Source organism: Parambassis ranga, chromosome 10 (genome assembly GCF_900634625.1).
Source record: "Parambassis ranga chromosome 10, fParRan2.1, whole genome shotgun sequence".
NCBI lineage: Eukaryota > Metazoa > Chordata > Actinopteri > Ambassidae > Parambassis > Parambassis ranga.
Genome location: NC_041031.1, coordinates 8,227,824 through 8,298,847, shown reverse-complemented (window position 1 = coordinate 8,298,847; position 71,024 = coordinate 8,227,824). Strand labels below are relative to the sequence as shown.

Sequence of the window (71,024 nt, the reverse complement as noted above, 5' to 3'; positions counted from 1 at the left end):
CAGGTGACATGATGTGGCAGTGGGATGATGCTATGTAATGACGATGCTGGGTGAATACAGCCAAATGTAATGTAAAACATTTTTCAGTGAATTCTTCTTTTTCTATCACATTGATGAGAATTTAAAAAACTTTAAGGTGCAAGTGTCCAAAACTTGGCTATTCACTGCAGGCCACAAGACAAATACGATTACCGTATTTAATATTAGGGTGTACTGTCCCTTTAAGTTAGGAGAAAATATATTGTGTAATAATATTAATGCCCCTAAAAGTAGGATATTTAAAACAAAACTTACAAATAGTTAAGACTCATTCACAAGCATGCAGAACAATAATACCCAAGGAAATTGTTATTATTATTATGGTAATATCAAACAAACCCACTGCTGTCTCATTTCCCAACCACTGCACCAAACTCCAAACATCACAAATGTAGTATTTCACCTCAGAATGAAGCAAGAAATTGCGTTCAACGTGTGTTAACTGCCAACATAATTTTAGGCTTTTAACCAAAGCCCCATTTATACTGTGAACCAGCTGCTAAAAATGGCTAGAAGAGCTATACCTCACTGCTGGTGCCAAAACAAATCAAGACAACAATATCTAATTTACATTTCACCAGCTTGGTTACATGTGGTTGTTCAGAGTCACTTGCTATAAACAAGCAGTCATATTTCAGGAGGAGAAATTTTCATTCGTGTCTTTGATTAGCCAAAGTTCCTCAGACACATCTTGGACGCAGCAAGACTATGCGTCAGTGAGCAGTAATAACCCTGGTAGGTAGCTCATTAAAAAAGTGTTGTTTGACATGGCTTGATTGGACAGCATTGTTTCTATTCTGGCGCCTGTGCTTGCAGACAACAGCATTTTTGACTGTTATGAAGATAGTATAACAGGCTTTTATACTACATGTCAGTAAAGAAAGCCTTTTCTTGAACTCTTGAGGAGGACCATATGCGTTTTTTTTTTCATGTTTTGGAAAACAGAAAGACTAAGGAAGGAACTATCTTCTGATAGTGGTATAAATAAAGCACACGATATATTTAGAATAGTTGAGGTTAATTAGTCAGCTCATGAATTAGTGGTTGGGTCCAGATCAAACCAGCATGTCACAGATGCTTGCGAACCTCAGCACCATGAGGTTACAATTGTAGGATGTTTTAGGATATTTGTTGTTTACGATGTGTGTTCTACACTTAGGGGTAATTGATTGCTGTGATGGTGTGTGTTGGAACATGTTGTCTTTTTCCGAAAGGCCAGCGGCTGAGAGGGGGCTGGACCGACGCAGCAGATGAAAAGCCTCCAACGACCGTCTAACCTTCCCAGGAATTTCCAGAATTCCAGTTGCTAATTATGACATCCGCGGAGCAGAGGCCCAACAACCCCACCACCACCACCACCACCTCCACCATGACTGCTGCACCCACTACAAATACGGACTTGGATGAATACACACGTGCATGCACGCACAAACGTGCACACATTCAATTACCCCTCTGCTAACAGTATCACAGATGAGAGGCTGAAGTGGAGGGAAAAGATGGAGACATTTACAGCAGAGGGAAGAAAATAAGAAGGCAAAGGAGGACGAACAATTAGTTTGAATGTGAAATTAGAACTTACCTTTCTGTGTCTTTCAAAGGCATGGCAAATACAACCCAGTGTCTGTGGGATGGAACAGATGAAGGTAAATACACACAAAATCAGAGTGTGTAATATTCTGTTCCCTTTGTCAATCATATTCCCTAAACAATAGCTAAGCTATGCTTACTTATGTGTGAATACATGCAATCCCAATTTGAATTATCATCATGAAGCTGTGGTCACCATACTAACAGCAAATCCAATATTCAGGGCAGGCCTAGAAACATAATGTGATTGGTCACCATAGTAAAATGGTGGTGGCAGATGGGACTGTTTTGTGTTTTAAGTGCCTAAAGCCAGGCATACACTGTGAGGTTTTGGTAATGCCAACTCATACAGTACAAGTACAATGCATAGGATATCAAGTCAAAGCTCACCATTAACATGCTCACACTGTAAGGTTCGATGGTCAGATGGTCAGATGGTCAACCCAGAACTGTGGCTTTTTTAGAGAAGTCAGTCAGTTTGTGTTGCATGCTGCTGCCACAGGTCGACAAACCTTGCCACCTCTGTCCACAGTTGTGTGGTTGGCACCATGTTTGTTATCATCTGTAACAATTTTAGGGGAAAACACAGACTTTGAGCCGTAATTGGGCTGTATCTCTGCATAAACTGTGCATTATCCTCATGAGGGGCGACAAAAATTTCAAACATCAGATATTCAACCGATCATCAGATCGTTAATCACTTCTTGTGAAACCCTGTACACTGCACAAGACGCACAGTGTATGCCCAGCTTAACTCCAACAATGAGATGAATGATTGTTTCTTTTCCCTACAGACATGACAACAGGCGTGCTGAACATAACAGAGAGCTGACAGACTGAATCAAATTGTATGTTGAAGCCAGAACACCGAAACTATAAGCTGAAAAATGTTAAAATGCTCTCTAGAGCTGAATGAACCTGCAGGTTCTGATAAAGATTTGTATTGTATTCAGCAACCTTACACTCATAATATGCTGTTATGTAGAAATGAAATGTTATTAATGACTTTTGCATTAAAAAAAGCGTGCTAATTCATTATAAAACACACTTTCTAACTCTTGCTCTCTCACACGCTGCTCTCTTAGCGCTGGTTAACTGTGCTGTAAGCCTGGCTGCATGTACAGCCTCTTCATTTCATGAGCCAGAAATGCTTTTTAATCGTGGGAGGTATGAACTGAGCATGAGTGTTTCTGTTTGCTCTGTACATTTTGTTCCTTGGGGAAATCTCACTGATTAAGTGCTACTATTTTGACAATATGTCAACTCACAGGGAGTAAAGATGAATTTATGTACTTGGCAGTTCTGTAAACAGCTTTGCTGACCAACTTCTTTCCAACCTCATCCCAATGCTGAAAAAAGGGTCAGAAGACTGTCTAGTTTAGAGTTTTTGTCAGACTGTAAAGCTGCAAGGAATCATTTAAATTAAAACCTACGAAGCCTTCCCATTTGTTTAAATTATTGTCTAAATAAATCTTTCGTGTAGCATCAGTGTGTGCACGAATTCTCCATGACAAAAATATACTAATTCCTGAAATGCATATGTATGTTTCTTTATTTTTAGGATTGAGGCCTTGGCTAGACCACTCTGTGGGAATAAAGGGGCCCTTTATTAGAGATGGCACACAGGGGTCCTTCATGAGGCCCACATGGGCTCTTTATAACATCTGACATAAGCATTTGTGAGTGTGGTTACCAATGCTTGTGGTTCCGTCACTGACGCTGCATGGGTGATAGAGTCCAGTCTCATGGGGCTGGAAGACTTACTTGCTTCTTCACTGCCCTACAACCAAGAGAAAAAAAAGCAAGGAGTGGACACAAGTAGAACCAGAAGAAGGGGAAAGAAAGAGGAAGGCAGAATGTTGTGATGCTGGACCAAATTCACACAGAAGCAGTTGGATAAACACCATGAATTTCATATAAAAAGTTCTCAGGGGGGGTTTGGACAAAGAAGAATTTACAGATCATTGTTAGCCAATTCTATATTAGCCTGAATGAGAGGTGTTGGATGAATTTATTACTTGTTACATAAAGCAACTCTAAAATGACTCATGTAGGTGTGTACTGATCTTGTGCCCTTATCGGTGAGATGGCAACTTTTTCACTGCCTTTCAAAACCCATATTTTTTTTTAAGATGCTTTATTAATCCCAGAGGGAAATTCTTTACGGCTGCTGCCAAGCAGTGTCATACAATGACTAGCAAGGCGCGCCACAGGCTAGGGTGACTAGGGAGGAGTTGGGATCGAACCACCAACCTTCCGGTTACTGGACATGCTATACCACTGTGCCACTGCTGTCCCCCATATGACTACTACACAAAGAATTTATGGTTTTCATGGTCTTTTGTCTACACAGTAGATTTGTGGCTATACAGTGATGTTTTGTGTTAAAGAATAGTTTAACACCATGTATGGCCTCATTGTATTTTAGCATTTTAGTATGTGAAAAGTGGCAAATTTCTACTTAACCAAACACAAGGTTAAGTTCCTAGTGGATGGATCACCCACTAGGAACGATCTGAAAAATGTCACTGTAAATGACCACGACTGTATAAAAGACGTGGCGGTAGTATGCCAATGCATAGGAACCTTAAATCTGTATTCTTTCCTATGGCCAGTAGGGGGCGACTTCACTAGATACAAAAACAAGTCAAATTGTATTCAAAACTGAGAAAATTGCCCTACTTATTACTTCAGTAAACATTTCTCTGAGGTTCTGCAAACAGCGCCCACTAGTGTCAGACCTCTCCCCTTCTAGGTTTTTGTGGCACTGTAACAACAACACGCTGCTTCCACCTTAGCTTCTGACAGACAACAGTCATAATTCGCACGGCCACACCAGGTCCTTCTCAGAAAATCATAAACATAGGTCATTTAAGGCATTTGAACAAACAACCAAATCTCCAAATTTAGCCAATGTCGTTCACGTCAGGAATGTTGGATAACCTGCTACCAGTGTGCAGGCCATGCCTGGGTGTTTGTGTTTGTATCCGTATGTGTGAACATTCCTGGCATGGGCAAAGCATCAGAGCTGAGTGCACAGAGGGGGGTCAGTGGAGTGCTTGTAGACCAACTCAGTGAACCCTGGAAGGCCAGTTCATCCTTCATCATTACCTTGTGCTGAAAGATCACAGAAAGAGAGAGGGAGCAGGCTGGCCTCAGTTGTTTGTGTGCACAAAGAACACACTTTTATCCTGCTCACAATCCCTTATCCATCCTTTAAACCCTTGCTTTTCCATTGCCTGTTATTGAGTCATATAATAAATCGGTTGGTTGGTTTTCAAAGCAAAAAGGCTAAGCTATTTTTCATGTCTGGACCAGGTTTCTGAAACTTGTTGATCTAGTTTTAATGTCCCCAAATTCTGTAATTTTGTTTTTCAGAGCAAACAGAAAGGTTCATGTAAATCACGCAGGCATTTGGATGTACTCAAAACTCCCCCTTTTTAATCTAAATATATCAGACATTTATGTATCAGTTTGACAAATCTCCTGTGACCCTGTTTGCATATTAAGCAACCACAAATAGCATGCTGACCCCAAGGTTGAGAACTCTTTAGTAAACATTTGCTGTTCTTGTGCAACACGTTGAAATAAACTGGACCCATAAGTAGCCTACTTGCTGCAATGTTGACATCCTCCTCCGACGCAGATCTCTTGTTGCTTGGCTCTGAACCATCTATCAGAGGGAGACCACAGTACACAGTGAGACATTTTTAAGGTTCAGGGAGCATCAGCGAGGTGCAGCTTGGCTTCCATGACGTTGCAATGGTGGGCGCCGCTCATCTTCATGGTTGTGGATTCTAATCCCCAATCTGATGATTAGCCATTCCAGTGTGTATAGTCATACCTGTGGGTTGAGTGGGAGATGCAGACAGCTAGTCAATTGCAAGTTGAGTGTTTATGGCATGAGAAGCAGCTCCGGGTCTAAACGTGGTCTTAGTGGAGTCAGTCACGGTAGGTTTGGTGAGGGAGGCAGACAGGGGCTCCTCTGGTGCTTCTGTGGTTAGAGGCTTCTGTGGTTGGAGCTCGGATCTCGGCTGCAGCACCACATGATTCAAATTAGGTTAAACATATATGTCTTTGGGCTAATGCCTTTGGTTAATAGCGAGCCAATCTATATGTGCGGTGGGTCATGTTGAGCTGCTGCTAACCCAGAGCTAGGCTTGTTTGTGAGACCTAAGCTGGATGAAGTTGTTGTGTGGGCCATTTGCTGGTTGAATGTGCAGCATTGGTTTGGGTTAGAGGGACTTGGCCTGAGGAGCTGAGGATGTAGCAGACATGCACAGTGGTGGGAAATGTATGTGGTAATTATTGTGTTCAGCACTGCCATCTGTCAACTCTCTCCTTGTAGATATTTACTGAGCCCACATTCCTCCTGCTGGGTTGGTGGATGGGATGCACTTTGTACTGTCTATGTGTGTGTGTGTGTGTTTAATACATTTATCCAGCATACAAAGTTCTGTGTAAAATGTGTGTACACCAGATTCAAAGCCCTGGGCCATCTTCCATTGTAATACCTCATTGTTGAGTTCTTCTCCCCCCTCCATTTCTCTCCCACTTTCTTTTTTTCTCATGGTTTATATCCCCACCAAAGATTCAGTTAGTCTTTTAGAGTTATTTACATTTTTCAGAGACGCAGTTATTCATTGGCTGTACAAATATAACTCAGTCTGTTTATATGTTGTGTGTATGTTAGATTCCAAACATTCCCATTCTGATGATGTGCAAAGCATTAGGTGCATTAGTGGATGAGTGCTTTTTATTATAAAAACAAAACATCTTTATCTTTGGTTTGTATAAGAAAAATGAAAAAAAGAAAATATGCCCAGGAGTTTTCCTTCAGTGTTGGATTAATGTGTACCTGTAATGGTATTCATGAAAACACAGAAACCGATTAAAAGTTCGTGTTAGAACAAACAGATTTGACTGTGGGGAGTGATGATGAATAAAAACGTGTATTCTGCAACAGTGGTATTTGTGTCAGGAGGGAGTAGTTTTAGTGGCACTGCCTGTGGAGCTAGAGCTAATGTGGTGGATCATAAAGATATGTTCTGTTTGGACCAGGGAAGCTTGTAAACCTGTTACGATGCAAAAGAATATCAAGACAGGCGCTGCACGTAGAAGAGAAGCCAGGCAGGCTGAAGGTGATGTCAGACAGGTGTGTCACCACTCTTTCTCTGCCTCTTTAAAAACAAGAGATACATGTGCATAAGCCATTGGTCTGATAATAGTTTCCTACAGCATCACACTGCTCTCCCTTCCATCTCTATGCAGGTTGAGGCGTGCAATGATGTCAGAGGAACAACTTATGTCTGAGAGCTGCTTTTGGCAATAGACCAGACAGGTCGCTCAGTAAACACGGCACAGGTCCCCTGTAGCGCGTTTGATGTTTTGCCCTGCAGTATATAAGGCAAGGTCCAAGCAGTGGGACCATCGAAGAAGTCTGTGTTGTTATAGGAAAGGTCCCAAGCCACGGCATTAGCTCTTATTCCCCACAGCCACTCATGACAAACCATCAGGCGTCAGATGTGGCTTTTTCACACACACAAGGGCAGAGTGGCTCAGACTAATATTTTATAGACCTGTAAAAACAGCACCATAAACAGAGGCTTCACTGAGTAACACAGGGGGGTCTTGTCCTGTAAAACACCAGCTCATCAAGGCAATGATTTTTGTGTGTGGAGCCATTAAAATCCAGTCATTATGACACAGTGTTTAACCTAACCCTCATCTGTAAAAATAGGTGTGTGATTCTACATATGTGAACTCAGCACTGGTAATACCTGGCAGTAGATTCTACAGCAATCCAGTGTGGCAGTAGTCCTTGCTCTGTGTCAAAGACATCTCAGATTTTCCCATGTGTTTCTCAAACCAAAAATTCTAGAGAAATATACAGTAGTTCTGTGAAATATTGTATGGTGCAATGTTCTCAGAATGTGATGTTCCTAGAAAACTGGGTGCTAACTCTCAGGAATGTCTCCACAACCAAAATGTGGGCCAAATGGTTTCTGCGAAAGTCAAGACTTTCTAAACTATCTCAATAGAGAACATTATGATGGGAAATAGCAGGAGGAGGGTTGGGGGTTTGGGGGTTTTGGGAGGAGGTGGGGGGGGGGTATCCATCATCTCATTTGATGCTGCTCATGTCAAATGAGATGATGGATCCACTGAGTGAGCATTCTTCCTCTTTCACCTAATGGACTAGATGGTGGGCACTGAGGCCTGCATTGTTTTCAGAGTCACATGCATGCACAACACATGCACGTACACACACTGCTGCGCAAAGCCAAGCCTGAGTGCCACCACACATGAATGGAGATAAATGCAGTGAGTGCCTGAGGTTTCCAACGTGGCCGTGTTATATGAGTAAATGATTAATCCGCATAGTTGGACCCTGTCTCCTGTCTGCAGCGGCATACTCCAAGGCCACACAGCTGGTACCAATTTGCGTTCCCCCGCCACATCGTGATCCAACTGCATGTGTAGGAGTCATGGCTTATCGCGGCAGTAATTCACTCCATCCTCTCATGCCAAGGCTATTCTTGGCCTTTCTGCCTCTTTATTTTTAGTCAGGGCTGCTTCTCTGGGTCATTTAAATGGCCTTGATGTGGTGTGTTCACTCGAAGCAACAGATCCTGGGTCCCGAACTGTCATGAATCACCTTTGGGAGGCATGCTTTGCTGCAAATCACAACCTTTCTGACCAGCACAAAAACGACCTGGTGGAGCTCTGAGAAGCTGCAGATGTTACACCTGCATGTAGATATGATGGAAACTATACTTCTGTGTGACTGTTCATGTCAGGGTCTTTGTATACATTTACCTTTTTTTGGTTTTGCCCCTCACTGCATCAGGTTTAAACAGTGTCGTGCACAAAAAATCTGGGCCCCATTAAAGTTTTGGCAAATGAGAATGCACATAAAAATAGACAGCGCAGTCGCTGAGAAATATTAATTTGAGCATGTCTTCTTTAAAGGCATCTCAGTGGGCAGTCAGAGGGCATGTATTGTATTTCCAGGCTGTGACAGACCTTCATGTGACCTCACAGGAGGACAGATGTCCCCCAGGCTCCTTGTTTGATGACGTCAGTCTCTGGTCAGCAGGAAATGAACTCATCTCCCCTTTTCCTGTGTCTTGGCTCATCCCTAGGTTCCTGGGTAGACTGAGAGCAACAGGGAACATGGAGTGCATCCCAGATTAACATAATGGAGTTAATTGATCAACTAAAGTTCAGTCAGCGGACAGTCATTGAATGCTTGCCCGTTTGTTACTCACTCTGGTCCAGCATTACCTCACTCCATTCATCCCTTCACACCTGAATCTGAGCTCCTGGTTCACATCAGATAGTAATGACAGCGCCTTTTGTCTCTTGCAGTGTTCACCTCTCCCAGATTGGTGTCTCATTCCACATCTAGAGATGATATAAAATATCATGTCTGCCGAGAACATTTTAGTTTATAACTAGTTACAGGCAAGAGATCCTTGCTAGCTTAAGATAAAGGTGGAGTATTTACAATTTTGGTGCAGTTTTGGGAGTCTTATCATCACCATAATGTAGCCAGACAGCCAGGGAGACTACAATGCTTGTTCCAATTAGTGACCAGATTGTACAGTATATTGATAGCCAACAATTAATTTTTCCTACACTGTTAGCAAGTCTATTTGTCTCCAGACACTGTAGTCAGGGGTCTAAGGAAAGACGAAATCTGACCTGAGGGAAGTGCTAGAAGAAGTCACCAAACTCACAGCTGATGGCTGATACCATAGAGCACCATCACAAGTGTAGCAGAGCCTACACCTTGGCAGGTTGAAGCTGTTTTGGTGGCAGGCATCAGACTGTCCCCAGTAAGAAGGAGTAGTCATAATGTTTTGGCTCATCTGTGCATTAAATGGTGCATTCAAACTTAGGGAAGATTGCCACCAACTGGAAACTGAAACCGCGTTTAAAAACCTCAAGTGACAACATACAGTCAGTGAAACCGAGGCCTCACTGAATCTTAATGTCTGCTGTCAAAACACGTCTGTTTGAATGGTGTGGATATGGTGCCAAGTTTTCTCTGCTGTGTGTACATGCATGCAGATATGTACATATACACACACACTCGCACAGATTCCATCATGATAGTGATGCTTGAAAAAGTCTCACTGGGAGGGTGATGCACAGTTGGAGATGGAAATAAAGTTACACTTTGGCTTGTCAAAGCCCATTAGTTTTAGGGCTGATGTTGAGCTGTCTCTAGAGCTGTCATTTGTCTTGCTTTATTTGGTCTGACCAAGCAGAAGTACCAGCAGGAAAGTATTTAATTTGATGCCTTTTTTAAGGAGCCAAGATGCTCTTCATCTTTCATTTTGTCTTTCTTGTATATCAATACATCTCTGAAGGATAAAAGACAGACTGGGGGCTGAGGGTCGTGGGAGGATAATTATGAGGGGCACAGATGGCAAATCAAATCAAAAACAAATTTCCACCTTATGGACAATAAGCTTCAAGAGATATCAAGGGAGAGAAAGGATACATGGATTGTAAAATTAGTGGCAGTGCAAGGGATGAACTGAGGTAATGCCCTCCTGCTTACTGGCTTATGCAGATCAGTGTTCCCTCATTAAAGTATCTCCACGGGATGAACCTCGTCCTCAGCTCAGGGAGCGACTACAATCTCTTTAAAGCTTCAAATTAGCTTTAATAATGTGTGTGTGCGTGTGTGCACGTGCACAAGCAAGCAGAAATGAGTGTTTTTACAGCTGCGGGGATATGTGTCTGTATAAGAGCGAGATGAGCTGGGAGAGGGTTACTCAAGGTAGTTCCTGTTATGGCAGATAAGCTGCCACCGGCTATTCAGGGATTTGCCAAGATACATTTTTTTGATGATCAGAGTTACTGTTAATTACTTCTAGGAAAGGCACTATAGGAGGAGTATTGAATTTAGAAAAGTTGGAGCAACTAATATGCAGATGTGAGTTTTAAGCATTTTCAAGCTTACTCATGATTACGGACCTGCTGTAAGGGTAGTTATAACATGGGTATACGTTTAATATAATGCCACTACCTGACCAGTAAAGAGTTAAATAAATGGAGATATCCTAATGAATGCTATATAAGATAAAAGTTATTATTTATATAAACAGATATCCAATGGGATCAATTTTACCCTGCAGGGCAGCCTATAAACTGTATTCTATGTGAACTTGTAACCGAACAATAGTGATTTGGACCAATCAGCAAGCTGAGAGGAACTAAAATGCAGAGACAGGGGCTCCACTGTTCTATTGGCCCCAAAACATGGATGCATAGCAAATCCTGTAGACTCAACCTTTACATGAATGTGACTAATGTGGATTTATGTGGTTCTAATGCCATGCTAACTTTGGACATAAACCAGGACTGTAGACAGTGACAAGCATCAGCATAATGCTACTTTCCAAAGAACATCATCTTTCATTTCAAACACTTGTTTATGGATTTGGCTGAAAGGAAACCAGAGAAGGTATCTGTGTAGAACAGCCATATTGGAAACTCCATAAGGCACGTCTTGTTTACATGTGTGAGGACCTAGCAAAACCAGATATGCAACAGATGAAATGTAGCAGCTTATACTTACTTAACGGTGAGGAGGTTGATCTAGAGAAGGTCAGACACTGTCTTCATCACAGTATCAGAGCAGCTAATTCAGTTACAAAGTTGGAATATTTGGGCATACACAAACCTTCTGTGTCATCAGCGTCCACTCGACTCCCGGTACCCCCAAATATGGACATGAGTACAGCTGCAGAACTGCAGAAGAACTGCAGGTGTGCTTTTGGACACAGCCTCAAGGGGGCATTTTAGGAACTGCAGTTTTTGAAACTTCTGGGTTCATTATATTTCTTAGTTCTGGAGGTTTGCTTCTTGGTTTGTACATTAGTCATCATAACATAGGTGACCAGGTCAGTCAGCAAATGATCCATAAACAACCTGAAACAGATTAAACCCACATTAAAACGTATGTTTAAATCATTGCACCTGTATGTGATGGAATCAGGCATCTCAGAGTATTATCTGTCGGTGTGTCTGTGTGTGTTTTAGTGTTTTATTTGAAGGCTTGCAAGTTGCCAATATGTCAGTTTTTCCTATGTCTAGCCAAACATAACACTGGCAGAGCTGCAAAATGGCCATAGTGCGGCAGAGGCATGCGGCAGGAGAATGTTGAGCTGAGGCATCAAGAATCAAGTCTATGCAGAATGAAGGTCAAACCCTCACCTCAGCCCTACAATTCACGCTGCCTTAACTGACAGATTAGCATCTCTGTCTAGAAGCCATCAACACACCAATGCATTCATCAAGTGCCAACAGTTGGTCATATCTAATGACACTGGATTAATGCTTGTATTATCCAATGTCTAATCCTTTAAAAAGAAAATATGCTGTGATAGAAGCCTCTGCTAAAGGTGGCTAAAATGTCAGCAGACGCAGACATCTGAGACCACTGCCCCTTATTGAAATCCTGCCTGAATGTTGTGATGTCATCTGTACACGTCTACTGCTAATGCTCTAACTATTTTACTATTTTTTTTGGAAAAAAAGCACTGATAGATATTATTTGTCAAATTCAGTTTCCCACCTATTCATCACAGAGTCATGCGCAGTTGTGGAGGCTGCAGCATATGGAATATTCCACGAAAAGAGGAATGGTGGGGATAGAAAGATTCAACATCCCTCCTGAGCTGGACCGAGCCTTCGAACTGTCCTCCATTAAGGCATATGTTCTGATGAGTGATTCAGTGTGTCTATATTGGGCAGGAACTCGAAACAGTGACATGAAAACGCAATTGGCAGCAGCTTCACAAGTCCCACATCAGGCCCAGCGAAACCATAATCACCACTTTCATTTTTCAGCCTTGTTTATTTCAGAGGCTGGGGTTACAATTAAGACCATTTGCCTTGCAATTACTGTGTTAAAAATAATAAAACAATTTTGACCCACCTAAAATACCTGCATTTTGTGTAATGATTCAGGGCGTGCAAATTGAAATTGCAATGTTTGGACATTGTCAGGGAGCTGTGTGAAGTTGCCAGAGTGATACAACTATGTTTATCTGGTTGTTTGTCTGCTTCTGGATTGCTAGCACTTTGTCAGAATGCAGCCAAACCCTGGTCACAATTTCTGCCTGACCTTCACGGGATAATTTTAGCTGTGTATAATGTATAATGTCATGATTTACTGCAAGGATTAGTTTTTCAACAGCCACAACATAACTGAGGAACGTCTCCTGAAGGCCAGTAAGTAAATTCCTCTGTCAGTAAGCCACCCCTACCCACATGCTCCCCACCACACCACTTACTCTAATTTTCCCAATAAAGTCACACAGCTCAGCCAATCTCTGCCCTCGGGACAGCGTGTAACCAAGGAAGTACACAGACATTCTGTGGGCCAGTGCCCTCATCCAATGAGGAATTTTTGTCTCTGCTCTCTGGAAGTGAAAGTAATTAAAACACTTTCCATGGTTTGGAAATTATAAGATCTTTTCTCATCACAAGGAAAACCTCTCCTATCTACAACAAGCTTCTCTCCCATTTTCTTGCCTACCTTGGTGATCAGTCCCACCTCAACTCGAAGGATTTCATTAGCACTTGTTTACAGGACTACAAGATGACACATAGCTGAGCTTGAGTGGTGAGGACGTAAAACCAAAACCATCCTCTAAAAGACACTAAACAGCTCTATGAATGTGAAGGGAACAGTAAAGTCAAAGTTTGCATTTGTCTCTTTGAGCAATCCATTTTAAATGGCTCACATAAATTACATCCAGAGTGTCTTATCGTAAACATGACTGAGAACAAAATCAGTCTTCTGTTACTAATACATATGTTTACAACTCTGGACATTTTTCCATTGTTGCTGTGCTCACTATAATGCATCATTTGACCTTTTCCCCACATCCTTCCAGCCCTCTGTTATCGTTTTCAGGCCTAAATCCATCCACGCTTGTAAGACTCGTAAGATGTTTGGCCCTGATGAACCTCACCATTTGTGTGCGAGGGCGGCATGGATATCGATGTCCGTGTTTCATGTTTTTGATCCAGTTGTTGTGGAATCTTATTTAGACTGTGACACATGTGCTGTTAAGATGAGAAATAGCGAGCCCCATAAAAGTTGTGCGTCACATCCCACGCAATGCAAGCCGTATAGGCACGAGGTCTGGTTGTGCCGTGCCGGGGGAGAGCTTGCAGTGCACGGAAAGCTCATGTCTCACACCAAGCTCTGTGCTGCAGGCCCACATACACTAATTAGACCTGATATACAGCCTGATGTGTGCTGATTGAAAGCAGGCTCATCTAACTCAGGACAGGGTCCTGTTGTACTGCTGTGGACTGCCGGAGGGTGTTATTTTGTTTCCAGGCGTTGGTCTAAGGTCGCTTTCTTCATGATCTCCAGACAAATTTCTTTGGTACTGATTTAGAGAGGGTAAACTGATGCAGATTATGCACTCTAAGTTATTGACGATATAAAATGATGTGGCAGTTTGTGCTCTTGCAGGGCTCTGCAGCTCACAACCAGCTGTCCATGTGGCGACAACTTCAGCTTCACACAGAAATGAATGGCATGAAGCAGGCAGCACAGGCATCGTGCCAACCATGCCAGGCACTCCTTCAAAGGCTCTTGCAGTGTTCATCCTGTGTTGGATGTGCAAGACTATGGAGAAACACCAAGCCCTCATCTCTTTCTTTCCATCTGCGTCTTTCTTTGTCACAAGTTTTGTCTCGAGTGAGACTTGCAGTTGATACCTGCCTTTTTTTCCAGTCTTCACTATCCTCCCTGTGTCTCATAAAATGGATCACTGGCGAGGTATTTTGATGGCGAGACAATTATCCACAGAGCTGTTTTCACTGGAACAGCAATCAAGCACCTGGAAAACTCAGCCATCCACAATCAGGCGCTAAGCCAAGGCTTTACTATTTTCTATTGAGAAGGCTTATATATTCATCGATGTCAAGCAGATTCTTTGTTAAGTTGTGGGTTCCATTAGATTTGTTACATAGGGTTAGATGCAATGGTTTTTATTCACTGCAGTTTGTCTGTCCAGTGGATCTGAAATAAAAATGCTCTCAGTGACCTTGTGCAGTTTCATTTAATTATATGTAAAACAAAACAAAACACTGGGACACTTCAGCAGCTCAGGCTGACAGTTGTGATTTTACAGCTGGTTCCCAATTGCACAGTAATTATAGATTAAGAAAAAAATGACTTGCGTCAATGAAATAATGGCAGCCCATTGACATATGTGCCTTTAGCGGCCCAACACCTGGTGAAAGACCAGTTGTTAGGTTAAACTGCATGCCAGCTTGAAAAGAACACTGCTGAGTACGCTGGATTCATTTTTCCAACATTTGTCTTTGTAATGAACCAACATTTTTCTTTGGGACCTGCCATTTGTATGAAGCTTAAACAAATCATGTTCCAATCACTTTTTCAATGACCCAGAGGTGATCCGACTTTCCTTTAGCATTCACATTATTAGTCAAAATATCACATTTCTGTTTGCTCTGAGAGGACTGTATGTACAATCAGTGTCCAGCTGAGTTGATGACTTGACTGATGGTCTCGATTTAATAGTCCATCACATTTAATAGTTCATCACATTCAAATCACTAGCACAGGGAAAGATATTAAAGTGATTCGTTTTATTTTTATGGGAGGTAGACCTAACCACTTTCTAGCTGAACATTCTTACACAGGGAGATGGAGCAGGTTTAACGTAGCATAGCAAAAAAAAAGGGGGAACTATTGGCCGACACCAGGCACAGCAAGATCTGCCTGTAAGTTTAAAGTTTACTAATGAATACGTTATAGAAATTAGAGCAAAACAGATGATGCATTTTGAAACTATTTAAAAGCTTTGTTTATTCAGTAAGCATGTATAGACATGTGTAACATGATATGGTGTTCATACCATCCACATCAGGTGCTGCATGTTCCTTAGCTCCCATTTTCACATATCACTTTCACTCCTTCCCATCTGCTATATGAAATGAAGATGCTCTGAATATTCACGGTGAGAACTGTCAATCCTTTTATTCTCAAATGTTTAAATGTGAAATCCAAGCACTCATACTGCACTGCCACCATGTGCTCACATGCAAACAACAAAAAGGCTAACTATCAGTGACTCCCAAAACATGCGCCATGACCACAGGCTGTGAATACATCTTGTGCAGACACATAGTGACAAGTAGCTTACTTCTAGACTGTATGCTAAGCTACCTGGCATACAGACACAATAATGAACTGATCTTAGTCAAAAAGTAAGTAGGTGCATTTCTCTAAATGTCAGGCAGTGTAGCTCAGTTATTATGAGGTGACCATGCACTGCTTGGGTGGCTAGAACGCTACCATAATAAATACATTTTAACATACTGGAATCTTATATATCATGAGTTTAAAGCCCACTAACATAAAAATCTATTTCAAATTTTGGAATAAAAAAACACAAATTGACCAAAAAATGTGTGTGTTAAGCCTACCCTTTGATTGTACATCCTCATTTTAACTGTGCGTTTAACTGCAGTGGCTAGCATCCAGATTTTAGGTTTATGTTTTTTTTATGTATGGCTACAGCCTCCATACTAAAAAAAAAAAAAGAACTATAAAATGTATCTGGGACACATCCCAGTCCTGTTTCACATATGGCAACACAGAGGCGGTCATCATAAATGTCCACACCACAAATTATGTTTTCATCTCATTATCTCTGAACTACGAAATTAAAAGTTTTTCTTCAGTTTTCAAATACCAGACATCGTACAGAATGACATATATATGTGCCAACTTTTGAGACAGTAGTCTGGTGTTAAAAAAGGCTGAGTCAGCTGTACTTCATTATAGTGTGTTTGAAAAAGAGCAGGATCTGTTACTGCAGGAGCGATGCATGATGGGTGATGCTGGATTGTCCTGTGATTTAGCTACCAGTTGGAACCTCTCACAGCAGCACTGATTTACTTATACAAGTCATTTCAGTAGTCCAAGCTGAAGCCAACAGTAATGATGAGTTGCAGTGCAACCGCACGGTGGACTCTGCCTCACTAGCAGCCTTCTCAGAGTGCTGTTTGTACTGAGATACACCTTTTAATGATTTGTCAAACCAATCTTTGTGCATGTTCTTTGACTATTTTCCTAAGTGAAAGATGCATTTGAATGTTGATCGTTTTGTGTGTTGCTTTACCTTCTGTTTTTTACCCCACCTCCTCTTGTCTCTCTCCTCTTCTTCCTCCATCCCTCTTCTGTCTCCCACTTAAAGCTGCTTCTCCTCTTCTGTTGACAGCTTTGCTTAGTTGAAAAAAAGAAGCAGAATTACTGAGTAAAAGGGAAAAAGAGAGCAAATAACAGCTCTTAGAATGTTTGGATTGTGAAACCAGAACATTAGTACAAACCATAATGGCTGGCCCAGAGAGCCCTGTGCCTCTCCAGAACTTCACTCTCACAGGCAATGATGTAACGCCAGCCATTTCATATGAAGCATTCGCTTGTTGCACTCCTCAAAGTCTATTTATACCTTCTTCGTCTACTCAAAATAAAGCCGCCCTATGTTAGGCTGATGCCCTTTAAATAGCCTGTTTGTTTAAGCTGAGGGAATTAGAATAAAAATTTACACTGGTGATGGTTTATAATTCAGGACAACTTTGAATTGTTTGACGCCCACAAAGTGGAAAAAGATGCGAGCTATTTATCCCAAAATACAAAACAAAACAAAAACAAACAAACAAACAAACAAACAAAAATGCTGAAAAGAACAATGTTTTCATGTCAGAGGACCGTGCTTGTTTGGCCTGTTTGTGACGATGCCCTGCGCTGAGATATCCATAAATGAGTGAATTAATGGACATTAAAAAAGAAGTGACTCATTCCACTGGCAGGTACAACCGACTGAGCTGTCCAGGATAGATACTTTTACTACTACAAAGTCATGTGTGTGTGTGAGTGTGTGTGGCACATGTGTTTGTGGTACCAACCAGGCCTCAGTCTATACTATGCAGCAGAATAAACAAGTCAGTCTGTGTTCATAGTCTGTAATTAAAGCCATATAAAAGTGCACACGCATGCAGTAACAGCACACGTCATGGCCCTCAGCGGCTCTGTTTCCCTCAGCCCTCAGCATGGGTTTGACAACAGCTGACCTAAACCACCTATGGCTCACATCTCTGTATAGACATATAGGCAACATAAAAATGCAGCATGAGAAAAAGCTCCACAGGCATGGAGCCACATGGCTTTATATCAGTTAAGCTGAATGCACAGTATACAGTAACTGCTGTGTAATAACATGCTGCCGCTGCTGCTTTGCTTAATCAAAGCTGGACTCACAGTGAGGCGCTTTATATCAACCAATGCAAGCAGCTTTGATTGTTTTGGCGTATTTCAAAGGATAATCAGACCTCCCAGTGGCTCCGCTACCACCTCAGCCATAGAAATAGCCCTAAAAAAGACAGTACCACACTAAACACTGCCAAGGTTTGGCATGCAGTGGCCCATAATCTACACGCTGAGCTCATAGGGACGTCAGCTTCAAGACCTCACAGCTCTGATGACTACCTGTGTGGATGCTGGATCCTGGTGAGCCGTACAAGGAATTTTGGGGTCATTGTCCTCTTATAACAAGAAACTCTGCACTGTTCCATATAATCGTGGCTCAGCAAGGCTGCTCTACATACACTCAACAGACCGTGAGTGGAACTTGCTGACAAGTTGGCTTGAACATGTGTGGAGTGGTGGGAAGTGAAAATCGTTGTTTTGTTTTGCACATCAATATGTTTCTGTGTCTGTGTGTACATGCACATGAGACTCTCCATTATAGTTTTTGACCAGATTTTGCCCTCTGCTGGTGCAATCCAGGCAGCACTGGCTTCTACATCACCCCCTCGACAAGTGAAAAGCATGTCCAGCTGCCAGCTGTAGAACCATGTATGAATGCTGAGATTCAATGAAGAAAGATAAAATATTTAATTGAGACCTAACATACTTTTTTTGTTGAAAATGGACAAGCATGAATTAGGGTGGAGATGACAGGACTGGGTAAAATTAAATAATTGGCCCTACTTGGTTGTGTGTGTGCTTGTATTGTCAGGGACATACATGTGTCAGTGACATTGCAAGGATCTTAGTCATTATGAGATAGAATGTGGCTTTGGTTAGATATAGGGTAAGTCTCCACTAAATAAACATGGTGCCAGTGATAGACCATAAGACCCACGCATTTCCCATGCTCGCTCACACCAAGTAGTGAGTCCCAACACACACTCTGCTCTCATTCCTCTCTCATTTTCATCCCGTCAGGTCCTCTTCTCCTCTCCTTTTCAATCTCTCGCTTCCATCGTCACCAGTGCCATTATCATCCCACTTTGTTTTCAGCTGATTTTCAGCCTGACCTCATCTCTGGAGGAGGATAATTACCAAATGGGGACACCATGTTTTAACAGTGATTTTGAGGTCAGCGACTCGCTCACGTTTGCTGGTCTTTTTTGTTCTAGACTGCAAAAGCTGCCAATGCTCTTGTTCACCACCACCCTGACTTTCTCTCTCTCTCTCTCTCTCTCTTTGACCCCATGCATACATTGGTACATACTGAGGCTGCCTTAGGAGTAATCACTGTAATCTCTCACTGTCGAAGGAGTTGGCAGGGCACCCTCTGGACTCTGTGTCTTAGAACATTGTGTCCATGCAGTGCTAGATGTTAAAGAGTGGTGATTGCGGAGAATGTGGCATGGTTTTGCAGAATGCCAGCCTATTAAGTTCAGCCATGCCAAAGCTATATTTGTTTTCCAAATACTTGTTGAATTGCAAAATACAATGTACTGTAAATTTGCACCCCCCCCCCATAATCATCTGAGTTGTATGCAGAGAAACTGACTGAATGTCCCAGTGCAAGTTTTATTACTATGTGCTGGTTACAGAACAGTATAAAGCAGGTGGACAGTGGTGCAAAGGGCAGAGATGTGCAGATCCTGAGCGAGTAAAGTAACGGACTAACCGAGCTGTGCTGGTATTTCACTCACCTTGAGCATGTAAAACACTATCCCTGTGGAAGCAGTATGAGGCGTGGGGGAAGGGGTCAAACTTTTCTTCCCTAGCCTGGACATAGATCACATAACTGGGCCAGCAAGAGACTCTCTCTGCCTCAGCTGTGGAGGAAAACCTTGAGAAAGAACATGCAATTAGTGTAAGATTGGTGGTGCATGTGACTGAAAAAGCATCTCTAGAACATCATCTGCCTGTACTAAACCATTTAAAATGACCAACACATCCCTTGCAGCAGCAATCCTTTCATTTTAATAAAAAACAAACACATTCCTAAATCCTCATTCATTACATTTTCATTTCCCAGTAACACCCATCACAGCCCCTACGTGTCAGTTTGAAGGAGCAGCATTCGGGGAATGTAACTCATGTTGTACGTGCCTCGAGGTTGCCACAGAAATTAAGCACATAGGTGTAAAGAAATGCCAGTCAGCCTCTCCATGGCTCCTTCAGTCCAGCTCCTGGCAGTGTGCTGGCAAGGCCCAGGCCCAGGAATGCTGTGCCCATCTGTCAACATAGAGCTGCCTTCCCTGGCAGATGCCACAGAAAGGATTTTTGTAACCTGGCCCTGGGTGGATTTCATAACCTGGCCTGGCAGTAGCAGAGTGCCTTAGGGCAGCGAGAGGATTATGTGCTAGGATAGTATGGAGCTGTATATGTGTGTGACTGTGTGTGTGAGTCTATCCAACAAAGGGTATCAATCTTATAATGACTCAAACTTTTGCTTCACTTCAGCGAACTATCATTGAACAAATATCGACCTGTCCTCTACTCATCTTTCTGTCCTGCCCTCTCCTCCCTCCCCTCTCTCCCAACCACTCCTGGTCTGCTCCCGTGGCTCTGATATTTATAATGAATGGTGTTCTCTATGTGGGGCCTGAATACGTGTGGTGGACCCAAGGGAGCACCACCTGAGTGATGATTCTGTCTGCCCAAGTCCACCTCACTACATCTCTCTCTCTCTCTCTCTCTTTCTCTCTTGCTCACACACACACTCACACACATGCCTGACCTGCTGGGAACACAGGGTCTTGCTGTATCAGGCCTCTGTGGCAGGGGCAATTAGAAAGGTCCAGACGGAGCACAAGCTCTCTTCTCATACTGTCCCCATTAGAGAGGGAGAGACAGGCAGTGAGGACAGACAGGAAGAGGACACACAATAACAGTCTCTCTCTCTCTCACTATCACACACACACACAAACCTTATGTAGACTTGTTCAGGTCACTTGGTGTCTCAGCACATAGTGAAGTATTATCAGTACAGTACAGTGTGCTATAATTAGCAATCTTAAAATATGGTCTCACCTGTGTTTAACCCATATTATAGGCATGCAGTACTGATGAGTGGCCATCATGTTGTGTCTCTGCTGATTCATACAGGTCATCCCAGTAACTGACAGTGTCCAGACCTGTCGAGTCGAGAAAATTAGAGGTGTTGAAGATAAATTCAGGGACAGAATAACGTTTTTGTACAGGACACAGTCCTTGATGCGAAGGACTTAGTGGCCTCATCTGCAAAAATGTACGTCACAGCTGACATAGTGTGTGTGTCAGGACCTGATGGGCAGCTCATCCTTGACCACAGACGTGCACAGAGACCAGTGTTCTCTGCACGTCGCCTTTGTCTCCACATGAATTATCCAACGAGCCAAGTGTGGAAATCAAGCTGCTTCGGCAAGCCTTATTACAGCGTTGGTCATTTAGCCTATTAGCATTGCTCTTACCTCATTTCTTGGTCAACTCCAATTGCATGGAAAACAGAGCAGTCAGCATGTTAAATGGGCTTAGGGAAGGCTCGGTGAATTAAGGGCCATAAAGAGACAGCAGCTGATACACCACAAGCAGGCTCGCAGTGAGACGCAGCAAACCTCAGAGCACACAGTCGGTCCTGGGTCATGGGAGGACTCTGGCATGATGAACGCACCATCGTGAAAGCAAATTTTTAAAGAGGGGACATAGGAAGACACAGAGTTATACTGTATACTTACAGCGAGACAAAGCATTAGTGAAATTATATAGCTCCTAAAACCCCACTTACACATAAGTAGAGGATTATAGTATAATTTAAAGTTGAAAAAATCCAGATCACTTAAATACACTTACGGAGACAGAAGCATTTGTACATGAGAAGGTACAGATAAACAACTTGAACTGGAAATATATCCGTTTTCCAATATCTTAATGTCAACTGAGGAATGGTATCACATGATGAGGTATTAAGTGTTAGTAAAGAGCTGTGTGATGCTGCCCCCAAGTGGAAGATTTACATGCCAACTTATTATAAAATGTTATCAAAGCAGCTGCTTGTTTGGAGAGCAGAATGTGGCAAACAACAGCTGGAAAAAATATTTCAGAAGGGCATAAGAAATGTAATTTCTTACAACAGTTAAAAAAACATACAAATAAAAGTGAACCTACAAAAAAGTTCTGTCTTTATCAGGCTGGAGTTTTACACATAAAGTGCATTAGGTGTAACTTGTAAAGTCAGTAGGGCTCCCCGAATTTTTGTCACCAGTGTGTTTTTAGATATATTGTACAGTAGCAAATACATTCACAAAAAAAATATTGATGTTGAAAAGAATGAGCACGACATTACTAAAGACAAAAACTGCTGGCTTAACATAAAATTCCTGTCTGCATGTGCCAGAAAGGCATGATCAGCTCATGAGCTACATCACAGTATCCTACTGCTGACCTCAAACATCAGCTGTGTAAGGCGATAGACAAAACTAAATTAGACACAGAGTTAGATCCATCCTCTTATGTCCCCTGAGGGCCCGAACATCACCTTGAACTCCACAGAGGACTGTGTGAAGCCTTGCCAAGCCTATGAACATGACCTGAGGAGTGTGTGTGTGTGTGTGTGTGTTACAGATGGGGAAGAGGGCAGAGGCATTAAAGGGGATGTTGCTCCCTCCATCACCCACAAGACAAATGAAGCACAGACAGATGGCACTTGACATCCCTGCCATATTGTGTTACTTTCCAGTTACAACAACCTGATTCCAGATCAGCAGATACTTACCGTGTTGCTTGATAAATGAGACTGTGCTGACCCCCGAATGATCCTTACAACAGGACATCTCTGTCATAATCATAATCCAGAAAGCAGACAACGGATCGAATCAAAGTTTGGGCGTTTTCCTCCACCAGCCACATGGGGGTATCGTAGATCAAAGGTCCACAGATTTAACTCACAGGTCAATATGTAAATAACAGTTCAGGTAATGACATGTCAGCTCCACATAGTAACAGTCTGAGAAACATCCAGGGTGCAGAAGACACAGAGACACAGCATGCGAGTATAGTTGCCAAGAAATGACCTTGGACTGGAAGCAAATTGGACTGTATCGTCCATTAACTGATACATACAGGGCTAAGGAAGTACACTAGGAAATACAATATGTAGTGAACTCTTGAAAAGAGAGATGGAGAAACAGGTGCTGATATGAATTTCCATTTCAGGCTTTACGTCTGCTGGACCACACACACAAGAACTCTGACATTCATCACCCAGCTAATTACATTTCTGATGCAGTCATCATTTTTGACAAGTTGGTGGGTATGGTAAAGTGACATAAAGTGTATTGTTTAATTCATTTTTAAGTTTTTTACTGGTTGTGTAGAATGATTTTATAACTGTGTTGTAATAAGAACCTACTTCTTAATTTCTATTAATTTTTCAGCTTTGCATTTTGTTCTTTTTAACATAATACCCATGCTTTCTTTTAATTTAACAAAATAATTCAATACCTTTGAATATGTGACATCAGTCTTAGTGCACTCTGTTATCACTGTTATCCTAGGCTAGTGCGAATATGTCTTAAAGTGCCATATAAAGGAAAGTTTTGAAAAGTATTTTCTTTTAATAAAGGGATAAAAAGTGGCAGCACTTTTGATTCTTAACGAAGCTCAGTACTGAGATCTCTTCTCACTTCCAGATTAAAACACTGGAAAAAACTTTTCTTGTTTTTTCATTGTATGTGTATGCACAAAATGTATATATTCTGAATATCTATAAACAAAACAATGCAAAAACGTAACCAAAGTGAGGATGCTTTCTAAATAAGGACATATCAATCCACAAAACCAGTCAGTGGTGTGTCTGTAGTCTTTTCTCTAAAACAACACCAGTTCTCCAGGATCATAAATTACACTGTGCTTTAACTGTCCCACCTTTTTCTTTCTTTCTTTTTGAGTAGGTTTTTCTGTGGATTATTTTCTGTCTCACTGTCTTCTGTCTTCTCATGTAATCCCAGACTGACTGCAAAAATCTTGAGCAGAGACTTATGTTTGGGAGTGTTGTCATGCTGCAGACTGAATTTGGGACAATCAGACGCCTCCTTGTTGGTAGCCTAAACATCTAAAGGGCTTAAAAATATTGCACAGTGCATCAGTACATATAATGAATCAATTATTTATAGACTTGCACGATTTTGAAAAAAACTTATTGCTTATTTTACGCCTTTTTACTCGTTTGACTTTACCAAATGTGAGGCTCTTAATCACATGTTTCCTGTCACTTGTATACATCATATATTTGACCGCTATAATAGGTCCATTTGTCCGTCAGCATGGCCTACAAAGAACGCTAATTTACGGATTATGCATGCATTTAGAAACAGGTTAAGTAAAAAACAAGTTTATGTTATGATCTGTGCTCACGTTTTGATGCAGTGACATGGTTCCTGCGTGGCCTACTCTGCAACAACAGGACAAATCACGTCTGTGGAAAAAGTGGAAAATGTCTGCTATGTCGTTCTTAACCGGATTATATCCTAACGAGCCTGTTCTAACAAAATCAGCATAATTATCGAACAGTTATCTAAATCAGCCCCAAAGCCTCCAGGACAGAGACTACCAGCCCATGGCGTCTTACGCCACCAGGAACGCTCAGGCAAGACGCAAACATTTTAATTTACGTTGTCTCTCACACACACACACGCACAGAGGCTCCCTCCAACATCCAGCCCTCAAAATACCCACACATTCGTGCAGCGGAAGTTTTTAAGCAACCTTATCTGAGGCTTTATCTGAGTTGGAGATGTGCTGCAGAAAGACAGGTCAAAGGGGAGCGCAGGGCTGCTGCAGGACGAAGCATTAAGGATATTAAACACATGCCAGACCTGTCATGTTCAATTTTACAGGATAAGTTTATATATCTGGATGATTTTTTGATGCAGTAATCGGGATTTGGCGCATTTCTGTCAATTCCTTTGTTCAAATTATTGCGATGAAAAACTCTATACTCTGAACTGAGCACTGAAAATCAATCATGACGAAAACATTTTCCCAGGTCTTTTGTTTCCCCACACTGCGTTTACTTTATTTCGCCAACTATTACAGCAAGAGCTGGGCCAGTGTTGACTCTCACTGCGTCCGAGAAAGATTTTACGGCCATTCATCAGCTCGCGAGGCGCACAAATAGTCTTTAAAACTATAAACACAATCGCTGAGTCGGAGACAGGGGGACCCATTTACCCCGTGGCTGCGCTAAACGCTGAAGATAAAACAAACGATAATACTGTCTGTCTCCTGTGACCGTCTCCACAGGCATTAATAGCCTTGCAGGTTTAGTGCCAACAGTGCAAGAGCAGACGCATGGAGGTTATGCGTCATTACGCACAGTTGTCTCCATTTTACTGCTGCCCAGTGAAGTAATATACACATTATTATTACAAATGTAAATTATAGTGACATCATCTCATTTGCCTGTGTGCTATAACGTGACTAAATCTGAATATAAAAGGACTGAATTTGGCACAATTCCTTTTTCTTTAATTGCAAAACGACCCTTCAGCGCAACGATTTTATTGCCTAGGACACAAGTGTCACACATGACACTTCTTCAGGATAACCTGGCCTGCAGCGTGGGTGGGAGTGTGTGTATGTGTGTGCGCGCAGATTTGTTGTCATCTGTTATCACGTCCTGATAAGGCAGACAGCGGCTCCAGAATCTCTTGGGAGGCAGACAGCAGAATGTGTCACTCCTGGTTTCAGGTTCCGTGTTCAGGGACTCAACCTGTTGTCTGCACCCCCTTTTTTTCTTGACGCTTGTCTGCTCTGTTTCCCCTCCGATGAGGGACGGCTGCGGCAACCCAAAACACATGCGCGCGCACGCACGAACAGAGTAAGACGCATCTTAGTGAGCTAAATAATGAAGGTTTGGTATCTTTTATAAAATTTTCATGTACACTATGATAGATAAATTACTCCCCTTGGTACTTGAAAGCGTGTATAAACATCCGTCCAAATGCTTGGCTGCAGCTTGAAACGGTTTGCAGGGTGCGTAATGGCTAAGTGCCAAAGTCAGATGCATTTAAATTATAAACTTGATAACGCAATGTTAAGCACAAGCACGCGTGTCTACATCAGGAAGATTAGAACATCTCTAATCTCTAATTTGCTTTGGGAAAAACTGTTTTCAGTCACTAGGCAAATGGAGGCCGCAACTTCAAGCCTAACATGAACCACTTTACGTCATTAAATGGGAGTACCAGTGGATCAGGGTCCCACTGGTTCCCCTCTGCCTCCTTCCTCCCTCCTCCCTGCGTCACCGTGGAGAGAGAGGCCCAGAAGAAAAAAGTTTGGAGACAGAGTTGACATTCAAAATGCACACTTCACTCAAGAACAACCTGGTGCAGCAAACTAATACTTAAATCTGGTAAATACTACCAGGAAGGAAATAGGACTTGTTGCCGTCTTTTGTTGCCTCCATATGACAGATTAATAGTTTTTTTTCAGTTCTTGGCAATGTTTCCCAGCCCCAGCACGTCCACTCCCTTCTCTGTAAAGGATATATTAAACTTGGAGCAGAGCCATGACGTTATGGTGTCTTCTCTGGACGTGTCTTCTCCTCGCATGGACTGCTGCACCCTGCCGACATCATCCTCCTCCTCCTCGTCCTGTATGCTGGCCCGTCTGAAGCAGGAGCCTCTAAGGGACATGTCGTCCGCCGCCGCCTCACTGTTTGGAGAAGACACCCACGACCACAAAGCCGGTAGAGGCAATGCACTCAACTTCGGCTCTACCTTTTATGGAAAATCTCTCATAGATATGGAGAATATAGACAAGAATGGAAAATCAGACGCGTTTGAGGGGAAACGAAGAAAAGGTGAGTGGATGAGAGACTTAAATTTTTGCAGGCCTGAACAAAATTAGGCCTACAGGGTCAGGACAAAACGCAGCAGAAAGTTTTCCAAAAACTACCACACCAGAGCAAAAAGTCCTGTAGGAGGAAAATGTCACAGTGGACAAAAACCTCGAATTTTCACATATAAATAAAAACAAAAGTTGCCTTGACAGGCCTGCCTGAATATTTAGGATTCCTAAAATAAAGTTAAACCCAATTTGTGTCCATAAAATAAAAGCTACCATGTGAAATGGGAACTCGAATTATAAAGGATGTCACTCGTATTGTCACAATATACGTGCGTAATTCCAAACCACACTGGAGACCCTTCTTAATATTCAAAAATAAAATATGTTAACAGGTATTTTCTTAGCTGCATTAATAAGCCTAATTTTTTTTTCTGTTTGATTTATTTAGAAGAGCTCGGTGTTTCGGCAGAGCTTGTGGACGACGTGAAACTCGAGGATCCGGACCGACCTAAACCCCGGAGACGCAGGAAGCCGCGGGTCCTCTTCTCCCAGGCGCAGGTGTATGAGCTGGAGCGCCGCTTCAAGCAGCAGAGGTATCTGTCCGCCCCGGAGAGAGACCACTTGGCCGGGGTGCTTAAACTCACCCCGACACAGGTGAAGATCTGGTTCCAGAACAGGAGGTACAAGTGTAAGCGGCAGAGGCAGGACCAGAGCCTGGAGATGGTGTCTCTGCCGCCACCCAGGAGGGTGTCTGTGCCGGTGCTGGTTCGGGATGGGAAGCCTTGTCTCACGGCTGACACAGCCAACTACAACCCCTCATACAGCGTGGGTCACATCAACCATTACACGTATAACAACTATCCGGCTTTCAGCAACTACACCAGCACCGGCTGCAACACAAACTATGCATGCAATTACCCCGCAGCCACAGTGCAGACTATGCAGGGCTCCTCCAACAACGGGAATTACATGAACTTTGGTGTGGGAGACCTGAATAATGTCCAGAACACCTTTTCTTCCAGTAACGGTGTGTCTTCACTACACGGCATTAGGACGTGGTAAACAACAGACAAGTAAAAAAAAAAATACAGATTTCACTTAAAGGGAGTTCTTTTATAACTGCATGCATTTTGCGGAATTTGTGTAATTTCTCTTATATTTAATGGATTAATTTTGGTAGATTTCGGTTTTGTTTTCAGCACTAGTTGTTTTCTGAGTAGCCTACGTTTTATTCTATTTTCAGCGCACATGTAACTTGAGCGTAAATAATAATAATAAAAAAACAAGCTGCAACCAGTTTAACTTTCAAATTTACTAAACAAGTTTGTGTGCTTTTCCTTTCTTTTTGTTTCAAGTCGTTTCTTTTTTTACCTTAATAAGTAAATCCAGATCATTTCAGGTGGGTGAAAAAATACAATTTACTGAACTGAATATATAACATTTATTATTTCATGATTAAATAGTTGTTATGCAGCTAGAAATTTAGAAATGATCAAACCCTACATTAAAAATGATTAAAAACACGAAATGACACTATATCAATTAATAATTATAGCTTAAAGTCATGAACTGGTAATAGGCCTATAAAACGTGTATGGCCCTCACATGGTTCGTGTCTGGTTAAAATGTTCAAGTGGCTATTAGCAAGCTTCCTTCAATAAGCTTAAACAAGGTCAAAAGGTTGTTAAAAGTTTACACTTTTTACAACCTACTGTCAGACGCATACACTCTGCATGTTTAACAGTTGCTGAGACAGAGATGGCTGCTTGCTATGACCTTGACCTCTACTCCATGTTAAAAATCCTGTTCTAGAAATGCAGAAACTACATTATGTAAAATTCAAAAATCAAGCTGTCCTGCTTTTTTAAGTAATGACAGTTTTATTTTATTATTAGGATTTTTTTGTGAAAGTTTAACTGGACTCACATATGGTGTTGAAGTATGTAATAGTAACATAACTGTAAAGCTCTGTGATGTAAAATTCACCACATAAATATGGAACTGCTGAGATTCCTGCCATCTGGTTTCTTTGTTTACATCTTCAGCATGGAGGCCTCAGCCCACTTGTCCAGATACAAACCGTAACACTTGATTGACAGTATCTCAGTGCTAAATTCAAGAATAGTCCAATTTGCTTTACAGAGAGCCAGAAGCCTTGTCTAAGTGTGCAGTTATATGAACAGGCTAAGAACTACTAGCTGTGCCCAACTGCAACCACTTTACATGAGTAAGAGATGCTTAGGTATATCTTAGGTCTCTCCACACATACTCTGTTGTCTACTACACAATACACAAATTCACACCAAGCTCAAGGCTTTTACATTTATTTATACTCAATACTGACAATATTTACATGTATATATTAAACAAAATGGCAATGCCAGGCAACTGCAGAAAGGGTAGCAAGGTCATGTAGCTTCTCTGGCCACCCTCTCCTCCGTGGTGTTGAAAAGGCAACGTCAGATAACAATGCCACACAACCCTAAAAATATCCCCCCTCACCCTCCACACACACTGGAAAGGGAGAGGGGAAACGGGTTGGAATAATCTGCTTTTCCGGGTCTTATCAGAAGAAAGGCAGGGATGCATGCTGCTCTATCTCTGCCAGTGTGAACACTGCTTCTCCTCTGCTGAGCTTTTCTGCTCTGTTGCAGCCTCAGAGCTACACTTACTGAGCAGAGTGAGCTCACATGTAATGTGTTTTTTTTCCTTTGCATGCCAACTACATAAAACATAGAGAGAATCCACGCACAAGTTCTGTCCAGCTAAGGAATCCAAGACAGTGAGTGCCTGAATTATGTTTAAATTAACAATATGAACATCATATTCTCATAAAATAGCAATAAGTCTTTATAATGCAATTATAAATTATACTTCACAGTAATTATACAGTACATTGATATATATACAAAAAGCATTTTTTGATTAAAATAGTCAAAAAAAAGGTAATGTATAACTCTGTTATACAGACATGCTCAGTCCTAGTATTGATCCCTAGATCCCTAGAATGTATGTCCTTTACAATTACTAGTATTAGATAAGTATTAGTATTTTAATTAATAATTTAATTAACAGTCTGAATGATGTTTGATATTTTTGAATTCTGTTTGTATTATGTTTCAGTATTTTATGGAAAAACTCACCTCAAAAGAACTGTGTGTCATGTCAACATGTTTGACCACTGTCAGAGTGGACATGCAACACGTTTTGTACATCTCACACTTCATCCTCTTCATTATTTGTCTCTTAGTATATGAAATAAAAATAATTTCAATAAATAAAACAGCACGGAGTTAGAGGTTTATCCTTTGTGAGCAACATGTCACCCTCAGCAGCATCACTTCAGTCAGGTAAGCTGTCCACATTCCACTGAGCAGCTGCTCATGTGTAATGTGTGTAGTATAAAACACCGGGTTTGTTTGTGCTGACTGTGGAAAGTATTGTATGTGGTCATGTGAAGGAGTCGATAAAAAGGTACCTGGTCTACAGGAAGGGAAATAGTCTCTTCTTCAGGATGTAGAGAACTGTAGCGAGGAAGAGAGCCAACGCCAGGAAGATGAGCAGTTTGTCAGTGAGCTCTCTGCGGTTGTACTTGGTGATGAGCTTTCTGCCGAGCTGAATGGTCCCCGTCATGGTCTTAAACTCTTCGTTTGTCTCTTGGACCGTTCTTGAAGACGTTGCTGCAAAGTGAAGAGAAAAACATTTTAAACACCAGGGCATTTATTGGAAAGACTCCAGGATTAGACACACAAAGGCACAATGTAAATGGATGCTCTTAAGATAATGAGCCTTTAAAGAGTTTAACCACAGGATTTTTGGAGAGTGAAGGAGGGAAAATCCTGTTTAAAGCATCCACGTACCTGTGTACAAGACATCATGTAATGTTTAAATATTTTAGTAAAAATAAAAGGAAGAAGAGTGGACGAAGAGTTGTCATGTTTTGGTTAAATGTTGTATTTATTAACACGTAGGGGTTCCTTCACTGACCTAGTGAAGTTATGGTCTCCTCACTCTGCTGAACTTGCTGCGCCATCATCCGGCTGATGCTCATAAGATTCTCTGTGATATCACTGGTTGTTTGAGCCAGACTCTCTTTGGTCATTTTCCTGAAGATCAATAAATATTAATTGTGCAAAACAACAACAACATCAACATGAAAAGAAATCATCTCTAAAATTCTGGACACATGTCCAGCTCACCTCTGTCTCACAGCGCTGTCAGGGCCATCAAGAAGTGCCTGTTTCTCCATGTTGTCAATACACATTTTGCTGGCGAGGTTGGCTTTCCTCCAGACTGTCTGGTTACTGCAAAATATAAACCAAAGGCCACAATATATAAACACAAGTAAGACGGAATAGACGATACATATAGTTAATTCTGAGAGACTTTACCTCAGCATCTGTTTTTTGTGTCCCTCCACCTGACTCATGAGAGTTTGCTTATCTGATTCTTTGTCCTGTTCCATTGCCATCTGCTCCAAATCCTGCCGCACAAGCAAAATAACACATATTTTATTGCATGGGCGTTATTACATGAGACTGTGTGGTCTTTTCAAAGATAAAGTAAAGTATCTCACCTGAATCCGTGATCTGAGGTTGTGGAAACTCTTCTTAACAGCTGTATTTATTTCTGTCAGCTTGCTTTGAGGACCTGAGCACTCAGTAATGTCCTGGTGACACAAATGGTTTCATTGGATTTAAATGTCTGAGTTTGAACTCTTCATCAGTTTTGACAATTAGTGTTTCGCCTCCAGAATTTCTTAAATGTTTACAATAATCTAAAAATACACATCTTTTCATTCATTCGCCTTTGCAATGAGACAGGTTGGAATAGCGAATCGTTCTGATGTCTGCTTCCTAAAGAGAAATAAATACCTTGCACTTAGGCACATTTGACAGTCTATTTTTACTTATGCTAAATGTGTTAAAGCACTGTTCTTCAGCTGCTGTCTCCTCCTCAGAGAAATAAGCTAACAGTGGATACACCGGCTACAGCAGATGTAGCAGATAAGCTAACAGGTAAAAACATCTCCTTTAGATGACAAGGTCAAACAACATCGTGTCCTAACGCTGCACTTTAACGTCTTACCAAATATATATTCGCACCTGAATGAGAGCCTTGATTTCCAAATCATATTTGAGTATTTCTTGTTCACATATTCGGACGTGGACATCTGCGGACGCCATGTTGCCAACGTAGTAACTTGAAGCTACGGAAAGCAGGAAGGCGATTTTCAACTTCGACATCACTGGACGAACGGACCTTTGGACGCAGTTTACACGTTAAAGACAAACGAATAAATACGTCATTATAAGATAAAACGTATCGTCTAAACGCTGAAAAAATAACATCTATTTATTTTACATGTGAGCGTGTATGGCGACACAACTTGAAAAACACATCATAAAACGTTAGAAACAAAAAGCAACAGTGGAGTGATGTTGTAGATGTATTTATTTATATAGTATGGAATGAAGAACATCCATTATTAATATCAACAGACAAACACAAGATCAGCAACACCACAAAAAGAAATCAACATCATTATAACATTAGACACTGCGCACATATTAAATAAACAAAACAACAGGTGAAGGTTGGTACAATCTGAAGTAAAGCACATCAAATGAGCTCTTTTTATCCTTTGGGAATTATATTGTACAAGGCACCAGTGTGAGGGTGGCATCACTCAGTAGTCACACAGGGATCTGAGTTTTTTTAAGGTGATCCAGAAGGAATGATCTCTGCGACAGGCCACATGCAGCGGTGTGTCAAGTCTTCTGCTGCTGTGAAAAACTACTGTAAAACAAACAGAACAAGCCAAACAACAAAATCAATCAGCTACGGGTTCCACGCTTATGTAAGCGTTAGTCCAAATTTATTTTTGTACTATATTAGTGGAAGAAGTGCACAGTACCTGCATAGTCAGGATTCTTGAAGAGGCAAATTAAGGCCAGTGATAGTACAGGTACCAGATGACGTCACTTGAGAGTGCAGGACCAAGTAGTGGATTCAGCTGGGCCAGAATGGCTATTAACCAGCTGATGGAATGGAAAATAGACATTAAATCATGTATGACAACACAAAAAAATGCATCATGGTCTGTTTAATAATATAAATGTGTAATCTGATTATTGGCATGACGTTAGGTTTATTTAACACATCTCAAACTGGGTATCTTTGAGGAATAACCTCCTTTGGTTGCAACACTCCTTCGTCTCTGCTGCCCTCTTTTGTCACTGACATGTAACATAACACCAGCTGCTCACCAGTTTGTGAATATAAATATTTTATCACTCTGTTTTAATTTGACACTAATGTATGGAAATGAACACAAAGTGAAGGAGAAACACTTGAATATCAACATATTCTGTCTCAACAATACAAATAAAGACCACTTGTGATAAAGTTTCATCCTCATACACATACTTGAATGAATAAACTCACAACAAGCAAACATCTGGAACGATCATACTCACAAAAGGTAGCAGCAGACTGCAGTTAATACCAGCATTGTGACTATGACACTGTGGGGAAAGAGAGGACAGATCTATAAATGTTATATTTATAATCTCATGACTGTAAACACAGTCTGAAAACACATTCATATGCGCCACCTAATCTCGTGATGCGAGTGACAAACGACCAAATAAAGGAAGTTGCACCAACTTTGGCAATTTTTCCGCAGATGTAGATTATTGATGCATGATTCTGGTATTTAAACAAATTTAAAACATGGAAATAAACAAGTCCACCACAAGAAAATGATGAATCTGTAGCTAAAAGTACGTCAAATCAGCTTCAGTTAGCATAGAGGTTTTTACCTAGCTACAAGTTTAACTTTGTAATGTAAGTTTGCAAAGTTTAAACTTCTTTAAACGATCCGAACGACGCCTTTTAACTGATATGCCGTAAATCTGTGTTCATAACAACCAGATTAATGCAGAAAATACAATAAAAATTTCGCCTTTTAGCCATCTGAAGGCTAAAGTGAAGCTAACGAACTCACCCTCTGTTTGGTCCCTTTGGGATAAACCAAGGAACAACTCCTCCAACTATTCCCCAAAACAGGGTCATCACAGACATGGCGATCACAAACGACATGCCCGCCATAGTGGGAGTTCAACTAAAACCGAAAAATATCTCTGAGGTACAAAATGTGAACTTCAGATAAGTTTAGTCCAGTTGCCACACATACACACACCGACGACAGAAGTCAGCATGCGTCACATGACTCTGTACCAGAGGCAGGAAGTGAAAGAGAGCGCCTGTGACCGGCAGGGGGCGCTCCTGTGCTAACCACTGCACCACAATTTATATTCCTAAATTTGACAAACGCATCATTTGTCAGCCTTTTTCTGGACATTTTGTATTCGATTCAAACATATATTTGAACATAATTCTTCTCTTAAAAATGCACTGGATGCCCAGATTTACGCCCCTTTCCCCATATATGCCAAATATATTTACCTCATGAGACACATCAGTTCACATTACTGGATACTGAAGGTATTTCCACCCTCTGACACATAATGCTGGTACCAGCAGCCTTTGTGGCTCTAAATGTTACATATTAAAGCCAATTATTTATTAAATCAGATTCTACACTTTTAGGGTCTTCTGTAGTTCTGCAGTTTCACCTGTGTTGTATTTTACTCAGTGCCCATACAAAACCTTTTCCTTAAATGTAAGGTTTATGCAGTTCTGTAACCTTTCATGGAAGGTACATTTCCAAGCTGATCTGGAAAACTTTCACTTATACAATGATGCAGCAGCTTGTACGCTCTGCCCATGAAATGTATCATCATTAATGGAGCATTTTCTTGCCAACACATCATGGCAAGTTAAAATTATACACTAGGCCATTGTGCTAAGTTCATTGGATTCACCAGTGCTCCATTGTTGTGCATGTATATGGTCTTTTACACATGTTTTAGATTTCATGGTGATGTACAGTATAACTCTTGATGTTGAATAAGACACTTGGGTTTAGAAGTTTCCATTAAACAAAAACTTATCACAAAACAATGCCAGACAAAGTGAGGTCCATTTACACTGTTTATTGACAGCAAAAGATCACTTTTACTCCTGCATCTTCTCAATGGTCTCTTCCTTGTATTTGCCCTTCTCCTTTCCATCAGCGCGAGACTTGGCCTTGCGCTCCAGGATCTTCTTGCGGTCCTTGTCCAGCTTTAGCCTGGTGATGACCACCTGCAGACAAAAAAAAACAAGTTAGGTCCATTTGGGCAATGTTCCTAAAAACACAAACCAAAGCACAGTATTTGAAATATATTTTACATCAACCACAAACACTAAACAAATGAATCAATACATTTGGCAGAGCATCAAACAATAGATGCATTTAGATTGAAAACAATAACATGTCAACATATCAAAATCTCAGACCTGCAGCCACAGCAGTATAATTAATCATAGCTAAATTCCATTTATAAAACCCACCAACACTTGGGCCCCATATGTAGTACATGCTGGTTCATCAGTATGTCACACTGGAACACTAAACTGGGCCAGAAATGATCACTACCATTATTTGCACCTGTGCCTTTTCTGCAATGATGCAGCACTGAATCAATCTCGCCTACTAGCCGAGTGCAAAGCTTTTCAGCCAGCCCAGCACTGCCTAGACTAGAAATATTTTAACTATACACTACACACACACACACACAATAATAACTACTAATTGTTTAGGTTGCAACAATTTTAACAAATTAGTCAATGATAAAAATGACTAGATCCTACCCTATTTGGATTTGGATGCTTTAAAAACAGCTTGGTTGAAAACTTGGGCTGGCAGGTTTGCAGGCATTATGTTATCTTGCATGCAGCAAACTCAAAATTATTCTGCACAGTTGTTAGAACTAATTCAAAGACATATAAACACAGTCTGTGTTAAGTGTAAGAATGCATGCAACAACTTTTTTGTGGTACACATGGAAATAGCAGGAAATGGAGTTTTGGTGTTTGTTGTTACAAATCTGCAAACATGACTCCACAGTCATTCATTAGGTATTACAGCCAGCTAAACACTGTTCCATCATGGTGAGACTTTCAAGCGTTCTTGTAAACAAGAAACATGACCTCACAAATGGTTTGGTGGCCAAACCTGAAAATAATCAAAAGTGACAGAAAATCTTCAAAGCTGCAAAAACACTGAGGATCAACCTCAGAGGTACTGGGCTCCCTCTCCTCTCAAACAAAGACTGGACAGAGACGCCCCCATTATACCACCTGAGTTCTGCTCTACTCTTAGCTGGAATTGTGGAATTCTTGCTGGAATCATGACCATTTCATTTGATTCCGGATTTGTGCTCAGATGTTTGAGGACTACATCAAATACATGGGTCTGCCCCAAGTAAAAATCTGACATCTTGTTGAAAAACATTGCTCAGTTTAAAGTACTGTTTTTCTGCTGGCCCCTAAAATATTTTAACCTAAATGAGTCCTTACATTAATAAATAGAGGATACATACAAAGTGCATCGACATCATATTGCCACTACAAAACATTGTAATAAACCAACTGCTCTTATGCTTCATCTGGTGAAGGACCAATGCTACTTTTCTATTTTGCTTTAGACACTTGAAAGGTAGGATACAAGATGATTCCAGCCTCGATAGGCTTATTGTACATGAATTAAACTGGCATGAGGGCCATACCTCAAAACACCTACAGCAGGAATGCAGGTGAGTACAAACCTATTTTTCTACACAACTGAATTAACATCTTGCTGCTTGCATTAACAAAACCCTTTTCAAAAATGGACTTTACGGTTATCTGAAAATCAGATAACACTGATGACTGATCACAACAACTTCTGATTTACAACTAAAAACTCTGCACCTCAGGAGTATGGTAACAGGAAAGGAGAAAAATCTCTTACTTCACAAAGCTAAGACAAGGACAGACCAAAAACAAGCTCACGTTTCCATGTGTGAACCTTAAGGTTAATAAAGGTGGGCATCCACTGACAACAGTGTGTAGGGTTACTTTTAAACAGGTCTGTTTAACACTACCATCTAACCTATTTCTATTGCACCAGGGATGACCTCACAAAGTGTGTGTCTACACAATTGTGTCTCACCTTGCTGGGGTGGATGCCGACATGGACTGTGGTTCCGTTGGCCTTCTCTCTCTGCACACGCTCGATGTAGATGACGTACTTTTTCCTGTAGACCTGCACGACTTTGCCGATCTGCTGGCCTTTGTAGTGTCCACGGACAACCTGTTGAAATAAAAGCACATACAAGTCAGGCAAATGCAACTTACCACAGGTATATAATTGACAAATTTGAATCAATGTAAATTACAACACCTGGACTTCGTCATCTTTGCGGATGGGCATGGACCTCACGTTGTACTTCTGGCGGAGCTCCTTAGACAGTGGGGAAGACATGATCTTCCTCCTGATGTGTGAGGGGGCATTGAAGTGCCTTTTGCGGTTCTTGCGGCGAGAAGATGTTACAAATGGATTCAGCTTCATGATGCTGAAAGTAAACACATGCATAAATCAGTCAAACAACACATTGCAAAAGGTTTCAGGCAGTTGAAAAAGCCGCTGAGACTGTGGATCCTGCGAGCAACGAGCATAGCGCCACAAAGTAACGTAAACACACTCAGCAAAATACTTGACAAAACGTCAGTACACACTCACAGTATATATACTCCTCATAAATATGAGTGGCAACGCGGTGCGGTCACAACTTCAACTAACATTAATACATGTAGTTTCAAGGTAATAGCAGAATGCTAAGTAGGCTAGCAAAATGTGCTAAGGCGCTAGCATAATACAGGAGACGGAGAGGAGCGGCAGTATTACTACAATACGTTAATTAAACAGTCTAATAAACTGCAGACCAAGAGAAATCACATTAGGTGTAAAGAAACCCAAATATTAACAGCTAGCACCAAGAACAAACGACTTCCATTATCGTAAGGAGACATGCGGATACAGCCGGATGAACGGGGAGACGAAACACAAGACAGCATTTATTTAGTAATCCTTCACCAACACGGGGACGATATTGGCCGTCTTTAAATCGTAAAGGTGTTTACACTGTGTTTGGACTTGTACAGGGAAATAGAATAGCACTACATTGAGGATGGATGGGGATAACTTTGGTGAAATTATCTGCTAGCAATTCTTACCCTGCCGTTTGCTCCTCTATGGCCGGCGGAAAAGAGACTCTCGATCTACTTCCGCTGGCATTAGTTCACACTCAAGCCTCGCGAGATTTCAAAGTATACACGATAAAAACACAAATAAAGACCCAAATATTCAATGGAACCATTTAGTGTTTAACACGCTAGCATGTTTATCAGTGCTGCATTTGGTTTAAGTAGTTGATTTAAGGGATTTTGTCAGTTTGGACAACTTTTATTCAGTTTCATTTGTTTGTGTATCGTATAAAATAAGCAGAATCCCACGAGCATATGTATTAGACTGTAAAATGTGTGATATTTCACAGATTCTTCAGGATTTTTTAATTCACTTTAATGTATTTTACTTTCTTTTTGCAGCTTAGGCTCCATACTATAAAATGCTGCCACAAGATGGCGCCAAACATAATTAACAGAGCCTGTTCAGCCAACAACTTTTGTCTATGATTCATCAAGTTCTGGCCTCTGTTCATAACGCACCTAATAAAGTATAAAAACAATCATTAGTAATAGGATCAAAAACAAATCTAGACATAACAGTAAAACCTTTATTCATAAAGGCCTCCCTAAACGATGTGCTGTTTACTATTATACATTAAACATTTAGCAGCCTGTCACATGTTTTGGAGCATCATCTGGGCTGCATCATTACAATCAGCTCCTAATAAATCAGCCTCTTTTTTTTATTGAAATAAGCAGACAAACAAACAAAGGTTGTTTACGCCGACAGACCACCCATACATTGACCTCCCATCCGTGAGGACAGAGGCGACCCCCTGTCCTGCTCTACTCGCCTACATACACGCAGTGAACTACCGACAGGGAAGCGGAGGCGCGCTGACACCGTGCGCTGTTTGCTCCCCGGGCGGCGCTCAGTTGTACCGGAGCCTGCTGCCTGCTTCCTAAAAGTGATGCTGTCATAGCCCCCTGCGCCGCGGACATCGAGCCTCTTTCCCCTCCCGCACCTCGCTGGATCCTCTTCTGGCTGGCTGTCGCGGCAGCAGTGCGGATGTGGAGCCAGCAACGCAACCATCTTCACCCGTCGGCAAGCACCGGAGAAGAAGATGAAATGTTTTTCCCGTTATCTCCCGTACCTCTTCCGCCCTCCGAGCACCATCCTGTCCTCCACTTGCCACACCGAAGGTAGGGTGGGACGCCGAGGGCGAATGTGACGGGGCTGTGAGTTGCTTTTACTTTGTGCGTGTGACATGAATGTTGAGGCTGCCTGACACATACATGTGCAGAAGTTACAGCGGGGCTAACCTGCATAGCCCACTGCAGATTTGTCACAGCGCGTGAAGTTGTTGAAGCCATTCTTAAATCGAGATTTGAGGCAGCAAAAAATAAAATAAAATAAAAAAAATCTGGTGCAAATGTCAGGAAGCATATTTGTATGTGGATGTTTGGCTGAAAGAGTGGCACTCCTAGTCCCACTCATTTTGCTTCCTCTAAAGCTGTCAACACAGGCCTACAATATGCCAGGAGAGAAAGTCAGTTTGTGGAGTTGCATGATAAGTACCGTGTATGTCCTCTCATTCATCTCACCTATTCACACTGTGCTGAGATGCTCCTTTGACAAGATCTGGCTTATTGTACTCTTAAGAATGGCAGGAACTTTTCCCCCCATGTTCACTCGTTTTTTATTTCCCTAGAGTTGAAATGTTGTATTGACCTTCTGTGATGGCAATAAATGACTTTCATATGCTGGCTGGTCAATTTATCCTGACGATTGTACTGTCAGACAAACAGCCCAAGAGGGTCTGAGAGTTTGTATAACCAGCCATTTACTAGGTCATAATATGGAGACTGAGGCATTGCATTATTTAGCTTTGCATGGTCGCCCTCCTTCCTGTGTGCACGCTCTGCCCTCAGCCCTCTGGCAGAGGAAGGAAGATATGTGGTACAGTATTCTATACAGTATGTGGTGGTCATAGCCTGGGCCTTTCAAATCTTATAGAGATGACCTATATTACTGTACACAGTTTTCATAAAGGAGAGGAAAGACAGTCAGTCAGTGTTACCTTGTGATTTGTGCTGCATATTAACTCTCAGCTCTTCCCTCCCCCCTTCACCACTATCCTCAGTTTATTATTCATTTAGAAGTTGATTCAATTGAGTTGTAATGTAAATATAAAAAAAACTATAGTGGTAAAAACATGAGTAAATGGGTGAATAGAACCTTTTTTTGCTGAAAAGGCATGAAGCGTGGAGGAGGTGCACATTTATACAAGAGAGGGTAAACTGAATTTGACACATTTAACACAATATATATGAAAACATGTTATTAATTGTTGTGTAATTATCACATCACAGCTCACACGTAACCACCCACCTTGAACCTTTACATGTTAAAAGGTGAGGCCGACTAAACAAACACTATCTCCTCTTCTGTCTTCACGCCCACTCTCTTCCAACTCGCTTTCTGACTCTTGAATCCCTGATAGAAGGGAGGGGTTTTAATAGAGGAAGTGATAGATCACTAAACATCGGAGTTGCAGTGCTCACCCACAGTAATGTGATACACGACTCTGTGCTGCTCTCTATATGGACAAATATCAAACAGTTGTGCATGCAGAAAACGTTGAATGTTGCATGTTTGAAAGGTCACAGCAGCTGACACTGGATTTATGGTGTTAAAAAAAACACAGGGATGGGTCATCTCCTATCTGCAGCATGTTTAAAAAGTGTGCGCTCGTGTGCACTAATCAATGTGAACACGTGTGTTGCGTTGCATCCTCTCTTGTCGTGACCTTGTTACCGTGCTTTGCCCTTCCACTCAACCTGCTGGTCTCCAGGATGCTGGTCGTTGCATCACTGTAGTCCTCCTTCATGTCTGCTCCAGCTGAGCTGAGTTCACCCCAGGGAAGATGAGTGTGCAGTTACCATGTCAGTGGAAAATATATTATATAAGCCCTCTACTGGACCAGTGTGTGTGTGTGTATGTTTATCTGGGCCATTGTGGGGAGCAGAGTGCCAGCATCACTCGGATTCACCTGGGTCCAGTCTCAGAAGGATGCTTAGCCAGTATTTGGTTGCCTCTGTTGTGGCTCCTTGTATAACTTTGGCTTATATCTGTTTGTTTGCCCCCTGATGTTCTCTTTTCTTCCATTGTACATCAGTCTGTCAGTTCTGGTGTGATGGATTAAGTCTTAAAGTTTTCTGATGGGTGTGTGTGTGTGTCTCCCCCACTGCTGTCTTGTGTTTGAGTCAGGGAAAAAAAAATGTGCGTCCCCAACTGACACCTCTCTACAATATCATGCTGCCATCAATCAGGCAGAGCCAGTCCTGCATCAGCTTCCTCCTCCTGGTTGCTGTGGCGTCAGAGGGAAACTCAGTGATACATTATTTGTAACACTGACAGAAAAAAGCAGAATAGAGTAGTGATTTTTTTTCAGATTAAATCTGTAACATATTCTTCAGATTCTTTGTCTTTGTGATTAATGACTCTAGTTGACACTCGCAATGTGTTATGTGTTTTTCTATGCTTTGTGTTTTTTGCATCTGGTGTTTTATTTATACAAAGAGCAGTGAGCCTCTCATGGCTGTGCCTGAAGGGGACTTCTGTTTGAGCTTTGACAAAACGTGCCAAACTTGGAGTCATAGTGTATGTGCGTGTGTGCGTCGCTTCTCCTACATCCTGCTGTGCTGTTGGTATCTTGACAGACACCCAGTTCACAGCTCAGAACATCTTCCTCTTATGTTTCTGTCCCTGCGTGCTGCAGCGTTCACACACTGGTACATGTGACTGTTTCAGTTCGGTCAGCTTTTCAACATAGAGAATGGCCTTCAAGGCATAGAGGCTTAAAGTGTACTAAAAACTAATTGTATATGGTGAAGGTCTACATCTACAGTGTAACAGTTTTTCCTAGCTGAAAAGTGCTTACTATTCAAACTCTCCTGATAAAAAATACTGCTTCTAAAGCAAATCACTTTCAGAAGACCTTGTAGCGTCAGAAGAAATAATTTCTCTGTTAAATTACAAAATAAAAAGCAGCACAAATAGGACTTGATGTTTCATTTCTGTGATAAGTCAGGATGTTGGCAGTATGGGTTGGAGTGGATAAAGGATTGGAGGAGCATTGGGGTCATCAGGTGGGCCTCCTCTTCGTTTAACGCTTCTTTAATAAGCCCACAACATCTCTCTCCACACTCTCCATGACACTGCCCTTATCACCTCACCTCCATCTTCTTCAATAGACTGGTTAAAGATGTGGCAACCGTCTTTAATTAGGAATAGTGCAGTTGCCTATTATAATTTTCATCAACATCCTTATTCTATATGGTGCCTGAGAAAAGGTCGTGCCTGGCCAGAGAGTTGTACCAAACACACACATTTTCCCCTCGTCCAACCCTTACATGTAACATAATAGTCTGAAATCTGGTTCTTTTTGCTGCACGGTCACTATTAAACAGTCTTTTGTGGCTTTTATTAGAAGTAAACTGCCTTGTCCTTGTACTGTAGTGAAGGCTTAAACTGCTCTAATCAAAATTTATTTTACCAAGGGACAGACTGTTGCTTGTAGTGACAACCCCTGCAGTTACCTCTAGTCTTTTGTAGCAGCTGTTTTTATTGCCAAAGCTCAGACAGACCTCTCTGAAAATTACACAGTGACAGTGACAGCTGGATATGTTCTCTCTCTCTCTCATGATGCTGTAGCCACATTCTAACAATTTTGGTATCACAGCTTGTTGTGATGCACTCAAGAAGTTAAAACAGGAAGTAATGCATGGATATTATAGTTTTTCATGTAATGAGGTGTGAGGTGTACATGAGTGCTAAACTCTGCATTAAATCATCATGTTTTTTTACCTTGATCCTTGCTATGGTCTTCATCAGATCAGCATTAGCAAAGCATTTAAAACAGCCCATTCTAAATTGTAACAAAAAGTTATGTTTAGCATGTTTAGCATTTTCAATCAGGAATCATCCACTTTTTGCTAAATGAGAAAATGTGACTGAAGAGCAAGGAATGTTCGTACTGGAAACAAAAAGGTGGAAAGATGTAAGTCAGCATAAAAACGGGTCTGTGCTTTGGAAAAAGTTGAGCAACAACATTAGTCACATGGACAAAAATATTTCCTTTGATTCTTATGGGGTGGATATCAGTAGCCAGTGGGAACATGACATTCTCTTGCTCAGTGGGATGAAAACACCATAACATATCACTGTCTTTCTCACGCAGCACTCACCCACAGTTTCATTTTACAACAAACACTTCCTGCTAGGTTTCCACAATAAGCGGAAATGAAAACACAGAAAGAAGTGAACAATTACAGCATCACCAAGACTCCCCTCACTCTCACAGCCTCACAGGAGGCCGTGTATTATTACTGCTTTCTTTATCTCCGTTTCAAAATATGTAGAATAAATGTTTCACCTCTGGCCTATAACTTCATGGTGAGCTTCAGTGTTTTGAAGACCATCTGTTACTCAGCATCGACCATGCCTCTGTTGGGAGCTGTGGAACCAGACAAAGAGGCTCCTTATCAAGCCGGACTGCTGGGCCTTTGCTCCAGCTGACAGGCTGCAGCAGAGACACAGCTACTATTGGGATTGGGGTAAATATAGAACATCAGGATGGGCTTCCTCTTTCTCACAGCCCTCTCAGCCCATCTGTCTCTGTGGTTTTTAAAAGATCCTGATGGGTTGAGTGAGACAGGTTACTACATGGCTGCAATAAAAGCCATTCATTAAATCATGAAATATACGTTCCTGCATCTTTCTGATCTTAAAATAATAATCATGCTATGCCAGTATGTCACTGACTGATCTATGCAGTAAACAACATAATATTATGCTAATGTGAAGGATTTATATGGACGCAGTGAGTGAAGAAGCAACATGGCTCAAATTCTACTGTAGTGTAATTAAAAATGGTTACAATATCAATCTCTGTTTAATTTTGAAAGACAAATATTGGGACAAAATTAGATTTCCCCAGGTTTAGGTATAACAAGTGCTTGGCATACTCTAGTGACACACATAGATGACAGGCTTTTCTTGTTTGTGTTGCAGCCTTTTAAAGTTTGAAGCTAAACAAGAAGAAGCTAAACAAGAAGAATAGCTTGGATGAAACTTTAATGAGACCGTGCAGCAGCAGGGGAGAGGATATACGACTGATTAGAAGAACAAATGGCACAGGAGATAATAAAACAAAGCAGCTACACACGTTTAAAGCAATGCAATGGATGGGAAAAACAGATTTTTTTCTTGCTTAGATGCACTGAAGGTCGGGAGGGAGAGGTGTTTTATACACAGCATTACACAGAGATTTGTATGCAGCTATGAAGTACATGGGAAGATTGTGAGTTAGCTCATTTGTAGTTATTAAAAATAAAGATTATATTCAGGAACCCCCCATGTGTTTATAAGAAAATATATGCATGAGTTGTAAGGTTACCATTCTTTCACTGACCTTTCACTGATAGACCAGCTACACACTCTATCCAGCAACATAAGGGAGGTTTTAATACAACATACTGCTGATAAGAGTTCATAAAAGTGAAACATAAAGTGGCAGTATAAGTGCAAACTGGAGAAAATAAGAGAAAACCAACCACACACTAAGAGAGCTGATAGAGCTCAGTACACTGCACTGTAAAACAATACACCAGCAAATGAAGAAGAAAACTCAGGGTCAATACAAGACAAGCTGTAAGCAGTGCAAAGGACCAATGCATATTACTGAGTAATTTGTGACCTCTGATGTTTGCATTTAGCCAATTCAAGCGACCTGAATGGAGGTTTAAAGGACAAGTGTGTAGGTATTAGTGGCACCTTGTGGTGAGGTTGTAGATTGCAACTAATACCATTTCCAAACCCTTGTGGTAAAGGTTCTACATTAGTTTGGCTGCTCTGTGATACTGTAAAAACCACCTGGGACCTATTCCCTGTGTAGAAATGAAGAGCTGGGTTTAACCTAATGAAGGCATAAGGTTTGATAGTTACAGGGTATTAAAAACATAAATATTATTTAATTTCTGCTAATAGAGTCCTCTGACACTTCCCAGCGGTCCCAGGCAGTTTGAAATCATATGAAGTAAAAACATCTGGTACAGCAGGTGGTGTCTTTTAACTGGTATTAGGCCATATTTGTGGATCTGTGGGGATACATTAGAGTAAACAATAAAGGTTGAGAATCACTGCTGTAGAGCATATGTCTAAATTCCACAGAGAGAAGTGAGTGCCCCCTCAGCACTTTTTGGGTGTGAAAATGAAGGAGTAACACTTCCATTAATGTGTATAACTATAATTGTACACATCTGGAGTTTTCAGCCCATAAAAGGGTTTTCTCCTATCACATACATCTAGTATTTACACTTCCAAAATGTTCCAGGACTGTGGACAAACAGTATAGCATCCGATCCACAGCTTGGCATTTCTCACTGTTGAGACTGTAACCTGATCATACCCACTCAGCAGCTGTGGCTGTGATTCAGTTAGATCTCAGTGTAGGTGCCTTTTTATAGTTTCCCAGCAGAGTTTTTCAATATCCCTCTGAAAATAGCCCTGTATTGTTGCAAAGTCATCACAGTGCTGCTTGTACATAATAACCTGAGTGATGCGGTCGATGCAATAACAGGGAGTGAAACCAAAACATGCCTGGAGCAGAGGCGGTTATAGAAAGAATGCTGTTCATCAGGCATTTGTTGTGTTTCCTATGGATCAGAACCATGGACAGTGTGTTGTGTTTGTGTGTGTGCGAGAGAGAGAGAGAGAGATACGTTGCTGCTCCTGCCATACTGTAGTGAAGGCTCTTACTGTTCTGTCTGAATGGTGTTCTACATGAAACTGGATAAATAATGTAGCCTAATGCCACTGTATGAGGCATCAGGCAGCAGCAGCAGTACATGAAGTACCAGTCTGTCTTGCCCTACTGCCTCTATCTCTCTCTCTCTCTACACACACACACACACACACACACACACACACACACACACACACACACACACACACACAGTACAGAACATCCAACTCTGAATGGATGGATGGTACATGATGTCACCTGATGAGTCATAAATTACTAGTTTTCTAGTCTTGCGCTGTCTGCCTCAGTCTTTTAGTTCACTTCTGATAGTCACCTTATTTATAGCTGCTGCTGTCATGCAGAAGTAAAGGTTGAGCTCCCTGTGTGAACCTTATTAGTCATCAGCCCATTTAAGTATGTGAGATGAAAATAAGTGCTTATTATTACACCTTTTTCTAATACCACCAAATGCAACACTGTACATGATACATACTTATACTATAATTTTAGTTTTGTTTTATTGGAACAGAACTAGAACTAAATGGTGGAAATGTCAGGACGTTATTTAACATTTTGAATCTAGCTTCAAGTGTAATTCAGCAAATGCTGTGCAGTGAGGGTTGTGCGATATCCTCACAAATATAGAACTGAGAGGGCCAATAATAGTGTAAATAAAGAACTTTTAGGATACTGAAGCTGATTACTGCACAGGGCATAAAGTAAGTCTGTAAATATTGTACTTAACTTCAACAAGAACATCTGCTGTTTGTCAATAAACTCATTTGGCCCTGTGCCCTGTTGACCAGCTTTATTTTCCACAGGAACTTAACCAGATTTTAAATCCAGCCATGACACGATTACCATACTCTGGGATTATACAGACGTGACTGAGTGACAGTCTGTGGGATCAGCGCTTGTTATCTCATTTGCTCAACATATTCAACAGCAGGCTCAAGAAACAGAGACACCCGAACTGATTTCATTCAGATGTCAAAAGAAAAATAAGTCAAACCGAAACAACACACAGTGCAATCAATTCGGATTTTGAATATCTATTGCACGTTATATTTCATTTCATTAATTAATGTAAATATGTATCAAGATGTCTTAAGTGGAGTCAGTTTTTAATGTTGTGGTCTGATTTTTAAAAAGTGGAACATAAATTTAAAGCGGCCTGCACTGTCCGTACCTATTCAGTTAAAATGAGCTACATTCACTTTGGTCTTACCCTTGGCTCCCAGTCATTCGTTCACATTGATCTGACCAAATAGCTCTGTGACCCATCTAGCATATAATGTGTTTGGAGGCCTTTTGTGTAACAACACTGAGGCTAAATTAGGTTTCCCACCAGCAGACAATTTTACGCTTGAAAATGACCTACAGTAAATATTTTTGAAGGCCAAGACCCAACATGCCCTGCAGGGTATTTTGTAATTTCATTGGTCTGCAGAGACCAACACATTTCCTCACACCTGCTTACAATGACACTGTACTAAGCTTGTTGTGTTGTAGCCACTTTGGAAAAACTGAACTTAAAATAAAGTGTCTCACTGAAAAGTGGTATTAAAGTGATGTAGATAGAGGAGCTGTTTTTCACTGAGGCCATCTGCTCTGTTTGAAAGTGTTGCTGAGTATAAGAGAGGCGGTCAGGCGGTAGAATAGAGCTGGTGATAGATGGGCTGATGGATGCAGGGGGAGGGGAGATGATGAGAGTGCAGATTTTGGGGGGGGTAAAAGGAGTTCTTTTCCGGTAGAGTTGAATCTGTGGCTTGGCTGTGACACACTGCTCTGCCTGTTTTCATACCAAGCACTCAGCTCTGGCTTCATACCAACTTCAAACAACCAATGCCGCGGTGCCGCTCAGCCTCTTTCCTTCTCTCTGACATGTTGGCTCACCCCTCTCTTCCCCATCCTCATCTCTCTGACTCTCATTCACCACCTCCTTCCTTTGGCTCTCTGTTTTTGGATTTTTGTTACCTACACACACTCTCTGTCTCCCTCCACCCCCTGTTTTTTTTTTCCTCCAGCTTTTCCGGTTGTACAGAGGGGTGTGGGATAGGACCAGGGCCTCCGGGTTTCCATAGTGATACTTTGTGTCCTGATGTCATTAGTATTGATGGTGTGCAGCTAGGCCTGGCCATCCTGGCACAAGGGCTGTTTACTGTTTATCCCAAACTTAAGACTTTCAGTGAGAGATTAGTCTGTGTTGGTGTGTGAGATACAACTCAGTCTGTTTCATTGTTGTAATTTTACATTTAGATACACTGAATGAAAAGCAACTAATAGACCATTTGTGATGAAAGATAATGTAAAGCAGTGGTTAGGTTCTCTTCTGAGCTGGAGAGGCTTGGCATGGATAAAATGCCAGTTTCAAGACGAAGCATCCTCCCAGTCTCTGACGCTGTATGATTACTGAAGCGTGTCTGTAGAGCACAACTCCCAGCCTGACTCTGTCTCTGTCTCACTCTTGCTTTCCTCTGGTTGCTTCACTGGCTCATCTGTCTGAGGAGATGGACGTCCTCTTAGCGCCACTTCACTCAGAAATACACGTGAGTGTGTTTATCTGCATGTATGACACCACACATCTGTGGTTTATGCTCAAATTGTATTCACCTCTCACAGCTTGTTCAGCTCAGAGGTCTCTTGCAGGCCCTCAGCTGGCAGGCTGAATCCTCTGTGTTGCCAGAGTAATTAGTTCTGCTTGGTTTCTGAGGCCAGGGGTGGACAAAATATGGATCCCATATTGATGGTGTCACGACATGCAGAAAGAGCACATCTATGTTCACCCAGTCACAGACACAGACCTGATGTATCCACATAAAGATCCTGTTTGCATGTTGCTCATGTATTGGTAAGTGACTGTCTGGGAATGCAGAAAAACACCCATTTCCTTCATTGATTGAAATGGGAGCTGGACCTCACACAAATGCACTCACATTAGCATAGTTTATTTTGGGGGCATTCCATTAAAGTCCACCCAATACTCCAGGGAACACACTGTTAGCTGATATTTGTTTACAATTTTTTATGTGTGTGGAAAAGGATGAGCTGACAGGAAATGATCCCTGAGATCACTTACTTTATAAGGTTGATGAACAAAATAGACAGATGGATAAATAACAGTAAACAAAAACTGTTTTGGTACAAAAACTGCTCCTTTAAATCCCTAAACTAGGCACCAGATTCTGACATCTGTGTTTAATTAACAGATATAAAAATGTTGGCAGCAGTTGTTTGCTATCTATCATATTGTGGGTGCAGAAATTATTGTTTTAGTGAGAGTAAAGAAACTTAAGCAAATACTGCAATTAAATATGAATATTAAATGGAGTAGTATTTGCAAACAATATATAAAAATATGAAATAATAATAAAATATAAAAATGTTAAGCTTTATATAATAAAAGAGCTGTGCCACGTGTTATTTGGAAAAAAAGGTGTGGTGACACACAGATGATCCTGCCTTAGTTTATCCATGTAATACATCTTTTTGCCACCTGATGGTGCTCTAAGATTACCTCAGTTAATGCTGGCGCTTTTTGCTCCTTGTGTGCTATGATGCCTGTTTTATTTCATATAAATAAAGCAGACAGACAGATTTACACTGTATAAATTGTATATTAAATATTCCACAAAGTTTGATTTTAATACACATAAGTCTCATCTCAGCAAAGGAAAGTGTTTTTGACAGACGGCCAGGAGGATAAACAGACAGATGGACAGAACACTTTTGCTAGCAGGTCTCATTGCACCCTGCTACATCAGGAATGGCAAATCCCCAAGGCTACTTTGCAACAGAGGGATCTGCCTCATACCAAATCAATAAATTGAGCAATAAAAATTAAGCCCTGTCCAAATGAGAAACTGGCCAGTTGAGCTTATTGACATGTTTCAATTAAAGTGGCAAGAATTTATCACTGCAGTGGTAGGAGCTGATCCCACCTTAAGCTCTGTGTGTGTACACCAGTGTGTGTGTGTGTGTGTTTGGGGGGTATGTCTATAGTTGAAGTGTGGATGGACAGCTTGCCACCCTGTGGGCACCACGACTACAGTCTATCTGTGATACACGCTGGCAGCTGCTCTGCCAAATGGGATTTTCCTGGAGATTACAGCCTCTAAGTGTGACACGCTTGCATGTGTTTGTCTTTGTTGTTGACGGCCTGTGTGTGTGGACGGTTGTAATAAAGCAATAAGTGTTTTTGTGTTTTTGTGTGTGTGCTGAAGTGGCTTTGTGGGGGCTCTTGAGCTGAGGTGCACAGAGAACATGTTCTGCAGTCACATGGGGCTGGTGGAAACATGACTGAATGGCTGCAGGGAACCCTCTCTGGCAAGCTGCACCGAGGAAAAGGGAGGCAACAGGGGTTAGATGTGGGGTCAGGCTTTTTCCACTCTGTTGCAGTTCTTATTAGCAACATTAACTCTTACTGAAGGGACATTTGCTGTCTAATCTAATGGTTATGCTGATACAATACAGGGTGATCTGTGTGTTAGCTCTTAATGATGCTTGTGTCTCTGCAAAAGATGCAGTTGATCTGTCAGCAGAGGATTCATTTGTTATATCATAAAGCAAAAACATCATGTTGTGCTTTCAGCTTCTCAAATGGCCGCTTTTCTTTGTTTTATATAGCCTATTTGTAACTAAAACTAAATATCTAGAGTTTTAAGCTGCAGTATAGACAAATTAATCTAAGAAAATCACCTAAGCCCTAAAAAGGGCATTTTACCATGTTAGTAATCAAAGAACTAATTGGCTAAAAAGTAAAATAGACATTGTATTAAATGACAATTAAATAAAGATTTTGTTGATATAAAATTTGAGCCATACAATCTTATATATTTCATTTTCTCCCCGGCCTTTGTCAGAAGCATTTTCTATTTGCTTCAGCGTCTGTGAAGAGCTGTCCGCGGTCCTGAACATAAGCTGTACCAGCTCCCTGGTCGTGTACAGGAGGAGGTGGCTTTGTAGTCACTCACTAACCTGCTTAACCTACTTTCTACTGCATGGCCGGGTCTTTCATCTGTCCACACAGAGGAAAGTGCTGTGCTGTAGGATAAATATAGCATACTTAACAACTCACACACACACAGTGTCCATCCAAGCTTTCCGTGCAACACAAATGCTGCTTCTGTATTCTTTCCCTTAGTGCGCCGCTGATCATTCCACTAATGAATCCCAGCTTTCCTCTGAACATGAACTCCCCATGTTCGTCCCATTAACCCAACTGGTAGAAAATGTGCTGGGACGTGCTTGAACCTTTATTGAGATGAATATGACCAAAATAATGACATTTAAAGATCTTAATTGTCCAATTATGTGGACAGCTGTTGTGCTGCATTGCAATGCCAGTTCAATTGCAGTTTCCTAGCAACCAGAGAGGTACAATACAATGATTTTCTGTTAAGTGGTATAATTTCCTCACAGCTAGACTGCACATATATGTTCCCAAAACAAATCCTCACTGTGCACATGTGTCTTCACCTTTAGGCAGTATGCTGCTTTATTGCGCATTGTACATTGTAAAGCAACATGTACAATGCAAGTGTGTTTTGTGATAAGGTAAACCTGCTGATGTAGACATCCAAATGGGTCAAATGTGTATGTCCTCAAGGTGTGTACATGGCATTGCTTTGCTGCTGGTAACAGAATTGTTTCAGTTGATTAATTTTCATCCAAAATGCTCCGTCCTGAGCTAATCATTGTACATGCATTCTTTTCAATTAATTTATTATCAAGGGAGGCACAGAGAGAAAGAGAGAGAGAGAGAGAGATGAGAGGGGGGGTTGGGGGAGGGGAATGGAGAGTCAGGGGGGAAACAGAAAATCCAATCCTGCTGGTCCGAAGTCTTGGAGCAATGGAGCATTAGTCTCATCCTGATGTAATTGGAATGACACCAAGAGTAAAGCCTGCTGATTTAGGGACAGCCTCTAGGCTTGATTTAATGCCCTCTACCAAAACTAAACATCCATCTTTTTATCTTTCTCTGCTTCCCTCTCCTAGGCCCTGCATTCTCCCTATCCCTCCCCCACCCTGTCTCGCTCTCCACTTATTCACCAGCTACTGCCATGCATCTCCATCTGTACTCTATTAACAGAACACTAGCAGCATTCTATAATATTTAAAGCCAGAAGGTTATATGCTCTCTCTTCAGTGAGTGCATTTTCCAGCTTTTTACTTGCTCCTTATGGAATTTACACACTTGAATGGCTGTGTTTTACTTTTTACAGGGGTTATGTGTTAACACTGAATAAATGTCTCCAGAGAAGAGAGTAAAGAAAGGGCAGGCAAAAGAAGGTGTATCCAGGCCAGGGAGCATCCTCCCCGGGGTTTGATGCTGCTCAGCCCCCTGACAGATGGACTGCCAGGCCAATCCTATTACCCCCATGTGTTTAGCTGCTCTTAATGCCAGGGTGGGTTGCATGGCTAATGTGAGGCAATGGTTGTTTGGAGAGAGAATCTCATGCTACAGAATGATTATTATCATCCTGATTTGTTTGATAACATGGAGAGGATCTAATACCAGTCAACAGGCAGTGGAAATTATGACCATGACGACTCTGTAGCCCGACTGGCTCACTCTGATAAAGCTTGGCTTGCTGAGGGATGTCATATATACCCAGATTAGATTTACTGTATATATTTTAGCAGAAGCTTCTCTTTTTACATAAAACATGTAATCTAAAACTATGCCTATACATTGATTAATCTGGTGCATGTTTATATCCTTAGAGTTAATTGTGTACATACAGAACATAAAAATATTCTGACATTCATTGTTTAAGTTGCATTGACTACAGCACTGGATCCTGTTTTGATCCCCATGCCCACTGTATGTTGACTATATCTAATATAAATAACTGTAGTATTTCATCCATAATTGATCCATTATTTATTCTGATAATAATAATAATCTCATATTTGTTGGGTTAACTGGATTAAAATAATCAATACCTCGGCCTGTTTAAATCTGAAATTATCCAGTGATCAATATCTTCCTGTAGTCTTGAGATATTGAGGTAATTTCAGTGAAGGTATAGATGTATAACTGTGCTGCACCCCTGCTTTGTGGTCAAATATCTACAGAGCGTGTGTACGTGTGTGTGCATGTATGTGTTGCTTGGTATGCAGACCACATCTTAGACCTACATGGGCTTCCCCAGGTCAAGCAATTACCACACATCAAGGAGAGCAATTGGCCATGACTAAAATATCATTGCCATGTGATTGTGTCCCTATGTTTGGTGCTGCTAGAACCTAATTTAACCCACTTTGTCCATACGATCGAGGAGAATTGAGGACACGCTCTCCAATTCCGGTGGCCCCCCGAGCATTTCCTACAAGTCTGACACACAGCAGCTGGGCTGTGGCTGCGCTGTCACTGGTCTCTTACCCAGCAGAATGGGGGTAATGAGGGAGAGAAGAGAGGTAGCAGAGGAGAACAAGTAGCTGGAGGTTTGGAGGAGAATGGTCGACATTAAATGAGCCATGGGGTGCAGAAAGTTGAGGCCTTGTGAGTAAATTCTTAGAAAATGTGTCTGCATCGACCTGTGGTTGCATCATGTGAGGTCACATTTTGAAGAGTGGAGAGAGTGGAGGGGGATGGGGTATGAAAATGAAATTGGGGTTAGGGCATATATGCACAGGGAATGAAGCAAAGGTAGGATGATATTAGAGAAGCAGCATTGATCCCAGGCTCAGGCGCCAAGCTGCCTTCTCCACTTATTCCTTCATTATACAGTCAAATATCTCTGTGCTTTTACCATTACTGCTCTTTGACTGTGTGCCTCATAATTTCCCCATCACCCCTAACAATATCTAACAAAACCCAGCCTCTCATCCATGCAGCTTCATTCTACTAAGCCCATTGTTTCACTGCTTCCATCTCAATTTCGTTTCGGCCTGCTCAGCTGTAACTTAGCAGAGTCTTTGTGGAAGCAGTGTGCTTCTTTTGTCCTCATGGATCCTGTTTAAATATTGATAGAGATGGGGAGCACAGTTGACCACTCAGTTATATCTAAGAGGGTCAAGGATGGCAGCATTTCTCTGCAGATTTCATTAGAGAAGCAAAGGACTGTAAATATGGAAACACGTGAATTGCAAGCTTCCACTCAGGCTCCGGCAGCCTTCATTATCCACCTGCATGGATAATGCCCCATAATGTATTCTGATTCAGATGGAGGTTGGAGGGTGATGGGGTATAAAATTGCATGTGTAGGAAGGCTCTGTTTTTTGGTGTAAGCATCATTCCTCCCTCACAGCCAGATCCCCATTAGCAGAGGAGCAGAGGATTGGATGTGCAAATGGTCCAGTGGATTAAAGAGCTAATGCATTTAGGAGAGGGAGGCTCCACAATCCCTTTACTATGTGTGTGTTGAGGCTCGGGCAGGGGAGATACCCAGTCCCTTTGTGGTACCAGGGGAGATTTAGGGTAAAGTGAGTAGATAAAGGCATAGATGCACTGCACCCTGATGCAGCACACACACACACACACACACATCAAAGATTATGACCAGAAGAATTCTGGTTGTGTGTGTGTGGTGTTATTAAACTCAGCATAGAAATTAGATCTTTCCAGAAAGAGTCTCAGACGGCAGCCTTACTAATCTAATTAATCAGCGTCTGGCTTTTTCATTTTCATCTTCTCTCTGTCTCTCTTTGCTTTCCTGTCTCCTTCACCTTTCCTCCCTCCATCTCACCTTCTGCCCTGATTTCTATGAGTTTCAACTCACAAATGTGCCATGTCATGCACTTCTTATAACATCTCTTATTAGGCTGCTGTTGTCTTCTGTCAGGGATGGGTCAGAGGATTCATTGCACCCTGTGCTGTGATAATGTACATAGATGCATCTGCAGCAGGGTGGTGAGGTGGTGATACAGGATCTACCAAGCTTAAGAGGCAACCTGCTATAAGGCCATAAGGCAGCTGTCAGCTTTACAGGCACAAACCTTGTTGGTGGGTGAACAGATTCTGAAGTCTGTGCTGGTGGAGATTCGACTGAGCGTCACATTGGCTGCTGCTGCTGGTGTGTGTGTTTTTTTCTTTTAAAGAGATAGCTACCAGGCAGCAGGGAGGGGTCCTCCGCTGCTGAAGCGCATCAGCAGCGACAGCACAGTGTGTAGCCACAGTACAGCCCTGCGCTATCCGGCACAGTGAGTCAGCTGAGCTGCTGCGATTGCAGGCGGCGGACCGGTCCGATGAATGAATGAGGGCGAGAGAGAGAGGGAGGGAGAGAGAGAGTGAGAGGGAAAGAGAGAGAGAGAGATACCCTGCACGACCTGGAGACAGAGAAGCGAAGATGCAACTCTGAAGACATGGAACTGCTGAGGTGATCTGAGCAAGCTTGTTGACGCATAATCCCGCCCGCCCCGCTGGCACTGGGAGGGGGAAAATCGAGCCTGCCTTAACTCAATCCTCCCAAAGAGATTGACGGAGTGCGCTGCTGCTGTTCCTGCCGGTTCAACCCATGAGAAGACGCTACATTTCTTCAGTTTTTGACCAGCTGTGCTAATTCTTTGAGGCGATTATTTTTTTTTCTGGACACACATACGACTCTATGACTTGTCTGAAGGAGGACTTGATGCGCTGTAATAATTAGGCCATTAAATCCTCCGTTGGAATCGACACTGTCACTGCGTCGCGGGCTGTTCTCTTGGATGCGTCCTGAGGTGTGGACAGGACTTACCCGCGCTTCATCGTCATCACAGGTATTTGATCGGGATTGTTGTTGATTACACCGGAGATCTGGAGCCATGACAGGCCCCCCGCTGGTCCCACAGCCCGCCTGCTGACGGTACCGGGCAGGATGGGAGCAGGTCTGCCACTTTCAGGATCTGGAACCACCCGATTTATCAATGGAGGAAGAGAGTGACACCCGGAAAATTAACAACAGCTTCCTTCGCGACCATAACTATGCAACCGAAGGTATGACAAAAATAAGACAAATGTCAGCTGTTTGACACAGTAAATAACCTGAGGCTGTAGCCAAAGGGATGCTAACTCACTTCTATCACAGAAAACACACAAAAGGCTTGTTTGATTAAAGAAATCTTTAGATTGTTGTTGGGTTTTTTTGTACTTTTTTTATCACCACGAGTTGCATAAGGCACATTTAATCACACTAGACACGCTGTAAGCTGATATAAAGTGGAATTAAGGTCTGGTCATTCTTCGTGAATCAGCCTTGTGGTGTCAATAACTGGAGACGATGAGGTGGCTTAATCATGCTCAATCATGCCCTCACCTGCTATTTTAACGGGGAGGTACTGATCAGAGGAATCATGATATTATGGGCAGCATGGGGTTAAATCCCCCTGCTGCTGCTGCTTAATGAACATGTGATGTTAAAAATGTATTTTCTTCTCTGTTCACTTGTTGAAAAAGCAAGACAGGGAAGAGGAAGGTGGCCTAATTCTAGGAGGCAGCACAATGAAATATGGATCCCCCCTCTCTCTGCCACACACACACACACACACATTTTTTTACTGTACATCCTCATAACCACGCACTGAACAATGGTTTTCTGCAGCTATAAATGCTGCTGTGTTTCCTCCTCATTGACCACACATCAGCCTTCTCATCATCAACCTGTTAACTGACTGATGTTTAATAACTCCCATATGTTCCACCTCTTAGCTCAACCTGTCCCCTGCAAGCTACTTAGATCACTGATCAGCATAAAACATTGATTTACATGCTAAATTATAATTTATTTCATGCCACACTAACATAGTTCCCATTGACTTAATGGATATATGGGCTTTAAACAGCTAGATCAACATACATTACATCTTATGGACACAGCGATTAAACCATCTTCCCATTCATTATTTGAATGATTTATTAACTGTGCATGGATTTATTTGCAGAGATGTCAGTTGTATAAATAGTCTCTGGAAAAGCCTTTTATTTTTTCACACTAGACACATTTTAACCACCCACTTACCATAAGGTTTGGAATAAGACAAAATCAGACCATTTTTGTTTGTTTTTAAATTTGAAACATGACAGAGGACACAATACTCCACCAGAATAGAGCAGAGTAGAGGTTGTTAGAGGGTATGTGTGGCTGCAGGGTGGGTCAGAGCCACCACAGCGTCTTCCAGCTCAGGTTACAGATGCCACTGCAGGCTGGAGGAGAGACGAGGCATGAAAGTCTTTATGCTTTCTCTGCTCCTTTTCCTCTTTGTTGTTTTTCTTCATTCAAATGCAGGAGAGCAGCATCATTCGATGAGCTCCAGCACCTTTTAGATGATTCCCTGTCACCGTTAAACACACAGTCAGTGGTTCACAGCCAAAGGAAGTGGAGTGGGGGGTGGGAGTAGATGTGATGGATATATTTGTTTGATGTGTGTGCTGAGATGAGAAACAGGAGGGAATCTTCTTCTCCTTGTCTCTCCTGTCTCTGTCTCACTCTGTCTCATTCATTACATCAGGAGAAAGTGGATGAGTTACACAGATTGTAAAATCTGTGTCTCCTCAAAGAAGAGGACTGTCTAGTCTGAGGCCCATCTGTGCTTTACAGATGTCTACTTTTGTTATTTTTTATTGCTGTAATTTATGACTGATCGTCACACTTCATAGATCATGAATAAGAGTGTGTGTGTGTGTGTGTGTGTCCTTTCGTTCTCTCACTCCTAAGTGCTATGAAGTCAGTCTGCAGCCAAAGATCATGTATGCCTGTGTCGGGGTCTGTCACCTATCTTCATAAATTCAACATAAGTGCACATCAGGCCCAGTCCATTCAGAATACACATGCTCACACACACACACAGGTTCTCCATGTGCAGCAGCAGAGCTGGTAGAGGGATTCCCTCAGGCTGTGCTTGACCACTATCGCAGGAAATTTTAATGATGTCACTCATGCTGACCTTTGCCTTTCACCAATCCCATGCCTCACTGGGTGTGTGGGCAGTTGCATTGACTGTGTGTACACGCTCACTAATGTCTTGTGGTCATCCATATTCAAGTCTCCTCAACCCTAAAGTTTCCAGAGACATCACTATCAAGATACGCTCTGATTTGCATTCAGCACATGACACGCTGCTAATGGTGACAGGAGGCATGATTTGTGTTTCACTGTAGTTGACTGTGTGTTTAGACTGTGGGCTGGTCTCATTTCCATAATGACTTCCATCTTGGATGTTTCTGTAATGGATGAAATTATCAAATAGAATCTCAGCGGCCGTGTTTAAACATATACATAGCTTTCCTGCTGTGAGGCAAGAGCTATCGTAACGCCTGCTTTGGTATTGATTTCTGGTCTTTTACAATTGAGTCACTGGAACAATGACCTAAAGATCTATTGGTACAGCATGTAATCCTGCTCTGCTCTCCCCTACCCCCTCTACTTCACCTTACATCTCTTGCGCTCTCTCTGCTCTCTGCTGTTATACGTCTGTCTGATGCTCGTACAAGCTTGTGTGTGATGTGACCTCTCTAGCACAGCTGAATACTGATGCATTCCCGTAACACAGCCTTTATAGCTGCTGCTGATGAGAGGAGAGGTTGCACGGTTGCCTGTGCCAAGGCAAACGGCCTGGGGCCACACTTTAGGACCCCGGCATAAAAAGACTTAGCCTACCATACCCTCAGGTCCCATCCATTATTCACTATGAAACACTCAAAACGCCGAGCCCCACCCCGCCACATAGTGCAAGAAAGATAATGTGTATGTGCTTGTGTATGGGGGTGGTGGAAGCTTAATGGCAAGCTGTGAAGTTGGGGCGAGTCACACTCCTTGTTCAGCAGCTGCTTTCATCCCCTGATTAGCTTCTTATTAAGTCTGCACCACCATGAAAATTTAATGAGAATTTATTAAAGAATACCCGTGGTGTTGCTACTGTAGGATGATTACAAAAATATCCTATTTTTCAACGGTTGTACGGCTTCCTGGTCAGTGGATGAGTTCATGCTGTGATAGATCTACGATGTACGAGTCATTCAGTGCAAAGCTAGCCTGAAGGCTAAGCAGTGGTTGACCTTTCGGGACTTTATAATGGCATACATTTGTAAGTTTTGATAGCTAATTCCAGTGTTCTGTCGAGATAGAAGCATCAAATGAAATGCTTCATTGTTCAGTGATAAGGTCACCAAAAACACAGGATTTTGGTCTGTACGGCAGTCTAACAGCCTTGAAAACAGGAAGATGAAAGGAATGGCACCAAAGCAACACAGGCAGACAGACAGACAGAGAGTGCCAGCTCTTGTTTTGATGGTGGATTATAATTCTACGCGCCCTTCCACCATCCCCCTCTCAATTTCTGAAAGAATACCAAATAACGAGTGTTTGAAAAGACTCCTCTTGGTATTCAGGCTCGCAGGAGTAGAACACTCATTTCACTCACCAGCTCACCTCACTTTCTGTTTCGTCTTGTCCTGTGTTGTGTCTGTAGTCAGATGTGTGCCACAGCGATGTGTTAATGAAGTGTGAGAAGTGAGGCAGTAACACGTCTCGCCCATTTCACCCTCAACTCCCTGGAGTGAGGGGATACAAAAAAAATCACACACACACTCGATAGATACATGCACAAAAGAATACACACCAATGCAGAAAATCACACAACACACATACACACACCCTGTCTCAGTCTCAAGGGGCTGATCCTGGAGAAACCAGGTTAATTAGCTTGTTCACTCCAGATCTTACAAAGACTCCTGCTCTTCAGATGAAGGGAGCTGCATTGTGCTCTGTTGCTTTATGTGCAGCTAATAAAGCCTAATAAACCCTTAATCATATGACTGGGTACAGGATCAGTAGGTAGCCGGGTTTATTCAAAATTTTGATTGATCTGCATTGTTGGTGGTGTGAATGAAGTCGTTATCAGGTGCTTATTCAGGACAGAAATGGTCTTTGTGCATAGAATTTGTGATACATGCGTGTTCCTAGAACAAACGAAATGCAGACTGGTACATTTTGTCGACTATCAAGACCGTCATGTGGAAGAGAGTGCTAGAATGGACATGAATTATCCCCCAGCCTGATCCTTTGACGCAGGCAGCTCAGCACAAGTGTCTTAATCCTCTCCTCTCTTCATCCAACGCTAACAAAGTTTTGCACGACACCATGTTGCTTACGTCCCTCCCTCTACCTGGAATTACTGCACACCACTTATGCAACTAGCTTTCCATGCAGGCACACCACTTTTGGGTCTGTGTGTCTTACACAACCCGCAAATACCGCTGAATCAGGCCACAGATTCGTTTTGTTGTCGTTTGTTTTTTCTCTCCTTGATAGGATTAGATGTTGTCTAGAGGTTATCCCGGGTGCTCCTGTTTTGGTTCTGTGTCTGATGATTCTATACATGTTTTATAGAGCTATTTGGGGCAACAAACATCCTTGGCCAGACCTCTCCCTTCACTAACACTAATAGTTTTAGTGGTCCTTTCTGTCATGCGTGATTTGTTGCATCCTATAAATACATCCTCTCCCCCTTCCCCTTGTTGTTCCCTGTGTTTCTGGCTCCTCGTACGTGGTTTTCATTCCAGAATCAATGCACATCTATGTTTCCATCCAGCGGCTTTGACTGCCAATTCTATATTGCATGCTGAAGGGGGTTATTGAGGATCAGACTCGATGAATAGAAACAGATAAGAGCTGCATCCATGTTTTAATTCAGCCGTACAGACACACATTTAGAGCAGAATGCTTGTCTGTGTTATTACTGGTGATGGATGTGTGTTATCTCAAGCATCCCTCTGATCGGGAACCGCTGACCTGTCTTTGTCAGACCTGGCTGGTCACAGGATTTATGGGCATTCATCTGGTTATGGTCTGCTGATGAAGCTTTGTGTGTGTGTGGGAGAGACACACAGAGTGTGTTTCTAAGTACACATTTGATCAGTCTATCTTGACCTCACTGTGAGGCAACGTACTAAAAATGTCATCTGATGCAAGCGGAAATCATGCAGCAGACCACACCCACTTGCAACCTGCTAATCAATGTGCTGCCTATAATGAAATTTCGGTTGCGGCTGCAAAGATTGCGCTGTCTAGTTTGAATTCATTTGCATGAGGAAAAACTCATTTAGGGAAGCATTCCATCACATTACAGCTTCACTAAATCTGCATGGCTGATCATTCCGAGAAATGATTGAAGGATGTACTGGTGTGTAAACTTGTTAAATGGCATCCATCAATTACTGTTTCTCCTCAGTGACTTAATGTGATGATGATGAGGGAAGGGGAGAGAGGGAAGGATGAGAGACCCACACAAAAAGAGAGGAGTGTGAAGGACAAAAAGAGAAAAAAAAAACGACTTTGATTCAGGAATGCTGACTGCTAAGCCGATTCTGCTCGATTCACACCAGCGGCTTCAGCTTGATTGTGCTGGGGAGGACACTGTTGTGTGTGTGTGTATGTGTGTGGGCGGGTGGGGGTGGGGGGGGGGGTTGCACGATATCTACAGACAGTTTCTTTTTTTGCATGTGTGTGCACTAGTGAAAGACTGCATGCAGCAACACTATTGGTGTGGCAGAGGGATTCTCCCAGGCTGTAATTAGGTCAGACTTTGTCCTGTCTGTGAAAGGTTATTAGTTCCTACACTCAAATATGATTAGTGCCCCCCCCCACCTCATGTCATTATAAACACATGGCTGTAAAAAAATCCCTCTGGTGTCATCTGTGAATGTGACTTTCTGCCTAAACCATTTCACTGAAACAAGGCCAGGACACACACATACACATAGCCTATACATGAAGACGTGATGCTTAGTCATTTCCACTGTGCACAACAGCTTTATGTGCAGAGAAGAGACTGTCTACAGGGACTCCATTGTCTGAAGTTGTGTGCTGCATTGAACTGCACTTACTCCCCCAGATGCAGTAGCAGCTTTTCACTCTATTGCAGCACTCTCTCTGTCTGCTGAATTACAGCTAGCATCAGCAACTAAGTCTGAGAGCTATTGGCACAACCACACTCACACACACACACACACACATATCCTCCTGACTGCCGCTAGAGATGGAAACGGTCTCCATAGCAACATTCCCCTCTCCTGTTCAGAGCTCCACCAGTAGCAGGTCCACAGAGGGCGTGGGGGGTACAAAACAACAAGCTCTCTCTCTTTCTCTCTCTCTCTCTGTATTTAATAATATTGCCACTGTTAAGCAGAGGGCTAGCCTCTGCTGTGGTGTGTAAGACAGACATTATGCTATGCATTATTTGCCTGGGGCTGTATAATAATTACAGTCACCATTAGCCTCTCCTAAATCCAGGCAGATGTATGTCTATGAGGAGGAGAGGAAAAGCTACCTTAAGGGTAGGTGTCTGTTATTTATTTTTTTTATACTGTAGTTAAATTATGAATGTTAAAAAAGGCATTAAATCTACTTTTTTTTATTATCCTGTTGCTTTGCACTGATGCAGAGCATTTAAAATATATGCTGCCAAAAGCCGTCATAAGCGTTATGAATGTGATGGAGCAGGAGAGTCACTGAACAGCATGGGGTCCCATACAGGAGTAGATAGATGAATGACATTATTAGTGTGGCGGCAGTGTCCTTAAAAAGCGACAGTGCAATTACATGACACAGATTGGCTCACTTCAGTCAGACAAGAGGCTAAATTATCATGCAGTGACACACCCAGTGGTTTCTCCTAACCTATATTTCACCAAACTGGGGTATCTGTGCTCAAGAGCCCTCTGTGGGTTTTTCACAAAATCCCCCTCCCTTCTCCTGATGTGTTTTCTAGAATCCAGCTTACCCACTCTCTCTGAAACAGTCTTCTTTTTTTTGCCTGTCTGATACTTTGACAGGTTTGTTCACATCCACACACTGACATTTTCTCCCCCTTTCTGCTCTGCTTCCTGTGTTGCAGCTGACATTATCTCAACGGTGGAGTTTAACTCATCGGGGGAGCTGTTGGCTACCGGGGATAAAGGAGGCAGAGTGGTTGTCTTCCAGAGAGAGCAGGAGGTAGGAAATGCCAACAATGCAACACTAATTACACTGCCCTTCTGCTAAAAGGAACTGACAGCCTTGAAACATTAAAGCTGGATTGTTTTTGAATAACTAGGTAACCATTGTCTGGAAAATCAACTGCATCTTCCTAAAAATTATGAGCTTTGGCTGCAACATCTTATATTACACAGCTGGCAAGGTTTTTAGACACAATAAATAAATATGAGGAATGTGTGCCAATGGTACAAATCCAGAGCTTTACATCTCATGTAATGGAGTTGGTTACTTTTGCTCCGATATGTGCTGCATATTAATACTGCATCTTAGAGCATTTACCACCAAAAGCTCAGTGGCCAGGTATTTGGTCCCATAAGTCTGTATTGGAGAAATTAAAAACTGTACCTTTTTATGACTTTAGATCAAAAGTTAGGAGTTCCCCAAAACACTTGGGTCTGTAAATGCCTTTAGATGCTGTGGCTAAAATGTTTACAAAGGAAAATGTGTACATTGAAACCCCTTTTTAAATAAACAGGCTAGTGTGTTTCATTTTAATTTTTTTCCCACAGAGTAAAAGCCAGCCCCAGCGTCGAGGGGAGTATAATGTTTACAGCACATTCCAGAGCCACGAGCCGGAGTTTGACTACCTGAAGAGTTTGGAGATAGAGGAGAAGATCAACAAGATCAAATGGCTTCCTCAGCAGAATGCAGCGTACTTCCTGCTTTCCACCAACGGTCAGTCAAATGTGCAGGAGCAACACAAAGATTGTCAAAGTGACCCACAATCCTTTGTTGTGTCAATGATAGTGTTAGCACATTTAGCAAAATTCATCATCTCAGTGCATAATAGTCAGATATGGAGCTGATGTGATCATATCACCACATGAAAATGTCTTTTTAGCTGTGTTTGTGTACCCATCGGTGTACTGCTTCGCCAAACAAAAGCCACCAACAGAGGTTTCAGATTAAGGACTTCATTGCAGCAGCAAGAGCACACACACATTCACACATATCAAAGTATGTACCACCACATGCACATGCACAATAGCTGAAACAGACACACACACACACATCAGCAGAGAGACGTCTTGCAGATTGTGAGCTTCATGCATGGCTGCTACAGAAGTGCTAGCGGTGGCTGGAGCAGATGGTGGAGGGTCCTGTGGCGATGGCCTCGTTGCTCTGACACCAATATTCACAGCGGAAATTAAAAAGAAAAAAAAAAGAAGCGACAACCTGACTGCTGCTGCCATCCACTTCACTAGACCGAGAAGACGAGATGTAACTGGTGTTTTATGTGATGCAGAATTGAAAAGCGCCCAGATGGCTTTTGCTGGTGGAGCGTACACTGCTGCAGGGAAATGTAGTCAACTTGTAGATTGATATCAGTGACATCAGAATCTACACAGGAGCCGCGATTCATCATCCTCGCTGGCTCCTGCCCAGCTACATGCCAGATTGGCTCCCCAACCCCCCGCATCCATCTTGTATCTGAGATTCGCTGTAGTGAGCCATGATCTAACTGTAGTTTCTTTTTTTGTATTTGCCTGTGTGTGTGTGTGTATGTCCATCCAATTCAGACAAGACAGTGAAGCTGTGGAAGATCAGTGAGAGGGACAAGCGTCCGGAAGGCTACAACCTGAAGGATGAGGATGGACGGATCCGAGACCCATCGACCATCACCTCACTACGGGTAAGAAGTCACAAAACATCAGCATTACACTTACGTTATCGAGAATAACATCAGCCACGTTGTCACATACATTATGGTAAATGGTCCAATTCACATGATGTGAATTGCATGGTGTGTTTAAAGTTAAAATGGAAAATGACATGCTAAAATAGCTAAAAACAGGGACATTATGGGATTATGGTCACTTGTAGTAACATATAGCATATAGAATAACTCCAGTATGACAACTGATTAATGTTGGTTTGTACCCACCCCAGCTCAATGACATATTCTTTAAATGTATGACAGGTGCTCCCTGCTCTCTGAATGACCCCAAAGATGCACATCACCCCTGGTTCAGTGCTAGTCCAGGGCTTTTGTTCCATGTCTGACACCTCTTCTCCAAAGCTCTTCCCTTCTGTTCCCTTCACAGTATCAACTGTGCAATAAATGCTAAAATGCTACACAATAGAAGAAAAACACAAAATTCACCAGTGCCTCTGGAAAGGCATGCACACCAGAATACTCTGGTGTCTAAATAAGAGTTCAGATAAGCTGATTAAATCAAAATGTAGCATTCAGCCCACATGCTATGATAGCCTTTAATCCCACATAAACTTCTTAGCAGCACAAACTATATAACTGTGACTGTCAGAGTTTTCTTTTTCCACTCTAATACACACTAAACATCATATCCTCAGTGTAAATACAAATAAACATCATCCAACATACTGTCTTAAACTTATAACAGAAAGAAAGTGCGATCAATATGTGCACTGAGATGAACACCATAAAGGGATCACCCGCTCCCTCTCCCTCATTCTTATCACTACCTATTTAATTTTCACACAGGGGTGGGGTGGGGGGCAGTGTGTGTGTGTGTGTGTGTGTGTGTGTGTATCTGCCATAGCAGATTAGTGCTGTGTTCAGCTTGTCTGTCCCTCTTTGTCTGGCTGGCCAGGGGATCATAGCAACCTGGAGGACAGGCCGGGACTGTGGCAATCCTGTTTAGAGGCTGTGAAATCTGTGCGGGAGGTGGGGGGGGGGGGCAGGCAGTGGAGAAGAGGGAGGGACATAGAAATATTAGTCCAAATAGAACCAAAAAATCAGAAACAGATATGACGTGTGATGATGTTCTATTTATTCTGTAGTATGTATACAGTGTGGTCTGTATGTGATTTATTTATGTGACTCACTGGTTTACAATGGGAAACTGCTTTTAAGGTCCTGAGCGTACTATATTGTGTTTTAAATATTATAATGAAGACAAATATTAGATTATGGTGAAGGTGAACTGAACAATGTAACTGTCAGTGTTTGGAGGTTATGGGTTAATATGGTCCATGTCTCTCTGGACAGCCAGTGAAAGACATGGAAATAAAGTGACACCCATGGAGATACAGCAGCCTACTGGGCTGCCATGTCTCTCTGTCAGTGCCAGCAACGGACCAGAGAAAAAGGGAAGAAGCAGTCGATTTGTTCTCCTCGCTCCCTCCCCTCTCTTCTCTCTTTGTCTGGGTTTTATCTGGCCAACGGGGGGCTGCATGCAGACTGGTGCTGGGTGTCTTTGAAGCCCGAGCTGCACTGCGTAGCTGTGTGTGTGTGTGTATGAGCTCATCTTAATTCTGTAGAGTTCAGTTATCATTCCTCAGCAGGGCCTAGCGATGCCCTCGGGCCATCTCTTTTTCCACCTTCTTCTCAGCTTACTCTCCTTTTTCTTTCTATCACACACACAAACAAGAAAACTGGACTGACTTATTCAGCACTTACACAAGGAAGAGAAAGGAGGGGGGGCGGGATCAGTGAGTAGCTGTGCAGCAAACAGATATTCACAGTCTGATTGAACCAGCTCATCAAACAGCCCCGGAGCCCATCAGTTTCTGTCTCTGTTTCATTAAGATTTGTGGAGTAAATGTCAAATGAATCCCTGGAGTCATCCAGTTGTCACACACATACACACACTCCATGACACAAAACGCATGCACACATTTGCATGCACATTTACACACCCATGAGGTAAATATCTAGGATGGTATCTGTGAAGCCGGCTTTAATAATGTATCGGTGTTTCAAAGCCTTTAAGATGAATTGTCTTTTCTTCCATTTGTTCCAACTGAACACCTAAAGGTGCCGGTGCTGCAGCCTATGGATTTGATGGTTGAGGCCACAGCCAGACGTGTATTCAGCAATGCCCACACCTACCACATCAACTCCATCTCTGTCAACTCTGACCTTCAGACCTTCATCTCCACTGACGACCTCCGGGTGAACCTGTGGAACCTGGAGATCACTGACCGCAGCTTCAGTATCCTATTGCTTGGCTTGCTTTTATTATTGTGAAAGTGAAAACACGATACCAACAAAATACTGTTTAGTGTTGTTTTTTTTAAATCTAACACTGCATGTGTTGTCATACAGTCACTGTCTCTGCAGCCATCTAATGGAGAAGTACATTGCAGTTATTTTAAAGGAGTCGTTTCCTTAATGTTCGTCTCTCAGACATCGTGGACATCAAACCAGCCAACATGGAGGATCTGACAGAAGTAATCACCTCAGCGGAGTTCCATCCGCAGCAGTGTCACACCTTTGCCTACAGTAGCAGCAAGGGCTCGATACGTCTGTGTGACATGAGGCAGGCTGCACTCTGTGACAGGCATTGCAAATGTGAGTTCCAGCGCAGTGCATCATGGGAAAGCATGACCAAAGTGTCGTAGCCAGCAAAACATAAAAAAACAAAGAATAAAAATAGAAAACAAGAGAGCAGCATAGAAGAGAAAATCTTTCAACAATATTGACACCCACCCAATTCACTCTGCTTCAGCTCTACCTTTGTACGACTGTGACATGCAGTCCTTTCCCTGCTCAATACACCTAGCCAGATAACCCATCAATAACTCTCGTAGCATGTCTCAAACAATGAATGTCCTTCTCTTAAGCTTAACATCACATGCACACACTTTGGTTGAATGAATAATGAATTCATTGACATTTTCGCTGGAAAATCAATGGCCTAAGAGCAATCACATTAGTCCCTCATGGACACACCTTGTTGCTCGATAATGTCACTCATTTCCTCAGACATATTGATGTGTCCACTGGGCCGTGTCGGCCTGTTGAATTTCACATGAGCATTTGAGGGTTAAAAAAAGAAGTTTGGATTTGGGGTTGATTTTCACAGCAGCTTTTCATTCCTGGACACACACACACAGGCGGAGTAGGCAGGTGCTCTCCATAGCCTCAGGCTCATCTACTCTGACAGTACATGAATGTGCATGACTCAAAGCGACGTATGACGCCTTCCCTCCCATCTGTGGCACACCTGACTTCTTGTATACACAACGCAAACCTGCAATCATACTTTATCTCCCTGCATACCAATAAATCAGTGGCGCCGCTGGTATCAAGCAGTGTTATAGCGAGGATGGATGGATGGTTTGGGGAGGGTTGCCAAAGCGTTAAGCCTCAGGACAGAGCGAGAGGGACCAAACACACTCCCCCCGGCAACTCCCCAGGGACCCTATTATGCACCCCTGGAGTGGGACGGGAGGGAGGGCAGGGACGCACACACATGCATATATACATGCACACACTGCACACTCACTTATTCACAAACACTCGTGCACTGGCACACACACTCATACAAATCCAGCAGGGCTCATATGGGCCCAGCACTTTGACATTGATTTGTTTTTCTTATCCCTTCCTCATCCCACAATTTTTTCATCTCTCACGCTGCAGCGCTTGTTAGACTCCCCATTGACACATCACAGAGCGATTCTCCAGGCCTCAGCTGAGGAGGAGGGGAAGGAGGGAGCGAAGGGGAGACTGTTGGGGTGGGGGCATTTTGGAGAGAAAGAGAAGATGGTGGGGAGGTAAAGAGGAGGAGGAACAATAACTTGACAGCTAACGCTGGAATGCCTGGCTCTTGTCCCCAGTGTGTTGGCCTGCACACAGATCAGCAGCTGCCAAAATCAATATGAATCATAACCAATATTTACCCACCATGCTGACCCAAGACTGTCCCCCTAAACACACAGATAATTCCGTAAAGAGATGCAGCTGCTGCAGCAGACCCGGCATCCTGGGCATTGTCATGGCTGTTATTGCCTATTTTAATGACATACCCCCCACCCAAACCAAATCTGTGTTTTTTTTTCTCACTGCATTTTGTAGGTGGGCTGACTTCCTACAAATGTTTAAATTCTTTTTCTCTGTTTTTTGCCTTTCATTTGTAGATTTTGAGGAGCCGGAGGATCCATCCACTCGCTCTTTTTTCTCTGAAATCATCTCATCCATCTCAGACGTTAAGTTCAGCCACAACGGACGCTACCTGATGACAAGGGACTACCTCACTGTCAAGGTGTGGGACCTTCAAATGGAGAACAGACCACTCGAGACATACCAGGTACGCTGTCATCGCACTTTTATTTGACTGCTGGATTATATTCAGCTGCTTGGTAAATAATGGTTGGGTCCAGATCAAATCAAAATATATTGATTTCAGGCTAATCACTCAACATAATCCTGTTCCACTGTCATCCTGCCGATCTGTAACTGTGTCATCTTTAGCAATTACCACAGGGGGGCTTATTGAGCTGACTGTCCGTGGGAAGACAGATAGTGTTGGTGCTGATACAGCTTGAAGGGCAAAACCTCCCACCATGTGGTCACTAGGGTCAGAGCTTCGCTATCTGATCAGGGGAAGCCATCTTAGGGCAGGTCATGATTGATAAGACCATCAGCTGTGCTCAAGGGATTCTCAGTCCAATTCCACTTCGACTCCACCTGCTACCTAACATCTTAGCGTAGGTCACCGGGTCTTCAGGGATTACTGAAAGTAGAGCATATGGTCATGCAGCATATGCATGCATGGTTTCCCAGAGAAAGTCGCTGTGGTGAACTTTAGATGCACCAAAGACTCACAAAATAACCACGCTCTGGTTTCATTTTCAGGTTCATGACTATTTACGAGGCAAACTTTGTTCTCTATATGAGAACGACTGCATCTTCGACAAGTTTGAGTGTGTCTGGAATGGTTCAGACAGGTGAGGCTTCTTCTCAGCCAAATCAATCATCAGTAAAAATACAGCATGTAAATCCACTGCTCTCCATAATCATCCACTCTGCTTTCATTCAGTGTCATAATGACTGGCTCCTACAACAATTTCTTCCGAATGTTTGACCGGAACACGAAACGTGACGTCACGCTGGAAGCATCCAGAGAGAACAGCAAACCCAGAGCTATTCTGAAACCTCGCAAGGTACAACTACAGCATTAATGGAGGCAACAACTAACAGTTTTCACCATTAATCACTTACTAATACATTTTCTCTAGTACTATCTTGAAGCTGACTTAACAGGTGCTAGCTAGTGTGAGAATTTAAAGAAAGTCACATTGATCAGTCGTAGAGGGATCACCTCTTAGCTAGTTTTACATTACTGATTTCACAACAAATGGCTCCTCTTCCTGTCCTCCAGGTGTGTGTAGGTGGGAAACGGCGTAAGGATGAGATCAGCGTAGACAGCCTCGACTTCAGTAAGAAGATCCTTCACACAACGTGGCACCCTCATGAGAACATCATCGCTGTAGCGGCCACCAACAACCTCTACATCTTTCAAGACAAAGTCAACTAAAGGACAGTCTGCCCCCTGCTGACCCCCGACCCCGCACAAGCGAGGGGCTGCCATCTTGAATTCCCAAGCTCTGCTGAGGAAGTGCAGAGATGAGTATCCAGAGGAAAGTGTGAACTTTTGGAATGTGAGAAATGGAAATGGATCTGGATACAGCTTAAGGAAGTGAAATCAAGAATGGACTTTCATTCTTCAATTTGACTTCTAATTTAATTTATTTGTGGACACATGTGGACACATGAAGAACTGAATCCTGTGCATTTATGCAACAAGAGGATTGCTGCATGATTCATATGATGTAGCAGCCCTCTGGACCCTGAAGAAAAGGGCACGTGTGGGCACACTGAACATAAAACAGAGCACACAGACAGAAACCAAGCATACATGATGGTGGCTCATTGTCATGTAGCAACAGTGCCCCCTGTCTTTCAATCTGCTCATGCTACGGTGCATGTGATTAACCCTGCAGCCTCTGAGGTAGAGTTTTGGACAGAAGAGGAAGAGACTGTTAATCTTTGACCCCAGAAACTGAGCGTTCTCTCTGCCTGTGACGCAACACAGTCAGTCTTTCTAGTACCAATGTTGGTCTCCTTGGTGAGACGGGTGTAGTCTGTAATGTGAATGAAGCCCTACCGGGCTGTGTTTTATTTAACGCTGTTGTTATGTTGAGTCCTTCTCTTGGTCAATGAGTCTGTTTAGAAGCTGTGGTGCCTTCTTTTGGTATGTGGGGGTTCGACATAGTGGGTGAGGGAGGGGTGTGGGTGGGGGGGTTGAGCTGAGTACCAGGTGGGAGTGTGAATGTTTCAAATGAAATGTTAACTTAGGATTTTCTTTTTCTTTTTTCTTTCTTTCTTTCTCTGTAAACAAAAACAAAAAAAGCTCCATGACACAGGTCCCAAATGGAAAAAGTGTTTGAAATGATGTAGAGTACATTAAAGCACCAGTTACATGCTTGTGAGCTCAGGAGAGGACGCTGTGATATGTACAAAGTAATGTTTGCTCTCACATTGCAGTCAGCAGTTTGCAAGAGATACGACAAAGCCACATTGATTTGTTTTTTTTTTGTTTTTTTTTCAATTTTTTTGCTGAAAAAAAAGTTCTTGTCACATTTTTAACTTATTTGTAT

The 71,024-nt window shown here is 42.3% G+C and overlaps 5 protein-coding genes across 8 annotated transcripts; 2 read left to right on the top strand and 3 right to left on the bottom strand.

Annotated features, from left to right (window-relative positions):
* The first annotated feature begins 26,425 nt into the window (after positions 1–26,425).
* On the top strand, positions 26,426–27,835 carry nkx2.5 (NK2 homeobox 5). 2 transcript variants are annotated; one of them, XM_028415743.1, is made up of 2 exons: positions 26,426–26,786; positions 27,225–27,835. In XM_028415743.1, exons 1-2 carry the CDS (start codon positions 26,426–26,428, stop codon positions 27,833–27,835), a joined length of 972 nt encoding a protein of 323 aa, XP_028271544.1. The 2 variants fall into 2 exon arrangements, with proteins under 2 accessions (XP_028271544.1, XP_028271543.1); XM_028415742.1 differs by having other exon boundaries at positions 27,222–27,835.
* A 2,421-nt stretch (positions 27,836–30,256) lies between these two features.
* bnip1a (BCL2 interacting protein 1a) lies at positions 30,257–31,976 on the bottom strand. The gene is made up of 6 exons (XM_028415754.1): positions 31,879–31,976; positions 31,350–31,442; positions 31,165–31,256; positions 30,973–31,077; positions 30,761–30,879; positions 30,257–30,453 (listed from the first exon to the last, which is right to left on the bottom strand). The coding sequence occupies exons 1-6, from the start codon at positions 31,957–31,959 to the stop codon at positions 30,257–30,259; spliced, it is 687 nt and encodes a 228-aa protein (XP_028271555.1). The 5' UTR covers positions 31,960–31,976.
* A 233-nt stretch (positions 31,977–32,209) lies between these two features.
* atp6v0e1 (ATPase H+ transporting V0 subunit e1) lies at positions 32,210–34,009 on the bottom strand. 2 transcript variants are annotated; one of them, XM_028415767.1, is made up of 4 exons: positions 33,783–34,009; positions 33,253–33,300; positions 32,691–32,814; positions 32,210–32,572 (listed from the first exon to the last, which is right to left on the bottom strand). In XM_028415767.1, the coding sequence occupies exons 1-3, from the start codon at positions 33,884–33,886 to the stop codon at positions 32,721–32,723; spliced, it is 246 nt and encodes an 81-aa protein (XP_028271568.1). In that variant the 5' UTR covers positions 33,887–34,009; the 3' UTR covers positions 32,210–32,572; positions 32,691–32,720. The 2 variants fall into 2 exon arrangements, with proteins under 2 accessions (XP_028271568.1, XP_028271570.1); XM_028415769.1 differs by having other exon boundaries at positions 32,210–32,569.
* An 808-nt stretch (positions 34,010–34,817) lies between these two features.
* rpl26 (ribosomal protein L26) lies at positions 34,818–38,000 on the bottom strand. Its single transcript, XM_028415762.1, has 4 exons — positions 37,940–38,000; positions 37,107–37,278; positions 36,876–37,016; positions 34,818–34,984 (listed from the first exon to the last, which is right to left on the bottom strand). The coding sequence occupies exons 2-4, from the start codon at positions 37,272–37,274 to the stop codon at positions 34,856–34,858; spliced, it is 438 nt and encodes a 145-aa protein (XP_028271563.1). The 5' UTR covers positions 37,275–37,278; positions 37,940–38,000; the 3' UTR covers positions 34,818–34,855.
* Positions 38,001–38,774: 774 nt separating this feature from the next.
* On the top strand, positions 38,775–70,620 carry ppp2r2ba (protein phosphatase 2, regulatory subunit B, beta a). 2 transcript variants are annotated; one of them, XM_028415714.1, is made up of 10 exons: positions 38,775–39,094; positions 62,515–62,612; positions 63,164–63,329; positions 64,175–64,287; positions 66,394–66,571; positions 66,766–66,930; positions 68,502–68,671; positions 69,220–69,311; positions 69,404–69,527; positions 69,746–70,620. In XM_028415714.1, exons 1-10 carry the CDS (start codon positions 39,016–39,018, stop codon positions 69,899–69,901), a joined length of 1,341 nt encoding a protein of 446 aa, XP_028271515.1. In that variant the 5' UTR covers positions 38,775–39,015; the 3' UTR covers positions 69,902–70,620. The 2 variants fall into 2 exon arrangements, with proteins under 2 accessions (XP_028271515.1, XP_028271516.1); XM_028415715.1 differs by lacking the exon at positions 38,775–39,094 and adding an exon at positions 55,484–55,618.
* The last annotated feature ends 404 nt before the right edge of the window (positions 70,621–71,024 follow it).

Excerpts from the sequence above, each read along its gene's own strand:
- nkx2.5 (XM_028415742.1), top strand. The coding sequence starts at position 26,426 with ATGTTTCCCAGCCCCAGCACGTCCACTCCCTTCTCTGTAAAGGATATA. Across the intron at positions 26,787-27,221 it reads TGAGGGGAAACGAAGAAAAG|AAGAGCTCGGTGTTTCGGCA; the intron begins GTGAGTGGATGA and ends TGATTTATTTAG.
- bnip1a (XM_028415754.1), bottom strand. The coding sequence starts at position 31,959 with ATGGCGTCCGCAGATGTCCACGTCCGAATATGTGAACAAGAAATACTC. Across the intron at positions 31,257-31,349 it reads ACCTCAGATCACGGATTCAG|GATTTGGAGCAGATGGCAAT; the intron begins GTGAGATACTTT and ends CTTGTGCGGCAG. Across the intron at positions 30,880-30,972 it reads GACAGCGCTGTGAGACAGAG|GAAAATGACCAAAGAGAGTC; the intron begins GTGAGCTGGACA and ends ATTGATCTTCAG.
- atp6v0e1 (XM_028415767.1), bottom strand. The coding sequence starts at position 33,886 with ATGGCGGGCATGTCGTTTGTGATCGCCATGTCTGTGATGACCCTGTTT. Across the intron at positions 33,301-33,782 it reads CCAAAGGGACCAAACAGAGG|TGTCATAGTCACAATGCTGG; the intron begins GTGAGTTCGTTA and ends CTTTCCCCACAG. Across the intron at positions 32,815-33,252 it reads GCAGTCTGCTGCTACCTTTT|CTGGTTAATAGCCATTCTGG; the intron begins GTGAGTATGATC and ends CCATTCCATCAG.
- rpl26 (XM_028415762.1), bottom strand. The coding sequence starts at position 37,274 with ATGAAGCTGAATCCATTTGTAACATCTTCTCGCCGCAAGAACCGCAAA. Across the intron at positions 37,017-37,106 it reads GCAAAGATGACGAAGTCCAG|GTTGTCCGTGGACACTACAA; the intron begins GTGTTGTAATTT and ends TTATTTCAACAG. Across the intron at positions 34,985-36,875 it reads TCGGCATCCACCCCAGCAAG|GTGGTCATCACCAGGCTAAA; the intron begins GTGAGACACAAT and ends TTTTGTCTGCAG.
- ppp2r2ba (XM_028415714.1), top strand. The coding sequence starts at position 39,016 with ATGAAATGTTTTTCCCGTTATCTCCCGTACCTCTTCCGCCCTCCGAGC. Across the intron at positions 63,330-64,174 it reads CTTCCTGCTTTCCACCAACG|ACAAGACAGTGAAGCTGTGG; the intron begins GTCAGTCAAATG and ends CATCCAATTCAG. Across the intron at positions 68,672-69,219 it reads GACCACTCGAGACATACCAG|GTTCATGACTATTTACGAGG; the intron begins GTACGCTGTCAT and ends TTTCATTTTCAG.